The sequence below is a fragment of the Dermacentor silvarum genome, chromosome 3 (assembly GCF_013339745.2).
Source record: "Dermacentor silvarum isolate Dsil-2018 chromosome 3, BIME_Dsil_1.4, whole genome shotgun sequence".
In the NCBI taxonomy this organism is placed as follows: domain Eukaryota; kingdom Metazoa; phylum Arthropoda; class Arachnida; order Ixodida; family Ixodidae; genus Dermacentor; species Dermacentor silvarum.
Genome location: NC_051156.1, coordinates 106281280 through 106346500, shown reverse-complemented (window position 1 = coordinate 106346500; position 65221 = coordinate 106281280). Strand labels below are relative to the sequence as shown.

Sequence of the window (65221 nt, the reverse complement as noted above, 5' to 3'; positions counted from 1 at the left end):
TTCGAAGCACTGCAGGCTCAAAGTGGTGCACCGCAAAATCGTCCTGTTGGTGCAAATACATTTTCCCCAGAAATTGACACCTACGTGCATGAGAGGTACCTGTTAAAAGACAATGCTATACCAGTAAGTGACACCGTATGGCAAACATGCTACTGCTAAGGCCCACAGAAACGTGTGCTACCAATTATACATATCAGGAGCAGATCACAATGTAGATAATTATCCTTAATGTGTAAGCATATTTGAGCAAGCTTTGACTAAATTCAGAGCTTGTGTTGCTCTTTGCTCGTCTGCCGTTCTGCCTTACGCCCTGTTGCTACCAAGTTGTACGCTAAAGACTGCAGGTATTAAATACAAAAGCTACAAATCACAAATTTAACTGATTGCACCGAGGTGTGCACTACACAGATTTTATTTTGCTAATGTGTTCTTGTATAAATAAGGTATGACAAATATCATTTCTTATATGTTCCGGTTTTAGCATACTAAGATAATACGAGCACGTTGAAAAGTTGGGCTCTTAGTATGCTTCGAAAAACAAAAAAAAAAAAAAAAACGTGAACCTCATTTTCGCAAAAGTATGCTGCTTCCGCCTTCGTACGGGCTCCCGTGTAGGTATAGCGCTGGCAATGATATGGCGCGAGTTGTGCAAAATTTTACAAGTTTATATGGTCGAAGTAGCACCACGTAATAATTTTATTTGCACTTGTTTCCGTACGACAGAATGACACGCAACAAAACCGCTAGAGATGTGAACGTTGGTTGCGTTCGCCCTGTGTCCTTAACTTATTCATGCATACTTAACTTACCCTCATATTCAAAAACGCATATTAACTTGAAGGCCGTGCTTGACTTGGTATAAATGACGCCGTCGTGAACGCACTGAAGAAAACGCAATGAGCGCCTGGGGCACGTTCACGCCAGGCGTCATTTAGATCAAGTCAAGCATGGACTTGCAGTTGAGATGCATTTCTGAATACTGGGGTTTTATCCCCGTATTCAGAAATGCATCATGCATCGCAGATGCAAGTCAGTACTGCAAACTCACATCGCCAACATAACGTACCTCAATTCTTTCATAGTAATTATTTTTCCGCTGGCGTAACGCGGAACGTAATTATTCGCGCAACGTAAAGCCGGCACAACGTCAACCTTTTCACGCACGTACTTCATGCAGCATGCTTGAAGTCTTCGGATGGAAGTCTTGTCATCCGATGCGTTGCAGCCACACGCCCATCCTCTTTTTGTCATGCTTGCCAACATGAAAAACAGAAATTTACCCTTGTTCGAACGCGTCGGGCGGCCAGGGGCACAGCACCGTAGCCGGGACAACCCCCGGAAGGAGAGTGCTAGTTTCGGTTTCAAGGAACATGCCTGCTTCTGGCGGTTGCCGGACATCCCAACTTATTTTTGTAGCGTTAGCTACACTGGCCTAGCCAAGCCCGTTTCGCGCGGCACATCAAGAGCCGTGCTGCGCATGCGCAAGAATCACTGATGTCACACGGCTTGCGCACCGGAGCCACCGGAGCCCGCACCTCTCGCGCACTCCGCCGCCGCCGCGCGCGGATCACCGGCGCCGGTCTGCGCATTCCAGAGGAGTGACGTCGTAGCCGTGGTAGACGCACTGGCGCCGGCACGCGCTCGCTGTGCAGTCGCCCTCTGACACTGCGCTGGGCCGCTGCGCTTCTGACTGGCGTTTGCCAGTGTGGTATAGCCCTGGAGAAGGAGAGCGCAAATGCTGCTCAACAGCGCAGAAGAACGGAGAAGCTTGACTCATCGGATCCCGAAGTAGTTTCCTGGCAATTAGCGGTTGAGCGTAGGAGGAATGAATACATGTGCCACATAATACGTATACCGCGTGTGTGTCATTGGAGCAGCAGTAAGCATGACAATCAAGCTAATCCTTGACAATCTAGCCAATCAGGAAAGCTAAGAATAATCAGCTGAACCTTTGCTAACGCTACGTATATCCTGGCATAGCCGAGCTAAGCCACTGCAACTTTTGTTAATTGATAAAGGGTACAAAATTATTATTCTTAATTATACATTGTACTATTGAGCACTAACTCTGTTGTTTTTTATCTCTCTTTTTGTGAATTTTAAGTTGGGTGAAGCGCGGGGAGTGGTTGTCTTCGTGCGTCCGTTGAGCTTGCCTCTGCTCACTATTGCCACTCACTCAACGGTATCACAAGTCGGATCGCGCTCGGTCACCTGCTTGGATTGTCGTGTCAAGTATGAAGATGGGTAAGTTAAAGTTAAGCTTGATCAAGCGTACCAGGAACGGAAGACGCAGGAAAGCAGGCCAATAGAGCATTAGACGAAGATGGCTAAATCGCGGCATCGCATGTCTTGTGCGGCTATGTGGTGTTCTAACACCGAGATTCCCAGTTCAGTACAGTTTTCTTGGTTTCCTAATGGCAACAGGTAAGAAAGCACAAGTATATCACCCTATTTTCTGAGCAAGTACTCATTATGCATGAGTAAACCAGTTCTGTTGCAAGCCTGAGTGGACTGACATAAGAGCAGTGCGGCTCGACTCATTCGTCACGACGGCAGCCCATCTGCAGCCGATAAAATACTAGTAATGAGGGGCTTGACTGCGTGCTTGTTGGGGTATACATTTTGTTCACTCTTTGTCGACATACACAGCGATGTTAAAGAAAAAAGAAAGACGGAGCCGTGGTAAAAGATCCAACGTTTTTTGCAAGAGCACTGTTTTCTCTACATCGGACCGCATGTATTCGTTTACAGAATGATGGTATGTACTTATCTTGTGGGCTGTTGACCAATTGCGCTATTTGTACGGCCAGCCCTTTTCTATTGTCACTGACCACCAAGCTGTCTACCGCGGGCTTTACTGCCTGAAAAACTCCACCGCTCGGCTAGGTCGCTGGGCTTTACAGCTTGAAGATATTCGTCTGCTTACAAATCTGACCGCTTCCACCAGGATTTCAAATGTTCGTCGCGTTAGCCCGTGGATCAAAAGGACCTCGTAGACTCTGATCCTCATGACAGTATTTTCTCTATCTACCAGCGTCTAATAATTGCTGAAGAATAATGTCTGCATGCCTCATGTCGAATAATCAACAACAGCATTAAATGCTCTTCTACCGACGCATCAATCACCACGCATGTTCGCTGTTCAGGTCGGTGCACCACGTCATCGCGACTTTTGGTCCGATGGGCCAATCTGCCTCTCGCCATTACTTCTGCGTCTGCGTGAACTTCACGATAGAACAACTTCAGGACATCTCGAAGCCACCGGCACTTACAATCGTGGTCGCCGTCGCTTTTCATGCCCAGAGGCTCAACCTAGCACTGCATAGTGTGACGTTTGCATACAACTCCTCTCGTCACGGCACCGCTGGCTATTCTCGCTTTTATTCATTATTTGGCAGAGGAACGACTTCCACTCGATACCTTGCTGCCCTCTGGTAGTGTCAGGCAGGCTAAACCCACTGGATCTTATAAAAGCAGCGCCAACTGCCCGCAGTGTCTCCTGGTTTGGTCCAAGGGGAAAATATATTTTCGCGCGCCCGACGTGGCGCGCTGCATTATGCAGCCGTGAGACTTTAACAGGCCAATTCATCAGTTAACGTTGCATCATAGCCTTTCGCGGCTTTCCTATACTTTTGGGTGAGCAAGAACAAAAGAGCCTGGTTACCTTTGATGCCGTTTCGATCTTATCACTCACCGCATCGACAACGTGTTGACCGAGCGGCCAGCAACGACCCCCGAAATGACGCGCGCTCGGTGCAGGACACGGGTGAATGGAGTGAAATCTGGGCGTACGCTTGGTTTGGGAACGGCGAACGATGCGCGCCATGCGCGCGTCATCTGCTAGCTGCTTTTTGACCGGACCAGGAGGGGCGCTGAAGTGATCGTCCGTAGGGAGCCTACATGCAACGCCGTTTTAGGGTGGTGACAGCCTTTGTAAGGGCACCAATTGCCGCCACCAGCTAAATTGGCGGGTTAAATCAGGGGCACAAAATGGCGAAAGACCAGCGACAGACCACATTTCCCACAACCCTTGGTAACGGTAAATTAATTAACTTCTTTTAACAAACTTTGGCCTCAACAGCCAGAGAAAAATGGCGCGTCTGAGCACCGTACGCGGCACGTGTACGTTTTAGTTAAACAGGCTAGTAAGGAGAGTCTTTATTACAGCACACTTCGAAAACGAGCCTTTATATATTATGTACAACTGGAAGGCAACGACAATGCTTAATACAGTTCACGTTCTTGGCGTGAGATAATGCTACCAGGAGCACGCCATCGTGCCTTATAACTTGTTGCTTTTCATGTGTCGCACGACATGCAATAGAAAAGTAAGTTTGATGTGTTAAAGTAAAAGGAAAATGCAACTAGTATATTAAAGATGTATGCAGGTTTCTTGTGAGCATTGGCGCAAAACTAAATTAAAGAAATTTAGTAGATCGCGTGCGAACATGAGTACATCAGAGCGTGACAAAAAAGGCAGAAAGACTGGGGACCAAAATGGCTACCCACCAAATTTGGCGGTAAATAGCGGTCAAAATCTTGGTGCTGTTACCACCCTAAAACGACGTTGCATGTAGGCTCCCTAATTGTCCGAAAGCGCATCACGGCGGCGAGATCGAAGCTTTTCGCTAAATTTAGAAGATCCGGGGGCTTTATGTCAGGGACGCGCGTTAGGCCCCCTCATGGGCCGATCGTGCCATGTAAATAAAATACTTTCGTGCAGTTTCTTGTGCCACGCCAAAAATTCAGTCGCGTTGAATTACTGATCGCTGGTAATGAACATTCTGGAGGGCTCTAGCGAGGTCTGTCAAGAACGTATTTCATTTTGGAGAATAGATAGCTAACCTGGGGTCGTGCACGACAGGTTTTCAAAGAACGATATCGTAAATAAATATTTATATTGCGGAAAATCAGGCCTTTAGTACTCTAATGCGTAATATTGCACGAAGTGATGGTTCTTGAACTGGGTATAAATTGGCTAATTTTCCTATTTTTTAATTTATCGGTGAACTTTCTTTATTTCATTGAATATATGGGACAAGCCTTCGACAGGCAAGCGGCTTTCGGCGCTGCTTTCCTCGGAGCTACCGGACCAGTCTGCCCCTTCTTGTCCCCCAAAGTTTTCATTGTCTTCAGATGCTTTAAAGTACTTCAGAATTGGGTAACGCTTTCTTCTTTCATGTCCATCTGAAAGCGGCAACAAAAGCACGTTATGCATCAGGGATTGTTGTAGTACCACCGCTATTACTTTTGTCACGCAAACGCTCTCCCGTACCTAATGCATTAATAACACAATTCTACTGATTTCGTCAGCAAACAGTGCAACAGTGGAACTTGTCTGTACACTTCGAGGTCCCAATGTCCGTTCGGCGTTTCCCCTTACGTATTGCACAAGTACATGCACGTAGATCGCGGGGAATGCTTCCATATGGCTCCGCTAGGGCTTAAAGCTTCAGCAGATATTCCGAAATAGCTAGAAGCGCTTAAAAGTTTTCCACTGCTGTTTCCAGTAAGTAGGCTAAGTGTTGAAGTCGTTCAGCCAACGAACACTAGATGAGTTTTTATTCCTGCCGTACACTATAAAGTACTGTTGAGCGCTGCTTTTTGCTTTCTCTGCCTCCATCCGTGATGGTTTTGTCGCAGAGGTATTTTAAGCCTTAATGTAGCTTTTTTGCTTTCAGCCTGCTTTTGTTTCTGTTTTATCCTTGCATAAACAGCAACTGTGACGGAATCCCAATGCGCAGGATTCGCATCAATGTTTGCTATTTCTTGGTTTTTTTACCTTCACATAAATATTAAATATTCACATGTGGCCGCTACATGGCGCGAACAAGCTCTGCGAACGGTGTATGGAATGTGGCATAACGCGGTTTTGGTGATTTGCTAACATTCAGAACGTCCAGCTCGTTGTAGTGTCAATTTATTTAGCGAATATTAAACTCAATCTGGTATTGCAGAGTGTGAGACAGCAGAATTGTGTTGAAAAATGAATAGGCCTTAAAATAAAGCATGAAATTCTCTGAATTATCATCTATAAGAAACTAAAGAGGATTGCGGTAGAATCTCCCAGTGCTAACTCGCAAGGAGGCCATTGCCCCATAATAACGGAAAGCCTAGACTGACCCTGTATTTTCCTAAACTGAGGTAACTCAATTAGAAAACCGAGCCTTAGGTTTCCGTAAGGTCCTCTCGCAAACGAGAAAACAATTTGCTATGTATTAGATATAGAGACTGCTAAAATGAAAAAGGAACTTGACAGGGCAGCGAAATAGATATTATGGCTTCTATGGTTACTTGTATTTTCTCATTGCGTTTCCCGTTAAGGCAGCTCTCAGCGGCCTGAAGCGAACTTATAGCCGAACGCTTCTTGCTGTGCTGAATGCGTTCGATATCTGCAGTTTCTTTTTCTTGTGACGCGCTGAACTACAAAAAATTTGTGAGCACAGTCTTGCTGGATGGCTATATCTTCATAAAAGCGACTGTCAGCTTTCACGCATAACTGAATAGTTCACGAGGAAAAAATGGGCTTGTTTACGCAAAATATCACTGTAGTCTGTGTTTAGAAGCTAGCCTTTCTCTGTAACTATTCATCTATGACAGGTTGACTTTATGTACAAGCTTAACGCAGTTTTGAAAACTGCGTCTGCTATATCTTTGAACGAGCTCACCGAGTAGAAAAGAGTTATGCTAAAATGTAACAAATATTTTCACTCAGAATGCCTTTAGTTTAGAAATTTTACGGTAGTGCTTATGAAACTGCCATAGAACTTACCTTGATGGTCATTTTTCTGTGATGAGTGCACGAATTTTTCGAACGCTGGAAAAAGACATCATTGCGTAACTTAGTACCAGTCCACGATCTCTCGAACGCCCATACAACTAGCTACAATGATACTAAGAAACGCGTTCACTTTCAGAAGACTCAAATTTATCAGCACTTTTGTACCAGTAGTTCCAATGTCACTGTAATGTTCTGTTTGACGACCTGTATGACGGCGTCGTTACATTCAGCAATTCATTCCTCCAATGATCTTTTAATAACACATCACAGGAGAGCAATTTGTTTGCCTGTAAATATCACTATAAGCTCAGAGAATATAAACATAGGTGATTATTCGAAAGGTGAACTTCCAACTTAGAACATAGACCGACTGCTGCTGTTTGTTGACATGCATTTGTGCTCACGTAAATGAGTGCAGTAAAGATGGCATCTAGAAAGTTAACGATTTGTGGAATACCTCTCGGTTAATATGAAGGTAAAGGGGTTACGTGCTTGGTGATTGAAAATGCCCCGCTGTGGTTTGCCTCGGGTTTAATCTTCAATTACACCTTAATACAGCTAAATGAAGTTTCGCTCACTCACTCACTCACTCACTCACTCACCTAATCACTCACTCACTCACTCACTCACTCACTCACTCACTCACTCACTCACTCACTCACTCACTCACTCACTCACTCATTCATTCATTCATTCATTCATTCATTCATTCATTCATTCATTCATTCATTCATTCATTCATTCATTCACTCATTCATTCATTCATTCATTCGTTCATTCATTCAAAGAAAGCTTGTGAACCAGCGCTTGGTCATTGCGCAAGGAACTCGTGTAGCAAGGGCCTGTTGTATGTGACGTGGGTGCTGCGCCAAAAGTTCCCATTTAGATAACAGTAATCACATAACAAGGAAGACCGAGTCGGAAAGAGAAGCGTGAACAGAGTTGTGCAAGCTGACTAACAGTAGACCACTCTCGCCTCATCAGACGAAGTTCTGCAGACGAAGGCAAAAGTTCAGGGAGCACATGAAAGCTTGACAGCAGTTTTAATTCTAACGACATGTAGATCTATTATAGCCACTCTCGGAAACATATTGTTCTGTGAGTGTTTCTCGTAACTTATTATGTCTACGCAAAAGTGGGGAAAACGCAGGTTGGTGAGCAAGTCACTACGGCATCGGTTCTAAGAATGCAAGAGGAGAGATGTTAGTAGAATTCGCGGAAAGGAATAGGCTCCGAATAATGAATACCTTCTTCAGGAAGCGCAGCAACAGGAAGTGGACCTGGAAAAGCCCTAATGGAGAAGCAAGGAATGAAATCGATTTCATACTCTCTTCCGATCCAAGCATAGTGCAGGATAGTGCATAGTGCATAGTGCAGGTGTTAGGTAAGGTAAAGTGCAGTGACCATAGGTTAGTGAGGTCTAGGATTTTTCTCAATTTGAAGAGAGAAAGAGTGAAATTAGTCAAGAGGAAACAGGCCAACCTAGAGGCAGTAAGTGTAAAAGCAGACCAATTCAGGCTTGTGCTCCCAAACAAATACGCAGCTTTAGAAAATGAAGATAAAGACAACATAGATGTAATAAATGAAACCGTAACTAGGTTGATCTAAGAAGCAGCAATTGAAGTAGGGGGTAAGGCACCAAGGCAACCATTAGGTAACCTCTCCCAAGAAACAAAGGACCTAATAAAGAAACGACAAAACATGAAAGTGTCCAACTGAAGAGATTAGTTAAAACGTGAGAAAGATTGAGGAAGCCGTAAAATATGGACGCAGTATTAAATCAGTAAGAAGAAATCTTGGCATAGGACAAGGCAAGATGTATGCACTGAAAGATAAGCATAGTAATATCATTAGCAATTTCGATGACAGTAAAAACAGCGGAAGAACTCTATACTAACCTGTACAGTGCCCAAAACAGCCAAGCTACTTTCATTCGAAATAGTGATGAACTGGATGCAGAGGCTCCTTCTATAACTAGCGATGAAGTTAGAAGGGCCTTGAAAGACATGACCAGGGGAAAAGCTGCTGGAGAAGATGGAATCACAGTAGATTTTATCAAAGGTGGAGGAAATATCATACTTGAAAAGCTTGCGGCCCTTTATACGCAATGCCTCACAACTTGAAGTGCACAAGAGAGCTGGAAGAACGCCAACATAATACTAATCCATAAGAAGGGATACATTAAAGAATTGAAGAATTATAGACCAAGAAAATATTCACCAAGATAATTTCTAATAGAATCAGGGCAACACTTGACTTCAGCCAACGAAGAGTACAGGCTGGCTTCAGGAAGGGATATTCTACGATTGATCATATTCATGTCATCAATCAGGTAATCGAGAAATCTGCGGAGTACAATGAACCTCTCTATATGGCTTTTATAGATTATGAAAAGGCATTTGATTCAGTAGAGATACCAGCAGTCATAGAGGCATTGCGTTTTCAAGGAGTACAGGGGGCATACGTGGATATCCTAGCAAATATCTACAAGGATTCCACAGCTGCCTTGGCTCTCCACAAGAGAAGTAGAAAGTTACCTCTCAAGAAAGGGGTCAGGCAAGGAGACACAATCTCTCCAATGCTATTCAGTGCATGCTTAAAAGAAGTATTCAAGCTCTCACACTGGGAAGGCTTAGGAGTGAGGATCAACGGCGAATATCTCAGCAACCTTCGGTTTGCAGATGACATTGTCCTATTCAGCAACAGTGTAGGCAAATTACAGCAAATGATTGAGGACCTTAATCGAGAAAGTGTAAGAATTGGGTTGAAGATGAACATGCAGAAGACAAAGAAAATGATCAATAGCCTGGCAAGGGAACAAGAATTCAGGATTGCCAGTCAGCCTCTAGAATCTGTGAAGGAGTACGTTCATCTAGGTCAATTACTCACAGGGGACCCTGATCATGAGAAAGAAATGCACAGAAGAATAAAATTGGGTTGGAGTGCATACGGCAGGCATTGCGATATACTGACTGGCAGCTTATCACTGTCGTTGAAACGAAAGTGTACAATCATTGCATTCTACCGGTGTTAACATATGGGGCAGAAACTTGGAGGTTAATAAAGAAGCTCGAGATCAAGTTAAGAACCTCACAAAGAGCGATGGAACGAAAAATGTTAGGCCTAACGTTAAGAGACACGAATAGAGAGGTGTGGATCAGAGAGCAAACGGGGACAGCCGATATTCGAGTTGACATTAAAAGGAAAAAATGGAGCTGGGCAGGCCATGTAATGCGTGGGATGGATAACCGGTGGACCATTTGAGTTATAGAATGGATACCAAGAGAAGGGAAGCACAGTCGAGGATGGCAGAAAACTAGGTTGGGGGATGATGTTAGGAAATTTGCTGGCGCAAGTTGGAATACGCTAGCGCAAGACAGGGGTAATTGGAGATCGCAGGGAGAGGCCTTCGTCCTGCAGTGGACATAAAATATAGGCTGATGATGATGATGATTACGTCTACTGTCTATTAGGACGGCGTAACATACAGGGACGTCTTAAAATTGCGAAATGGTGTATATTTTGGTTGGTTGCATTCCAGAGTGTGACTGCCAACCAAAGGCGTTCATTTGTAAAGATAACGATTATTAGAAATAAGCGTCCTCCTCAGATAGTTGTCCATGTGACGTTTCCGTTTGATAAATTCAAATAAAGGAATCAAAAATACTAGCACGCTACAATAAATTCGATCACAGCGCCATAAACGCGACCTAGGAGTTTTTTGTAACGATTTTGCCTCAAAGTACCATCCAAGCTAAAAAAAATCATTCGGTCTCTGTTGATGTCTAAAATGCAGGGCTTGACAAAACTGTACATTCCTACAATTACTGCGAGCAACAGATCTCGTTGCACGAAAAACTTGTCTTGGTTCAACTTTAGAATAAAACACCTGAATTATATAAGCTATAATTTTTCGCCATGGTTCTCCTCGGGTGCTGCTGAGCGACCGCGGAAAGACCTTTCTCGCAACTTTTAAACGTAGTCCTGCGCGACTCTGGAACCACACACAACACAGCTTCGAGTTACCAACCGACAGACTAACGGCTTGGCAGGGCGATTTCATGGCACGCTTGCGGACATGATCGCCGCATACATTCAGCCTGATCACAAGAATTGGGTAAGCTTGTACGATCTCTCACTTTCGCTTACAACACGGCCGTTCAGCGTCACCAGCTACTTGCCGTTTTACCTAGGTCGCCTACTTCCATTCTAGACGTTTCTTTCTTCGATTCTCCTGTCAACCCAACTACACCGTCTAGCGAAGAATTCGTTTCACGACTCGCCCAGTGTCACCAGCGTGCTCGTGTAAACACAGCGGCCAGACAAGACCGGAAGATCATTTACGACGCATTCCATCGCGTAGTGTGCTTCCGACCTGGTGACAAAATGATCCTATTGACGCTCATTCACACTCGTGGTTTGTGCGACAAGTTCCAGCCGCGATTCATCGGGCCATACATAGTTATGGAGCAGACATCACCCTTCAATTATCGCGTGACTCCGTTTGTCGCCGCAACAGACTGCCGTTGTCGCAGCACCGAGGTCGTTCATGTCTCCCGCATGAAATTCGTCACGCGGCGTTCTTCGTCACCTTGACCTGCGGCCAGGATGGCCGCTTCCACGTGAGGGAGAAATTAGTGTGGGCGTTTGTTGCGCACGTCTTCTTCATCTGTATATCATCACCATAATCCTACGTTGCTCGATCCTCATCTTCATTTCCATTGGATTATCATCATTTGGCGTGTACTGGTTCAATGCCGAGTAGTCGGGCCGAATAAACGTCGTGCCAACAGAGACGTCATAATATATATAAAGGTCTGTTTCGTTCAGTCAAGTCTTAAAATTCTCAGGTGGTAGAAATCAAGGTGGTAGAAAGACTGCATTTTATGATGGGTCATCGCAATTACAGAGTAACTAAGTATTAAAATATTGTAAAGTTATTCACGCTACGTTTCTTCATAAAATAATTGAATTACCCGCTCAAATTACATGCATGAATTATTTATTGGCCACACGCATTTCAAGAAAAAAAATTATTTCGAGGTTGCTACTGACATGCCCCACGTCGAACATCACGTAAAACACGGCAGTGCCTACATCAAAGCTGTATACTTTGTAACGATAGATGTCACTCAGAAGTAAAGTGAAAATAATGTAGGCTAGCAAAATGTTCAATTTACACTAAGCTTTATATTTGTGCACTATTCATTGCTACCACAGCATAGAAATGGCGAAAATAGGTCACATCCACAGATGCGGGCGAAGGGGTTAGCAGTGTTTGATGCAAACTCATGGACCGCACGATCTACATTCATCATGCGAACTTTTTATAATCTGGGAGCTTTTTACCCAAACCAGCCCGGATTCCGTAAAGGTCACTCATATAACATGCAACTAACATTATATTTACATGATTTTCACCCTAATCTTGAAGATAACGGTTGAATTGATGGATGGAATGAAAGTCCTGAGGTACGCGACTCAGCGCGCAGCGGGCCGCTCCCACGTTGCGTGGGACAGTCAGGTCATGCCCGACCGCCACATCGTGGGCCCTCTAGAGCCTATAGTTGCGCCCCGGCGTCGGGGCTCTTGATAGCGGAGAGCCACTTGTCCTCATTGATTTGTTCCGTGCCTCGCAACGAGGGGCAACGCCAGAGCATATGGTCTAGGCTAGCGAAGTCATTGCAGTGTCTGCAAGAACTACTGACATAAGTGACGGGATAAAGCTTGTGTAATAAAGCCGGGCTGGGATACGAACCTGTTTGCAATAATCTGAGGGTCAATGCCTGCGCTCTATTTAACTTCTTGTGAGGAAGGGGAAAGTCTCTCCTGCCGAGATAAAAGTGCTGCGTAATTTCGTTATATGTTGTCGGTTGATCTCTGTTCTCCACCACTGCGAACCAGCCGGGCAGTTCTCCATGGTCGCGGAAAGCGAAACCTCGCGCCTTGGAGAGTGCCAGCTCGTTGAGGTTTGTGGGGCCTCCCATGATGGATCCCATGTCATCGGGGAACCACGTGAGAGTGTGGGTGGCGATGCTTGTGCCGTCGAGGTTGCGACAGGCTTCCGTACACATGGCGCCAACGCTGAAGGCGCGGATGGCTGCCCTGGAGTCGCTGAAGATGTTGGCATGTTTCTCGTCCAGGAGGGCCAAGGCAATGGCCACTTGCTCGGCCGCACGTGACGACGTGCTTCGTACCGAAGCTGCGTTAACGGTCGAACCCCTGTGGTTGATGGACACTACTGTGAAATTTTTGCTGTTGCCATATGCGGCCGCGCCAACGAAGCAGCTGCCGCCAGGGAAGGCCAGGGAGCGCCACGACCCTGGCCTTCCTTCTTTCCACGTTGCGCTGGGGATGCATATTGCGCTGGGCGGGGGTTATGATGATGTGGTACGCGAAATGGCGTAACAAGAAAGCGTGGACTAGCCTTATCAGATTCTCTTCACTCAGGCCGCTCCTTCTGTTAATTACCCGCTTGATTGAACTGATGACGATATCCGTCTTCTTTGCTAGTCTGTGAATGGTGATGCTATTTGTGCCCGCCCCTTCGAGTGTCATTCCCAAGATTCTAATGGTCGCGACTTTGGGAATCGGATCGCCGCACTTGATGTAGAGATTCATGTCGATTTCGGTGGGGGTTTCCAGTCCTGTGGCTTGCGGCCCTTTCTAGTTGTGCTGTAGAGAATGCGCTCTGTAGCGTCGACAGCTTCCTGGAGTGCGGCTTCGACTTGTCCGTCACTGCCTCCGGCACACCAGACAGTGATGTCGTCCGCGTAGATCGTGTGACCGATGCCCTGGATGTTGCCTAGGTATCTCGAGAGGTCGACCATTGCGATGTTGAAGAGGAGCGATGAGATGACTGACCCCTGGGAGGTGCCTCTTCCGCTCAGCTCCGTTTTCTCTGATTCCTAATCTCCAGCCTTGAGGATGGTGCATCGTTTGCTCAAGAACGACCTGACGAAGGCATGGAAGGACGAGCCCAGGTCGAGTTTGGAGATGGCGTCGAGAACGAACTCGTAACGGATGTTATCAAAGGCCTTCTCCAGGTCCAAACTAAGGACCTGGAGAAGGACCTGCACTCGTGTCCCGACTGCAGCGTTCCAGGATTTTGATCTTGATGAGCTTCATGGCATCCTGGGTGGAGAGGCCTGGCCTGAAACCTATCATGTTGTGAGGAAAAAGGTTGTTGGTCTCGATATACTCGGCAATTCTGTAATGGATTGCGTGTTCGACCACCTTCCCTACACATGACGTCAGTGATATGTGGCGGAGGTTGTCCAAGCTCGGCGGTTTACCGGGTTTTGGGATGAGTATGACCTTCGCCTCCTTCCATTGTTCCGGTACAATTCCCTCCTCCCAAATGCGATTTATCTCCACTGTGAGAAACTCGACCGATTCGTCCTCTAGGTTTCTGAGAGCCTTGTTGTTAATGTGATCCGGGCCGGGTGCCGACCTACCATTGAGGTCGTGTAGGGCGCGGCAGATTTCACTGACTTGGAGAGGCTCGTCCAGCACGGAGTTCGGATTCCTTTTGTATACTGGGTATCTCGCCTCATCGGTCACAGTTTTGAGCTGCAGGTACTTCTTAGCTAGCATCACCAGCACTTCATCTTCCGAAGACGACTTCTTGGCTTCGTGGAGCGCTTTAGCGAGGACACTTCTCTGGTTTGACTTGGTGCCGGAGTCGTCGAGCAAGTGTTTGTGAAGATTCCACCTCCCTCCCGTGCATATCTGCCCGTCGATTGAATTGCAAATTTCGTCCCATTGCTACCTAGAAAGGGCTTGGCAGTGCTCGTCGATCTGTTTGGTGATCTCGGCTATCTTCATCCTGAGCTTGCGATTCAAGCGTTGGCTTTTCCACCTCTCGAGGATTGATTGCTTGGCCTCGAGTAGGTGTGCTAGCCTGCTATCCATTTTGTCTGTCTGCAGATCTGTCTGTATGGTTTTGGTGGTGAAGCAGACATCTTGCAGAATTAGGTTCGGACCACTGGACGAGGCTCTCGGGCTTTTCTCCACGGGCGGCGCGGGTCTTGCAAACCTCACGGAATTTGTCCCAGTCAGGGACCGAGAAGGCCTTTTTTCTTTTCTGCTCCACTTGTAGGCTGGTGGTGGCCGTGATGTAATGATTGCTACCGAGCAGATTAGATCACACGGCTGAGCCAGCGTTTTTAACAAAGGCGAGGTCCGGGACAGATCGAGTCCCTGGTCGAGGAGGTGCAGCGTCTGGTGGGAAAGGCTGGGTCCGTCAATTGAGAAAGTCCCGCATCTCCCACCTCCTGCCACAGGATTCTGCCCTTGACCGTGTCGTGCGGGTAGTTCCAAGTGTGAACTTGAAATCGCCGGCCACAACCAGTGGAGAGTTTCCGACGAGTTTCGTTGCCCTAGTGATGATGTTTTTGAAACGTTGTCTGTGATCGCTCGGGCTGCTGTATACGTTAAGTATAAAAATGCTGGAGTTGTTTGATTGACTTGGGATGGACTTCGACTAGGGAGGTATCCGTCTTGCTAGGGCGGACCCCTAGATCGTGTGCGACGAAAGTGAACTTGCTGCTGACTAATGTGCGGATTCCTCTGCCGTCCCCACGTAGAGCAAGAGCATTGTATCCCTGGAGTGAAACCTGATCAGTCATCGTTTCTTGCAATGATATAACATGTGACTTTTCTTTGTGAGTGCGAACAAACTGCTGCAGGGTGCATCTTTTATGGTGGAGTCCCCTGCAGTACCACTGCCAAATCCTAAATTGAGTGTGTGGCCCCATCCTTGCTGTATAGAGCGCCTTCCGGCGTTGCTAGTATGGTCTCGAAGGTCCAATTGAAGCACAATTTTTTTTATTTCAGAAAAGCGTTTGACAAAACACCCCATTGTCGTCTTCTGCTCAAACTCTCATGTCTTAACCATCTCCCGCATCTTTTCAAGTGGATTTACAGCTTTCTAACTAATTGAAAGCCGTGCCTATATGCTAACAACCACTCACCATCCACGTACCTCTAATGTTCCTGGTAGACGTCAACGACATTCCACCCTGTCACTTTAAAACCCGTCTATTAGCAGACGATTGCGTTCTCTACCGCCTAATAAACACCCTGACCTCACTGAATTTTTGTCTCTCCAACACGACCTCTCGCACACTGTGCACTGGTGTGTTACATGCCTGACGCTGCTGAACGCCAGTAAGACACTACAAATCTCGTTTCATCGTCGCGAAAACTTTACTCCTCCTACTTACGTAAATATTGAACACACTATGGTTGCCACAAGTTCGGTCAGACACTTAGATTACCTATCTACCTTAAACCCTATCTTGGCCCAACCACCGTAAACAACTTAATAAACTACAATAACCATGCCCTTCAATACATACGGCGCGTAACCTTTCCAGGACACCTCCATCCGTAAAGCTACTTGTTTGTTATTACAAACTGTATTGCTGCCGAAACTTGAATATACATGCGTCACCTTTGATTATGCATGCCTAGGAATTGGGAATCAGGGCAGGAATAAGTCTAAAATTGTGCAGCTACACTTGTTCTTTCTGATTATTCCTACTACTCTTGCCTCTTCGCTTTGGAATGTCGGCTACAACTGCATACTCTCCCTTCACCCCGTCAAATTTCACGCCTCTGTCTTTATGCAACCCACGCGATAGCCAGCTCATTCAACCGGTACACCGAGGCCATCACACAAGTCATAGCAGCGCTGTGATCCCGCCAGGTGCCCACATAACATTTCTGCAATCTTTCTTAGTACGCACCGCCAGGGACTGGAATGAGTTTGCGGACAAAATAGGGCTGATTCACGATATATCACCCTTCAAAACTGCTCGTATATAGATATTTATCTATACCATAAACATCACTGCCATCGATTCCGAACTTTTTATGCGGAATCTCCGACCTGTCTGATACACATATAACACCTGGTAGCCCCTGGAGTTATGTTTAAGCTCGCAGCAGCACTGGTCTCGTGTGTTTGCTTTCACTGTCATTACTTAGTCCTTCGAGTGAAACTGTGATTAATAATAGAAGATTACGCGCGTTTATGGACTTGTGTTTGTCAGTGCAGTGAAGCTGCCAGTGCTTCTGAGAATACATATTTCCACTTTCGTGTTATGCCCAGTTCCTCTGAAAAAGTGAAGAAAGAATGTTCTTCCCGTTCTCTGCTCCCTGTATGGTGATAAATAACAGCTTCTGCGCAAGAAAATCATTGCGCGTATTACACGGCAAGCATCACGAAATGCTGCAGTACGGGAATGCTGCAGTGCCAGTAAGGAGATGACGTAGCGGTCCAGCAACGTTGCAATTGCCTCGAAATAATTGCTAGCACTGAAAATTACTGATTTCCTTCGTTCCGACTAACTTGAATATTAGGTGCTTTTGGTTCGGTCAATCAGTGTCCATGAATGTTTTGCTGTGTTTTTGGCAAGATGGAATCAGTATTTGCGCGCACAGCAAACCCCGCGGCAAGCTCGGCCACGCAGTACGTAAACTGAATGTCATCTCAAGGCAACGCCAACGACTAAATTTGGCAGCCTGCAGAACAAACAGATCTTACATGACCATCTGCGCAAGAAGCGGCAACATAAAAGGAGCTTTTCTAAGAAAATCGAGTCGGCCTGACGCAAGCTTTCCATTGTCTCGAATTGCTCAAGCATTGTCTGGACAGTGGTTTTGGATAAGCGACCTTACAGCATCCTTCAATGGTAAGTTAACGGGACAGCATTGTTGGACGTACTTTCATCGAGTTAAAGTTGCGCAGGAACACGTTGTTGTGGTGCACCACGTTCATACACCACGATACACCACGTTTTTGTGGTGTATCACAGTTCATTTGAGAAGTATGTTCTCTATGAGGCAGTTGCTCTTATTTCCTGCGGGGGAGGGGGCAAATTGTTCGGACTGGACGGTCTCCTGCTAATAGGCGATTTAGTCTTAGGGTCTTCTTCCTCTATGCAGCAATGATAGTGGGGGAAGTCGGTAAGGACGAATCCGTCTGATAATAAGCGCGGAAAGAAAGCTAATGCTGGTCGCATGCGGTGCTAGGTTTGCTTGTATCGACAGCACATAATCAACATTGACATAAAAGCAGCCTAGTGGTTATTCTGGCGCATGTATTTCGGGACGTCGTGCTGTCATAATGTTGGAAACCGTGCACTTCTTGCACCGGATGGGCTCCATGTTGCAAAAAAAAAAAGAACAGAAAAATTATTTGTGACCAGTACTCGTTAGGTCTGGCTCCACATCACGTGGTCTACGCCGTTCCGCGAGAAAAATAGCACGCATGTTACTTTTGTTCTACACGTTTATTTTGTCGTTTAAGTACGATGATCACTTAAATGACATGAGCCCAAATAAACGCGCTAAGAGTGACATAACATTTTCGCCCGTCGAGGATTGGCACCACAACTATTGACACAGTGGTCGATAAAGTTGGCACCCTAGTACAGGGTAATTGGAAGTATATGTAGACAACCTAGAGTAATCAAAAAAGGTAGTGCAAGAAACAAAGACAACAAATTGGATGAAAAGGGCGGAAACAAGAAAAGCCCATTAAGTTTTCCAAAGACAACCAACAAAAAACCTGTAAATATATGAAGGAGTGTGGTGGTCTGGGCTGGTTGGTACATCATTAGGACAGGAACAAACGTAAGAACTAAACGTTGCACTACAATACGAAGGGCATTGCTTTTACTTTTTACGTTAGAGCTGGCCTGCCTAAGTACAAAACCCCAAAAATGGAGGACGCATAAGCATCGCCTTTAAGAGTGGAACACTATAGCATTCAAAGATCCCTGACTGCTTGTCACGGTTTCCGGTAACCGCAGCCTTCTTTTTGTTTCTTCACCTTCCAGGCGAGCGCCATCTGGATGGTGTTGGTGCAAGGAACCGAGCGGGAGGTGCCGCTCTATGATTGGTAGAAACGTGGGAAAAGGCGTTTTTGTTTGGGTTTCGCGTAACGGAATTATGTTTCCATATATTAAAATTACAATCCGACGCTGTCATGTGTGTAGGTTGTGTTTAGGTGGTACTTTACATTTTTCCTGACGCATTTTACTTTGAGGCATTCATTTAGTTCAGTAACACTTCTGCGCCACGCGGAGAGACTGCATGCTTGTGGTTCGGAATGATGTTTCGCTAAACGACGGTCCGCGCCTGACGCCGATACCTGATTTTTTGCGACACCGGGCCCTCAACGCTCTCGCGTTAATACAGGAACAAATGTTCGCTACAGGGTCAGGTATGTGTATGCTGCAAACAAAATCTGGACACGTGTCAGAACATTGTAATGGCATGCCAGATTATTTACTGAGCCGGAAAAGAAGGTAACGTCGCCCTTCCAGAGACGCTGGGGTTAAAAGCTGATAACCATGTTGAGCGGGTTGCGGTTGTTGCATGGATAGGTAACTTGACACGATAAAGTAGAGAGGCTAAATTCTACACTGCAATTCATATAGTAAACCTGTATAGCTGACGCATAGGCTATGTGACTATTTGTCGCTAACTCGTTCTGAAGTGGGCGCTATTAGAGAGTACCGTCATTGTCATCATTCGAAATCCTAGCCTTCTATTCATGCGTATTACATTGAAGCTGTCTGCGTTCGTCGACGTCAGCTCCCGTCGACAGCTCCCTGTCTGGTTTCACTAAAGTTAGAAGATTAAATTGTGGTATACAACGTCCCGAAACCACAGTGAGTTATGAGGAACGCCGTAACCGAGGGCTCCGGAATAAATTTGGCCATGTGGGGCTCTCTACATGTACCTGAAGCATGGCAGACGAAAGCTTTCGCATTTTGTCCCCATCGAAATGCAGCTGTGGGAATTAAACCCGTGCCCTTTTCCTCAGTAGCACAACGAGCCACTGGGCCACCGGGGCAGGAAAGTTTGACTACAAACGCGGCATGTCACGCACTTCGCAAAGTAACCTGATAGTATTTCCATGCCTTCGACAATACAAGATAAACTTAGCCCAAGTTCGGAAATGTTCCGTACCTCAGTAAGGAAGCCTTCATTGTGGTTAGATTGCCGTTACATTAATTCTGGAAACTTCCTTACTGAGGATCCCCTAGTGAAGGATTTCTTGGTGCTCCCTTACCCTAAGGCAGCTCCGCAGGTATGCTCAAACTTCCTTACGCCTTCGCCAGTCACTTCGTCTGATTAATAAACAACCTGCCCGACCGCTTCACCGTACTGTATACCCCAGCGTCTGCGCGTTTGAGCAGTCGTCTGTTGCGGGCAGGCGGCGAGACTTGAGCTTGGCGTGAAGAAAGTAAACGTTTTCACCAAACTACAAAGCTTTGGCCTAGAATCTGGTTTAACTAAGGCTAGATAGTGTTGCACTCTGTACGAAATACAAAATACAAGCAAACTTTGAAGTTTACGGTCTACGAGATAAGGCAGTGAGCGAGCTGGCAAATCTCACAGGCCGTGTAACTACACCTAGTACAGTGAATGGTAGCACAGCTTCTTTCCTTGCGCCTACAGAACCGAAAAATTGAGCACGCATCTCTATAACAGCGCTATACTGTCCGTAGTGCCTTGCTGTCTAAGCATTAGGACACAAATGTAAAGCAAGTGCAACTATCACTGGAACTAAAGCGCCAGACAGTGAAGGGCGACGACTTGATAGATGAGAAGCTTTCTTTATTTGGCTGAGATTTCGCGTAATACTTATGGTCAATACCTTTAAACCCAAACGCTTGTTATCCGTACCTTAAAGCGGCCCTGTACCACCCCTCGGGCTTGGTGAAATAACATAGTCCGCGGCTAGCATACGCTACTGTGAACATCTCAGCCAAGATTTTCTGACGCGTACGCCGCGCGTGGAGCTCGCAAGCTGAGCGCGAAGTCACCTTTCTCTCAAACGCTCTCTTTTCAACAGAATCCATGATCCTCACTCTCATCTGAACACTTTATTTCGCAATAAAGCGTATTCCCATTCGCGGCTGCTACTATAGTAGCTGCGGTCGGTACGTAGCGGCCGCGGCCGGGTGCCGCCACGAGTCCACTGGCTAAGCGCACTGCGGCTCGTAGAGGAAAACCGCGTTCGGTTACGGTTAGCGCATCGTAGGCAACTAAATCGGAAGTTGTGGCGTTTACGTTAACATCCAAATTGAAATTTGCACTGCGCGCTACGGTAACATTTAGAAGGCGGAGCGTTGTGGCACGCCCCACTCCACCGTAACCTTCGCTGTGCAAGATGGAACGGGAGCACAGTGGAGGCTGTGTTTTATTGCCAATAACTCCGCTTCTGCTGAACGCATTGAAGTACTTTTTGTGGCAAAGTATTTACTGAAATAGCCTATTTTCACTTCAAAAGCACTTCTCCGCTTCGATAAAAAGTTATTCAGGGCCCCTTTAACTACCAAAAAGGTTCCTGTTGTGTGCAGCAGTTTCTTGTTCTTGCTCTTGGTTTTGTCTTTGGTTCCATTGTCATCTATTACGTCACCACTCACGTGTAGACAACATCATAGTTTGAAATAAAAGTGGGGTGCTGCTAAATGTTGGCTCGGCGCGCAGTGGCCACATATGATAGATGAGATAACAAAGTGGCGACGAGGGTGGGGCCTAGCGGCTGTTTGCTGCAATGAAGGAGCTCCGGCGTTCCTGCAAACGCCGGGGCAGCCAATTATTCCATGGAGCGAGTGCAAAAGCCTTCTCGACATCTATTTCGAAGCTTCGGCCTCACGTGAATTTAGGTCACAATGGCTTAAGGACACCGTCAGTTTAGAAATGGAGCTGCCCTGCCTGCGCCTGTAAAGCTGAAACCACCTACAGAGGCGGTAACGTCCTCGTTGGAAGACCTATTCAAGGCAGCGCCTGCTACATGCAACCGGCTCTTTGTTCCCACTACGATTATGCTCGTCGAGCGCCACCGGTTCAAAAAGCGTCTCCAGCAACCCGGCGAGCCTGCCATTGCAGCAACCACATGCCGTTGCAGCAACCCGGTGAGTCCACTGAACCAGACGCTGGTGCAGAAATGCGAATCGGGAAGAACCTGTGCCATCGCTGGCCGCGACCAACTCATTACTGGGAACGCGTCGGACGCGGTTCGTGACCTCCTGCTTTTCGAAGGCGCAACGCTGACTCTTGACATCAAAAACATCAGCGGGATCCTATACCACTCTCAAGAACGTATGTTGAGTGATAACTTCAATCGGTTGCTCGCCACATCACACTTCTACGATGGAATTTGCCTGGTTTCACTAACTCACGCTTGCACTCTCTCGACCCTAACTTGCGACTTCGCCTACCTCCTGGACTCTTCCGTCGCGAAGCAACTTTACCGTGTCGCAAGTGTTTGGGCAGCGTGCATTTTGTGCGGGTGGGATGAGACTCCAGATCGAGCACCTTCTGTGTCACTGCGCACCCTTTTACACTCAACGACGTACTCTCCAAGCTAAAAGCAACCTGTTAGACAACAGGGCGCTCTCGGAATAAAATATTCTTGGGCCATGGCCTATGCATTCTTGCATGCAAAAGGCCACAAAAGCCCTTCTGCAGTTCGTGAAGGATACGGGATTATACGAACACTTGTGACAGCGGAGGATCCTTTGCGAGTGACTGCGAATGACTGACTATTATTTCTCTTTTCCCTCCTTATCTATTTTTCTCCTTCACACTTTTCAAGTGTAGGCTAGCCAACCGGGCACGTCCTTTGTTAATCTCCCTTCTTCTCTCTCTCTTGACAGTTACGAAGCAACCTTTAAAGGTCTTGGAGAGTTCAGCGAGCGGAGGGAGTGAAGTATGTACAAAATTCAGACAAATGCTCGGCCAAGTCACGTGACGCTCGTCGTAATGACTACGTACATGTTCCCGACGCACAAGTACCGTCAAAGGCAGCGGGTGTCTGCGGGATACAGACGAGCGTCGTTGCTACCGCTACGGGCCTACTCAGCACTTGGGCAACTAGCGAACTGCAAGGACAAAATAAGCAATACTCAAGGTGCCCAAAACAAGGGCACTTTCAGGTGATGTGCCACAGTACTGAATTCTCAGAACGTTCACACCATGCAACACAAGAACGCCTTCGCAGACTGCGTGGCAGTGCCCACAGAAATAGTTATGTTTTGTGTGCGTGTGTGATTTTCTTTTCTTTCCTTCCTTTTTTATTCTTTATTTATTTTTTCTCTCTCGCCTTTCGCATTCTTTTACCCCTCCCCCGGTACAGGGTAGCCAACCGGAGATAACCTCTGGTTAACCTCCCTGTCTTTCCTTTCTCTTTCTCTCTCTCTCTCTCGAAGAGAGCGCAAGGGAAGTGTAAGAGGAAGCCGAACAACGCGTGACGCTGCTACTGGTCGCGACCGGCGCTTTACGCCGCAGCATTTACATCGAACTACAAGTTGAAGGCATTGCCGCGAAGTTTCTAGTAGATACGGGCTCATCAGTATCCATAATAACGGAGCACACCAACATGAAAAATTCAAAGTACGAGGCTGTTGTCACCACCTGCTGTTGCTTTGCTTGATTACAGTAAGAGCAACATCGTGGCTGTTTGCTGCAAACGTTGTTTCCAAGCAGCGCTCTATCTCCGTTTTCTTGTACGTTGTACAGCAGGGAACCGAAGTACTCGGATTGAACGCCATCAGCAGCCTGAACTTACACATACAGGGAGCTTCGTTGCAATGCATGCAAACGAAAAGTTAATCTTCCGGTTTTCTGCCTGCAGAATTTCGAAAGGAATGCAGCCACTTGTTCTCGGACGAGACGTGACTTGTAAAAGGCGCTGCTCATCACATCAACCGCAAGCTGGATGCGATTCCAATAGCCGCTAAGCTGAGTCGTCGTCCTCTGGCCCTTCGGGAGCAGGCGTCCGTGGCAACGCGGTGGCTCGTGCAGACAGGTATAATCGAGAAAGTGGATGCTTCTGAGTGGATATCCCCTGTGGTGGGTGTTCTAAAGAAGGACGGCAGCATTCGGCTTTGTGTCGTCCTGCGCGGGGCTAACAGAGCTATAATCGTTGACCTATACTACACACTGACGACGTTCTGCACCAACCAGCAGGGTCAACACACTTTTCGAAAATTGATTTGGCATCAGCTTCTAGAACATCAACTGAAGTGAAGGTGTGAAAGCTGTGATCTGACGATATTTATTACGCACAATGGCCGTTTTCGATTCTGTCGACTGTGTTTCGGCCTCACCTCAGCACCAGTCGCTTTCCAGAAGATGATGTCTTCAATTATGAGGATTTGCCGAGGTGTACTTTGCTACACAGACGACATCATTGTCTACGGTAAATTTGCGGCTGAGCACTCTGCGAACCTTCACTATGTTCTGCATCACATCTCGTCGGCAGGCCTGCAGCTTAACGAAAAGTTCTTGTCTGATGTACAAGAACTGATATTCTCGGGACATGTCGTCAGCCACAGAGGTCTGGCACCCTTGAAATCGAAGGTTGTGGCTGTAGTTCATGCTCCAGCGCCCACGAACATCACTGAGCTGCCTCGTTCCTCGGACACCTCAGCTATTATAAGTTCATACCCCACTTTGCTGACGTCGTAGGCGTTCTTCCTGGAACGACAAAGCTTCCGCGAGGTGAAGCAACTACTCGCAACGTGCAAGGACGTGCATATATTCGACCCTTGCTACCTGTGGTAGTAGTTACAGATGCTTCTGACTACGACCTGGGAGCTGTACTACAACAGAGGTACGGAAACGAACTCCGCACCTTTGCCTTGGCGTCTCCAACTCTGTTCCGCGCGGAGGGCAAATACTCTGTTGGGGAAAGGAGGCATTCGTATGTATGTGGGTGTGTGAACTTTGGGACGTTTTTCTTTGAGGAAGGAAGTTCGCGCTGCCAACCGCCATCAACCTCTGGTTACTCTCCTCTCATCCCGAGGCACCAGTCACCGGTCTACACGAATTGCAAGATGGTCGGCGCGTCTTCTATACTACAAATTTTATGCGCTGTACTACCGTCGTAGTGATAACAAGGCGGCGAATCCACTGTCTCGATTGCCTCCGTCAGTGGTACAAGAACACAAGGAAGAAGTCGTGTCTGCCGTTCCCACTTGCATCACGAAGGCGCGAGTTCAAGAAGCTGTTCAGTCCGACTCACCGTTACAGCAGATGATGATTTCAATCACAACTAAGTGGCCGGCGAAATGTAACCTTTGGCCTGAGCTGCGCCCCTCTTTCTATGTGCAAGATGAGCTGGCAGTCATGGACAGCCTGCTATATCGGGATTAGCGCATGGCCATTCCGATTGCACTGACGGCAACGCTCGTGGAGACGGCTCATGAAGGGAACCAGGAAATTGTTCGCACAAAACAGAGGCCTCGAACCGGTATTGGTGGCCAGGACACAGCAAACAGGTGGAGCATGGCAATCTACTCTTGCAGTGTCTGTCAAGCTACAGTCAAGTCAGCGAAACCTGCGGTAGCGTCACTGGAACCAATTCCGATATCGGAGAATGCTTGGCAGAAAGTATCACTGGACATTGTCGGTCTCTGCACAATGGTTAAATAGAGCTGCAAATTTGCATTACCTTTAGTTGACTCTTATTCGAATGGTCTGAGGTATGCTTTCTTTCAAGTTTCAAGTGTGACATCTAATGCAGTAATCAGATTCTTCGCAGCAGTCTGCAGTAGAGAGAGGAAACCAGACGAGATTTTAACAAATCATGGACCACAACTGAAGGAGGCAAAACGCGTAGCGCATTGGAACCAGGGCACGAGAAGGAGAACACAGACAACACACACGTTTGGCGCTAATTTTAACAAGTATTTATTGCGGGATCACAGCGCACTTATATACCACTCTCTCGCCTGCAATTGAACACGTGCTTCGAGCAACCTGATAGCACCGCTATATACAGTATAGTACATATAGTATATACTATATAGTATATAGTATACGTGTATAGTATATATAATATGTGTATATATACATGTGTATATGTATGCTATGATCCCGCAATAAAAACTTGTTGAAAGTTAGCGCCAAGCGTGTGTGTTGTCTGTGTTCTTGTGTCCTGTTTTTGATGCGCTACGCCTTTTGCCTCCTTCATGTTATACCAACAAGTCCAACGTGAAACGTTAGTCAGGCACAAATGAAGTCCACTCTTATCGATAATATATTTGAAAACGTGGAAATAAACACCTCTGCTCATCGATATATCATCCCCGAAGGAACTGACAGGTCGAACGTGTCAACAGGGTCGTGAAAAACTACGTTCAGCTTGCAGTCTTCGAACAGTGACGTATTGAGACAACAGCATTGGAATACTCTGCTGTTTACCGTAACACAACATGCAACAACGGCGGTGCCGCCAGCTGTACTCTTGGATGGAAGCGCTCCACCCACCATATGCTACACGCACCACGCACCATAAGCCCAGCCTTTTTTTGACAAGCCCGCACCAGAAATTGCCCAATTACAAAAAAGGTGACATATAAGCAGATGGTCAGCAAGGGGTATACCGAGCGAAAAAGAGGGGAGAAGATTCCAACGTTCCGTATAGGGTGATTTCGTGAGGGTAAAAAAAATTACTCCATCTCCCGCTAAAGGGAACCATGTGTGGATGCGAAACAGCGGGGAGATGGTTAGCTTGAGCGGGAGATGGTCTCGCGGCAGCGGCCCGAGCGCTCATTGCGGCGCTGCACAGGAGAGAGTATGAGGCGCGCGCACTCCGTCATTTTCATACCGCGGAACTACCGTGGCGCCCCCAGCGGAGTATGCAGCTGTCGCACCACCTGTAGTGCGCTCCGCTCCGGATTCCTAGAGGAGAGAAAGGGGGGCGTAGGAGGGGAGAGAGAGGGGGAGGGGACGCGCATGCGCTGTGGGGGTGGGGCGCGGGCGCCGCTCCGCACAGGATTCCTAGAGGAGAGAAAGGGGGGAGCGTAGGAGAGGAGAGAGAGGGTGTGGGACGCGGGAGCGACGGACAGAGCCGCCGGCAAGAAATGCTTCGCATTATAAAAATAACCTGACGTTTCCAGGAAGGGCGATTTGTCGTACAGCGAATCCCTGAGGATAGTGAGTAATAAAGGAAGTAGTGCTTACATGCTGGAAGGCAACAACACATGGAATGAGGCAAAATTGTGTAGAGTGCGTTACGCAGGTCTCCAGAGTGCATCAACGCTGACATCAACAGTTCCTATGGCTGGCGATTCGCACGCCAGCATGGCCATTGTTGCCGAGCCTCACGACAATCCAGCTGAGCACCCTGGCCTTCTCGATACCGCAGAAAAGCTTGATGACCAAGCAGCGAACAAGTGAACAGGGGAGAAGCGTCAAGTAGAGACCACTTCTGTACCCCAGAGCGTTACAGCGCAGCCCGGGCCTAGAAAAACTCGAGTTTGCTGACCTCTTGGCATGGCTGAATTATTTTGTCACCACTTAGGCTGCCTTTATGAAGTGCTCTGATAAATGCGAAGCATTTCTTGGAGAACATTTGCTACTCTGACCGTATCTATCTATCTATCTATCTATCTATCTATCTATCTATCTATCTATCTATCTATCTATCTATCTATCTATCTATCTATCTATCTATCTATCTATCTATTTAGCCGCCTACGACTTGGTGCTCTCATGGTCGTTTCGTTACCATGGTATGTACCGAAATTGGCACACTATGTCAAGAGCATATGGCGAACATAAATTATATGTCATGACATGAATATCATGACATAGGTGTCATGTAGGTCATGAAACAGCCGCCTACGTCATGGAGCTCTCATGAACGTTTCGTTAACTTGGTAGGTCAGAAAATTGGCATAGTATGAGCAGGAGTGTCTGACGAACAGAAGTCATGACACGCGTGTCATGTAGGTCATGCATGACATTGACTCCGCGAAAAATAATAACACTCAAAAACCACTGAAATGGGTTCGGACGCGGGAACTAAAGTGAAGGAAACACTACAGGATGCTGGTAGAAGTCAGTAGTCATGAGGATGACTCAGGATAAATGACAATGACTCAGCGAGAAAAACATTAACACTCAAAAGCCACTGAAATGGGTTCTGACGTGGATAATAGGTGAAGGAAACACTAAAGGATGTTGGTAGAAGTCATAGTCGTGACAATGACTGAGCAAGAATGACAATGACTCAGCAAAAAAACATTAACACTCAAAAACCACTAAAATGGGTTCGGACGTCGGTACTATGAAGGACACACTTAAGGACGCTGGTAGAAGTAATAGTCATGAGCATAACTCAGCGAAAATGACAGTCTCTCAGTGAAAAAATATTAACACTCAAAAGCAAGTGAAATGCGTTCTGACGTTGGTAATAAGTGAAGGAAACGCTAAAGGATTATGGTAGAAGTCATAGTCATGACCTTGACTCAGGAAAATGACAATGGCTCAGGGAAAAAAGAATAACATTCAAAAACCCCTGAAATGGGTTCGCACATGGCTACTGAGGGAAGGAAACACTAAGGCATCGTGGTAGAAGTCATAGTCACGAGCATGACTCAGACAAAATGACAATGACTAAGCGAAAAGAAGATTAACACTTAAAACGCTGGAATGGGTTCAGACATCTGCACTAAGTGAAGGAAACACTAATGGATGATGGTAGAAATTATAATCATGGGCATGACTCAGCAAACGTGACAATGACTCAGCGAAAAAAGATTAATACTCAAAAACCACTGAAATATGTTTGGACGTGGGCACTAAGTGAAGTTAACACTAAACGATTATGGTAGAAGTCAAAGTCATGATCATGACTCAGCAAAAATGAGAATGACTCACCGAAAAAAGATTAACACTCGAAAACCAATGGAATGGGTTCGGATGTGGTGCTAAGTGAAGGAAAGGCTAAAGGTTGATGGTCGAAGTCATAGTCATAAGCATGAGTAACGCTTCCGCCTTAAGGTCTCTTAGGTGTAGCTAAAGCGACTCCTGAGCACTCATGACATGAATGTCATCAGATGCATGTCATGTAGGTTATGAAAGAGCCGCCTACGTCTTGGTGCTCTCATGGTCGTTTCGTTAACATGGTAGGCTCCCCGCACACTGCTTCGCATAACATCGATTCCCACAGGGCGTGGGATCTGCCGGATTTTTTTATTAAGGGTAAGAGTATGTTGTGTCTATCAGTTGTTTTTTGTTCTTGATTTTGGTTAAACTGTTATCTGTTACATCACCATTCACTTGTTGATAACGTTATAGTTTTAAATAAAAGTGGGATGCTGCCAAGAATGGGCAGACGCTATCATAGAAGTTGTTTTACTAAGTTGACGCGCCCGAGTTGGCTCGGCGCGTAGTGGCCATACCAGTTCCGCCGGTGGGAATGGATAAGGGGGCTTTCAGAATCCGATTTCTTGTTCCATCTGTAGTACGCAGTAATGAGTAACGAATAGCTCCTCAGTGACGTTAGGAGCATGACCCTGATAAACGGAAGGTTCCTGAATTTCGCCCCACGTAGTTCCTCCCGGCAAGGCTATTCGCTAACCATATCAAAAAAAAAAAAATTAAGCCAGTTGCGCATTTGTGAAATCTGATACAGTGGAGCTCGGCAAGCGTTGATGTATTGCATAGTGGGTATGACGCTCGCCTTCGGACCGTGAGTACATGGGTTCAAATCCTGCGTCTCTCTCTTTCTTTCTCTCACTTTCTTTTTTTCTCTCTCGCCCTCATTTCTCTCTCTATCGCCCATAGCAAGTAGTATTACAATGGTCGGCACAACGGAACCGTATGGTTCCCATAAATGCATGTTCTGCAAGCGTGAGGTTACAACAACGACAAGCAACCTCTTGTTACGTTGCTTGTCGTTGCCACCTTTTTAAGATCAAAGCTACTTGTAGTTTTTGTGTGGACAGGGTGTGCTTAAGGAGATTTTAGGTCTTTTTTAGGCCATGAATAAGTGGTGTGTTGGCTGGTGCTTGCACGTTTTTCGCATATAGTATTTTTCTCCCATATACATGATGCAATAAATACAATGTAAGAAAAAGAAAGTGAGTGCATAGCCCGGAGGTTATAACGCTCGCCTTCAGACCGTGGCTAAGCAAGTTTATTTTGTTTTATTTCTCTCGCTCTGTCTCTCTTTGTTTCTCTCTCTGCACCTCCTCTCCTCAATTTACACTCTCTCCACTTCGCTCGAAACCGCGAACACTATCGCTCCGTAGGGATCAACCTCGACCTTAAACAGCTTTGCTGTTAAAAGCTGCAAAAATGTAAGCGAAAGAGTAACAGAAATGCTGGTGGCGTTAAGAAGAAGAGAAAGTTGCTTTCACTGTCGGTAGGTGATGAACAAAGTGCTTGGACCACGGCCACCCCCTTGAAGCAATGGTGTGCCGTGAGCGCTCTTCTTGATTGCTTAGTAGAAACTAATCCTGAGTTTCTACTAAATGGATAGTTTCTACTAAGAAACTAGCCTTGAGTGACATTACGTATTTAGACTTCTCTGCATTGTGTTTTCTTCCCCGCTGCCATATCACGGTGAATATGGCATTGCGCTGCTGAGATCAAGGTCGCGGCTTCAATCGCGGTCGTGGCGGCCGCATTCCAACGGGGGTGCAATGTAAATTCGAACGTGTACCGTGCATAGGGTGCTCGAGAAATAGCCCCAGGTGGTCAAAATTAATTTGGAGGCCACTCCCTGCGGCGTGCCTTATAATCAGACCGCAGTATTGGCCCGCGAAACCCCATTATTTAGTTTTCTTTCCAAAAGCATTCTTTCCTACTTCAGCCGTTTTGAGTCTATCTATCTATCTATCTATCTATCTATCTATCTATCTATCTATCTATCTATCTATCTATCTATCTATCTATCTATCTATCTATCTATCTATCTATCTGTCTATCTATCTATCTATCTATCTATCTATCTATCTATCTATCTATCTATCTATCTATCTATCTATCTATCTATCTAGAGGATTACGCCAACCAAGTACCCCAAGTTTTCTACCTGCTTGGGCTTCTAGGTGTGTGCTCCTCTTTGTGATGCCGTAGGAGTCGTTCTATTGTCGTCATTTCAGCATCGTGATCTTACTCTCCTCATGCCGTCGTCGTCGCCCTACTACCCTGACCCAGTGACCCAAGTTGTCTTGTAGCTTGGGCCAACAGGTATGGTGTTGTGGTTGCATCGCCGTCATTCCAGCTTTGCCATCCGACTCTCGTCATGACGTCGTCATCACCATATCTTCGTCATACAGTCATCGTACATTCTTTGTCACACCGCCGTAGCGATGCCGTCATCGACATTGAATCGTCGTCATTCCAGCTTCGTGATCTGATTCTCGTCAGGTTGTCATCGTTACACCTGCGACTCGAACCCAGTGATCCAAGGTGTCTAATAGCTTGGGGTCACTACGTATGTGTTTGGGGTCGTGATGCCTTCGTTGTCATTGCATCATTGTCATTCCGGATTTTTCATCCGACACTCGTCATGCCGAGCCATCACGCCTTCGTCGTCACACAGTCATGGTCATGTCGCCGTCACGCTGTCGTTTTATCACTGTCATCACTTCTGTAACGTCCTCCCATTGCCGCCATGCCACCGTCATTGTAACGTCTTCGTCATTCCATCAACGTCAATGTTTCTTCGTTATTGTATGGTAATCAGACTGTCGCCATTCAATCGTGATTGTGGCGACTCTGTCATGTCTTCATCGTCATTCGCTATCACGCCTATGTTGTCAGACCATCGTCGTGATGCCGTCGTGATCGTGCCATCATCGTTACTCCAGCTTCGTCATCCGACTCTCTTCATACCGTCGTCATCAAGCCATCGTCGTCATACAGGTTTCGCGAGACAGACATCGTGACGCCATTGTCATCATACACTGGTCGTCGCACCATTGTCCTCGTGTGGTTGTTTTGTCATCGTCGTAATATTATCGTCGACATGTATTCATAGTGATAGCGTTGTTGTCATGCCATGCACCCATGCCATGCACCCGTTGTCATACCATCGACGCCATGATGGTGGTATGATCGTTGTCATTCTCGCTTCTTCACCCGGCTGTCATCATACCGTCGTCGTCACAACATCGCCCTTATCTCATTGACCTCATGTCGTCGTTATGTTGTCTTCGTTGTACCAAGGTCATAATTGAGGAATTGGCATCTGATTGTTGTCATGCGGTCATCGTTGTACGCGTTTGTCGTTCCATCGATATACCTTCTTCCTCATTCCATCGTCACTGCATCAACGTCCTATAGTCGTCGTCATGCCTCAATGCTCATGGCGCGACCTTGACAAGCGAGTGCCATAGCAAAGTGGGACGATATTAGAGTATGTGGAATATATCCGAATCAACGAAGGACTCACGATTACAACTTCACGTGTCAAAAAAAACGGGACTTTAGGAACATGGTCTGTTACTACATTGCTCGATTGCTATTCGCATTATCGTCGACAGTCATCGACAGATGAGGTCTGCCGTAATATTTAATTGTGCGAATTTTTCAGAGTACTTGATGTGAAGTACACAGAGTAAGTCGTCAAGTACCCTGAGTAACTTTCAGGGTGTGATGAGGTTCTTTCAATGAATTACTCGCTACTGAGGCACAGCCTCAGCGCATGAAATGACGAAGTCCGTTCGTTACCACAACAAGCCATTCATTAAAGAAAATAAAGCGAAAAGAGAAAATGAAACTCAGCAAAATAATCACAAAAAAGAAAATGTGGTTGATCCCTCTTATATAGGAATCGGTATAGAACACGAAAGTGAAACGTGTCTTCACAGAAGTAGTGTAATGTTTATTGCACATTGATATATAATGTCTATTGGTGTTTTGTGGCTAAAGCGCCCTTAGGCGTTGATGCACCCACGCTGACGCCTGGTGGCACGTCTCCTCCATCACGACTACCAACGTCGATGACCATGAGCAACCGTCGTGCATATGGAAGCTGCACTACGCTGCACACGCTAGCACAACGCGAAAGACGAAGCACGTAACTGACACACTAATACAACGCGCAAGACAAAGCACGTAACTGAATCGTCACCGAGTCAAATCAGCGCGTACAGCGCGTCGTAATTGCAGCCTCCGCGATCAACTTCAGAAACATTTTCAGAGCTAATTGCGGAGGCCACGCTCCGATGTGCTGAGTACGGTGAACGCCACTACCAACGCCACCTAGGTGGCGTTGGTAGTGCTTCTTGATGCCAGCGTCCCTTCGAATGCTGGCATCGAGGCGTCGTAGTGCTGAGACCACCGAAGCGTTCACTGTCGGTGCGCGTTAGTGTCATAATGCAGTACTTCTCTTTTCTGCTCGTAGGTGGCGGCACCGCCCCGAGCAAGAGCGCGGGTACACGGAGGAGTGTTAGATATATAAGGCGCGTCTGTGTAGCTCTCTCCAAATGCGTTTGTGGCGCAATGGGTTAAACGCTCGGCGATCTATCGTCGCGGACCGAGAGGTCGTGGGTTCGATTTCCAAATTTGGCATGTTTGTGGAACTTTTTCTTCTGGTTTCTTTCTTTGTATTATGTTCTATGACGTATTTCCGTGACGGAAATACGTCAGTGAAGTCTTGGTGGACCCCGGCATAAAACACTTTCGTGTTAAAACAAAAGAGGATTAAGTCTAGAAAGAAATCATAAAAAAATGTCACAGTTTCGCCCTAAGGGCGAAGCAATGAATGCGATAGCAACACAGCAATGTCATACGAAGTAAGGTGAGCGGCTTTGGTAGCAACAACACGCAGAACTGTTGTCGACGCCATCGGCGTTTTGCCCGCGTTAGCTCAAAATGCGTGCGGCGTTGGTGACTGTTGCTGGAGCCTCTGATATAAATAGGCACTTGGTGCCGCAGCTAAACGTCGCCTCCCTTCCCTCCCCCTCCCCCATGGCCTCTCGCGCGTCCGAAGAAGGCGCGTTTGCTCTACATATATGGTGATTGTAAAGGAGAGAGAGAGAGAGAGAGAGAACTTTAATGAAAAGAATGGCTCAATGGCCTAAGCAGGGGTAAGGGTCAATGGCGGGGTTCACAAGAAAAAAAAACACACACACACACACAAAAAAAACAAGAAAACACTACACATTCATAACCTGCCGGTCAAGCCGGCCTCGCGCACAAACTCCCATAAGGAGTTGATAGTTCGTCGGGCATCGGCCTGAGGGGGCGGCGTGGTCCATGCCTCCAGTGAGGTAATGCCGCGTCCCTTGTGCTTGTCTCTTACTGCTGCGAGACCGGGACAGTCCCACAATAGATGCCTGATTGTCGGTCGAGCACCGATGTCGCACGTACTGCACGTCACTGGTGAAGACATCACTTTCGCCTCCGTCTCTTCCTCCTCCTCATTGTCCATACGTTGCCTCTGATGGCCTCGCGTCTTCTTTGAAGCGGCGTACGCGCGCCACTTAGCCAGAACATCTTCGGTGAGTGCTGCGCCCGTCCTGGCCTTATGCACCAGGACTTGCGCGCCCCGAGGAAGCCCCTTGGGCAAAGGGTGGGCATTGTGCGGTACCTTCGCCTTCAGCTCCCGTTTGGCTTGGACTTTAAGTCGCTCGCGCTCCTCCTCCGGATCCAGACGCACAGGAGTGAGAGGGACTGGGCCCAGGGGAGATGAGCGGGAAAATAACAGCTCGCTCGCTGCACTGTGGGCCGCACCGTTGCCGATGCTGCCCGAGTGCCCCGGGACCCAGTCCACTCGCACACCCATGCCGTAATCCCGATGAAGGGATGCGCATGCGACCTTAATATCATGCGCCCACGTGCCTACTCTGGGCGTCGCCGTGAGTGCCTTTAGGGCATCTAAAGAGTCGGTGAATATCGTGAACTCTTTGCCCCTGTGGTATTCCATAATATTTCCCGCCTTTTCCTTCAGCTTCTCTAGTGCAAATAGGATGGCCTGCAGTTCAAGTGCCTTAATGGTCGGTTCTTGCTGGTGTTGGTGAATCCGGACGTTTTGCTGCTCACCACTAACGACTGCCAGCGCCGCTCTCGATGTAGTAGGATCCCAGGCCGCATCTGTGAAAATGGCATATTCTTTCAAGTCAGCCCGTTCTGCAAGTTTGGATCGATAAGCGCCGTGGTACTCTTTCGTCTGCCGGCGTGTGACAGGCTTCGTGACTCGAACCTGCACGTCATCCCACGGAGCAACAGCCGGAAGCACTTCCACCTTGTTTGGCAAGCGTTCTCCGTCTAACTCTAAGAGCTGCTGTCCAGAGCGTGTGTAACGTCGACGGCGGTCATGTCCCTCCTTGCGTTCTATAATAATGTCCCTGAGTGGAGGAAGTCCCGCGTACCGGTGCAGGTCTTCCACTCGCGCGTGGCGGGGAAGACCCGTGATCACTCGAAGACACTCCCGGTGCATTCTTTCGAGCTTGTTGTATTGTGCTTTGGTGAGGTCAAAGCATACCGCACCGTAACAAGCCCTCGACGTAAGCACTGCCGACGTCAAAGTCCGAGCGGTATCGGCGCCAGCTCCACCGCGCTTCTGCGATATGCGTTTCACCAAGTGCAGAAGTTTCTTCCACGTAGGTTCTAGTTCTTTGAGCCAGGTAGCCGCTCCGCCGTCCTCGTGAATTGGAATGCCGAGTATCTTGACGTGGTGTTGTGGAGCTCTCTCAAGCTTCTGGCCAGCTAGGTACAGCTCGACTTTCTCCTTTTCTTGTACCTTGCCACCGGGGAGGATGTACTTTGTTTTTTCCGGAGACAGCTGCATGCCTGTTCCTTTCAAGTAATCCGTCAATGTGTCGAGTGCATGCTGCATTGTCTTGGTTGCTATTTCTGTTGTCTTTAGAGGGCCGCCAGGTTCCGTCCACAGTGTCACGTCGTCCGCATAAATGGTGAAATGGACGCCGTGAACCTGTCGTAGACGCACAGCCAGTCCTCGCATGACTAGATTAAACAGTGTAGGCGATAAAATTGCGCCCTGAGGAACACCTACATTGTTCGTGAATGTCCTTGTACATGTGTTGTCACTACGGATCTCGAATGTCCGATGCTCCAGGAACGATTTCACAATGTTTACAATTCGTATTCCAGGGCGCGCTTCTTCGAGCGCCGAGATTACGGCTTCGTGTGTGACACTGTCGAATGCCTTCCGTAGGTCCGCGGCGACCAGGATGCCGGGAACCTTCTGCCTACCCCGCCGCTTCCTAGTGCAACGACGGAGCAAAAAGAGGCTGTCTTGAGTGCAAAGGCCTGGTCTGAATCCAGTCTGACTTGGGTCAAAGTATGGTTCGTTGTGACTTTCCTCGAGATGGTAGGTGAGCCGCGTGAGGACTAAGCGTTCGAGAAGCTTGCAAAGTGTTGATGTCAACGATATAGGCCGCAAATTGCTGACATCGTTTGCAGGTTTGCCTGGTTTTGGGATAGGGCTCACCACGGAGTGCTTCCACTCGGCGGGAATTTCACCTGATAACCAAACTTTGTTTATCTCTTCCTTTAACTGTTCTTTTCCTAGTTCACTGAGGTTCCGCAACAACTGCCAGGTAATACCATCCTTGCCCGGTGCACTCTTGGCGTTGACAGAATCAAGAGCCATGATCAGTTCTTGCATAGTGAAAGCTGATTCGATATCTGCGTCCGACGTAGGAACCATGCGTTGGTAAATTTTAGCATCAGGTGGTAGGTCTGGCTGAGGGAAGAAAGTGTGCGCCGCCTTCAGTTCGAACTCGGAGGGTGAACAGCCAGTAGCCAGCATTACATTCCTGACGGTATTGCACTTCTTTCTCTTTCCAGACATGCCCTTGAAAGTGGACCACAGCTTCCGAGTCCCAGTCCGTTCGTCAAACGAGGCGCAGTGGTCGCACCATCGTTCTCGGTCAAGTTCCTTAGCATAACGACGCGCCTGCGCTGTCTTGTTACGAACCCTGAGCAAGTCGACGTGTTGCTTCCCATTCTGGATGTATACCTGATGTAACATGGCTCGCGTGTCCCACAGATGGAGGAGATGCTTGTCAGGTGTTGGAAGGTGCTCGTTCACTTCAATATTTCTAGTGGCTTCCCGAGCTGCACTTGAAAGCTTCTCTATGAACGGTGTGTTCTTGTCGCAGGCCTCAAAACAGGAACGGAACAAGTCCCAGTCTACGGCTGACGTCATTCTTTTCTTCTGTCCGGTGGCCTTCGCCTCGACTTCAATCCAGATTGGGTAGTGATCGCTGCCCATTGGGTCGGCGCCACACCTCCAGTCATTCACAAGTCCCGGTGTCGTCCAAGTCAAGTCAGGCGTGCTGTCACGCTGCCCCGAGTGGAGTGCGTGGCGAGTGGGGTAGTCCAGGTCGTTCGCCAAGATAATTCCGGCTGCTTCAACTTCTTCAAGGAGTAAACATCCCCTTTCTGAATTTCTGTCATATCCCCAGCTTTGATGATGAGCATTGAAGTCTCCTCCAACCAATAGTCGATCCTTTGGGTAAATGTTTCGCAGTTCACGCAACCATGCGAAATTAGCTTTCTTCGCACCAACTTTCTTGTAGCAATTGGTTTCTGGGCGAAGGTAGGCGGACACAAGTAATGTTTGACGACCTCTCAAGTTACATCGCACCGCCACCACCTCTTGGATCTTGCTACAATACTTAGCTGTGTCGAGCTTTGCGTGCGGCACATCCCTGCGCACAAAGACAGCCGCCTGTGCTTCAACGTGCTCTTCTCTCTGTTGGTCGCACTTTTTCTTTCCAGTATGCGCGTGTAATATGCTGGGTTGAAAATACCCTTCGTAGCCCCGGATGCCAGGAGTGGTGCCCATCGTTTCTTGCAACAGAAGCACCGCCGGCCTGCCCACATGTTCAAAAAGGGCATTGAGTTCGGCGGCGCACTGGTTAAGTGAGCGGCAATTCCACTGCAAGACATCCGGGGACTGTTTAGGCACTGCATTGCGGCCGCTGCTGTTTGGTGAGCTCGCCATGCTGAGACAAAATGGCCATCATTTGATCCTGCTGTGTCTGCAGGGTTTGCATAAACTGTTGCATCATATCCTGCTGTGCCTGTTGCATTTGATGCCATTGCTTTAAAACTTGTTGTGTCTGTAAAACTTGCGTCTGCGCCTGAGCTTGTTGTTGCATTACCTGGGCTCTCGTATCGTTCAGAAATTGCGTGATCCACTCGGGAGCGTGGTATGCCTGCGGTACGACTTCCACTGAGCCTCCTGTTTCTTCTTTTGACGGCTCTTGGGATGGGTTCTTGAGCTTTCCCCCGTTCATTGGGTGCGGCCGTGTATTTTTAGGAGGTGGGGCAGAGCCTCTTCGTGGTGACAGAGATTGTCGTCTCTTCGCTTGGTCAATCAGCGTTCTCTCCTCTTTCCACTCTGCTAGGCGATGCTGGAGTACTAGCTTTTGCTCGTTTCGCTCCTTCAGTTGTTGGTGAAATCGTGTCCGAGCCGTGTCTATGGACCGCTGGATTTCCGACAGCTGCTTCTGGAGACGAGACAATGTATTCTCAAAGTCACGGGTGCTGACTTCGGTTTCCATGTCAATCTGCTCCAGCTCCTTTGCGATCTCTTCTCCATACCGCGGACTGAAACGAGACGTTTTCTTCGAAGTCTTCTGAGCACCAGAGGTTATCGAAGCGTAGGACACCGGAGAAGGCTGTGATGTTAACAAATGAGCACCGGAATCCGGGGGTTTGCTTGATGGTCTTGATTTCGAGCATGCCTTCTGTTGCTTACGGCTTCCACTCCTGCCTTTAGATAAGTCCTTTGATTGACTAGACGACTTGACATTCTTGCCTGTTTGCATGGCACTACGGGACTGGTGTCCCTGTGCAGCCTTGGCGTGTTTGGCAAAAAGCTTGCGCTGTGGGCACGAAGCGTCTGTAGCCAGGTGACCGTCCTTCTCGCAGTTACGGCAGTATTTCTTGTCCGTCTGGGGGCATGACTCAGGGGGTTCCTCATGCTGGGAACCACATCGAGGGCACACTGCATTCTCCGCAGGGCACACATCTTGCTTATGGCCCAACCCATGGCACCGGAAGCACACCACGGATCGCGGCTCGTAGGGGATGACATTCTTGAGAAAATCCCAGTATTTCACGTATCGAGGGGGGCGGGATGATGCGAATGTAATCAACACCGACCCGCTCTTTCCCATAGGGCGAGCCAGGAGTATCTGCACATTCTCACTGTCAAGTGCTTGAGCCAGCGTCTCCGATGTCTCATCAAGTGTGCAGCCGTATATAACACCACGTGACATGCCCTCGCTCGGGACCTGGTGCACAGACACTGGGAGAGGTGGCGCCGACGGAATTTCCAGGGTATTCAGCTTTAGCAAATTTGATGCTTGTCTTTCGTCGCACGTCTGGACTGTGAGGGTGTTCGATGCGTCGTTGAACCGCAGCAGTTGATGTTGAGCCAACCTCTTGTCGTGCGATAGTGCGCTAATGGCGTGTTTCACTTCACGGGCGTTAAGCGAAACGATACTGCGTCGTTCTCTAGGCCGTATGGCTAAAACGAAGCAGCCAAGTTCGGTTCGCTCGACAACCCTCGTAGGTCTAGTTGAATTCCCTTGTTCACGTTGGGCCGCTTTTCGTCTGGAGCGGGTTGTGGCGCGTTCCCATAATCCGTCCCCTTCAAAGCCTTCTTCAGGCTCATGGCTGGACCATTCGGCTTGGAGACTGGCTGCCTTGCGTATGTCAGCATCATCTTCGAGCTGCTCACTCTCCATTCTTCGTCTTTTAGTATCATGGATTTCTTCACGTGCATTTTGGCGCCTAGCTTCTTGCATGGCAGCTGCAGAAGTTGGGAGCGCGCGCTGCGTTCGAGCTTGCCTTTTAGATTCGTCAGTCACAGACACAGCTGCGGACGCTACATCCATCAGCTCCTCTCCGCCTGGTGTCGTGGAGGGAACGCATGACGTTGCAGGTTGCACAATGATGGCCCTAGATGGTGCTGCCATAGCACTGGACTCGGGTGCCGGTAACGAAGCCAAGCCTAATGTCAGGCTTAGCGTTCGTTCCGACGCCGCAAACAAAGTGCCGAAAAATGTTCTGACGAGCTCAAAACTGAGTGAAACTGCGCTCACTTGTTCGGAAGGTGAAGTCCTCCAACTGGTAAGAGCATTGACGAAGAGTGTGGACTTGAACCATGGGAATAAAGACCTGTTCACGGGAGCACCAAAAAACGCGGCCTTCCCCGTCGGCGTCCAAACCGGAAGTCCTGTAAAGGAGAAAAGAGACGCCTACTTCTGCAGCCCTTAAGCGAGCACGGCGCAGAACGCGCGTTTGTTCTCCGCCGTGCGTTCACTCCCCGTGAAAGACGCGCCCCTCGCGCCCTTTCACTCGCACATACAGCGTTCGGCGCGCGGCGACGATTTCTTCTCCAAATGACGTCATACGGAACCTCACGGCGACGGCGACGGCGACAGCGACGAAATCTGCTTTTGAGTGTCCATATAATTGCTATCGCAATAAAAGTCAGAAGGGGTCTACAGTTTCATGGTTCGCACTGGAGCTGTGGGATGGACTATAAGCGGCGACAGAGGTGGAACACGAAATGCAGTAGCGGTGGTGAAACTAGAAGCCGCCGAAGAAAATCATGGTCGCCCCCAGGCGAACACCAGGGATCCAGTAATGCAGGAGGAAGTTCCGCAAATTTCACTGTGACGTTGGGAACCTGGATGGGTCACCTTAGTACGGTAGAGGTCTTGTCACCGGACACCAAGTGCAAGGGCTTCACCTCTGCGACCGGTACAAGGGCTTCATTTCTTCTAATGTCGGTGGGCACCTTATCATCAGGCAGCCATGATCGACACTGCTGTGAAGGCAGGCGTAGTGGAGACGGGTAACGGCTAGACGCCCTTGCGGCGTTCGCCAGCCGGAGCTCGGGCACGGGGCTGGAGACGCTGGGCCGCCTGGGTCGGACGTCCTTCCGACGTTCGCCAACCGCAGGCTGCAGGGAGAAGTTGGTTGTCGTGTCGATCCCAGGTGGGAGCCTTGAGCGACCTTGGGCCAGGAGCTCGACTGGCCGCTACCCCCGCACCCTGGTCGTCATCTTCCCCCTCCTCTTCCACGTTTGCCACGATGGCTGTCGCTTGCTTGCTTCCTTGCTTGTTGCTTACTTCTGTCCCTTACATACTACGATCACGGCACTCGCGCACTTCACATATCACACAGGGTACTTGATCTGAAAAAGTCAAAGGACTTGTGCGAACTGCTTTTCTCGTCAGTGATGGGCGACTGTCCCATGTAGTGGAAAGTGCTTTCGGTATTGGTGCCTGTAATACACTCTTTGTGTGCTTGTAACGTGTTCGTTTGTGTATAGTGCTCATTGATGTATTTTATTGCGATAGCAATTATATGGGCACTCCAAAGCAGATTTCTGCCGTCGGCGTCGCCGTCGTCGTCGCCGTTGCCGTGAGGTTCCGTATGACGTCAATGGAGATGAAATCGTCGCCGCGCGCCGCCGAACGCTGTATGTGCGATTGAGAGGGCGCGAGGGACGCGCTCTTTCACGGGGAGTGAACCCACGGCGGAGAACAAACGCGCGTTCTGCGCCGTTCTTCCTTAAGGGCTGCAGAAGTAGGCGTCTCTTTCCTCCTTTACAATCACCATATATGTAGAGCAAACGCGCCTTCTTCCGACGCGCGAAAGGCCGGGGGGGGGGGGAAGGGGAGGAAAGGGAGGTGACGTTTAGCTGCGGCACCCAGTGCCTATTTATATCAGAGGCTCCAGCAACAGTCAGCAACGCCGCACGCATTTTGTGTGAATGCTGGCAGAAACGCCGACAGCGTCGACATTAGTTCTGTGTGTTGCCGGTGCTGCTGCATGTCCAAGTTTATACAGCTGATCAAGCTATTATCATTACTCTGTATAGCTCTCTACAAATTTGCTATCGCAATTGATGCTTCACCTTTCAGGTGAAACTGCGACCACTTTTTTCGTACATCCTTTGCTTATTATTGCTTGAGTAGCGGCTATAATGTTCTCGTATAGCCGGCTCTAACCAAGCCCACCTTTCTAACTAAACTATAAAAAAAGAAACCCTGAGTGCAGGGACTGAGTGAGTGAGTGAACACCACACACACACACACACACACACACACACACCACACACACACACACACACACACACACACACACCACACACACACACACACACACACACACACACACACACACACACACACACACACACACACCCACACACACACACACACACACACACACACACACACACACACACACACACACACACACACACACACACACACACACACACACACACACACACACACACACACACACACACACACACACACACACACACACACACACACACACACACACACACACACACACACACACACACACACACACACACACACACACACACACACACACACACACACACACACACACACACACACACACACACACACACACACACACACACACACACACACACACACACACACACACACACACACACACACACACACACACACACACACACACACACACACACACACACACACACACACACACACACACACACACACACACACACACACACACACACACACACACACACACACACACACACACACACACACACACACACACACACACACACACACACACACACACACACACACACACACACACACACACACACACACACACACACACACACACACACACACACACACACACACACACACACACAACTTGCATACTGGTATTTTATATTTTTGGAGAGAGAGGTAGAGAAAGGATGCATAGAAATGCGGGGAGGTTAACCAAAGTAGTTCCGGTGCTACCCTGCAAGGGGGGAAGGAGTACGGGGATAAAAAGAGAAAGAGCGCGGAAGAAAGAGAGAGAGAGCGAAAGAGAGACGAGCACGAAGAAACCGCGTACACTATAGAGTGGTAGGTAGCGGCGTTGTTATAGTATATCGTGAACGCCCGTAGAGCGCAGCAACCTTGGAGTTTTCTACACTAGTATAACCCAGATATTTTATAGCCTCGTAGCGCGAGTGTCTGCCGTGCCGCTACTCTCGACACTAGGTGTTGCCTTCTGGTAAGGGCTGCGCTGACTGCAGGAGACGGAAGAAAATGGCTGCAATAGCGGTGTCTTCGCATGTTCTTTTGTTTTTACACGTGTTCTTGCCTGCATCTGCTGAGCTGTTTGCTTTGAAGACGTGTTCTTACTGCATCTGCTGATAGGGATGCACAGTCCACCGATTCTTTAAAAGTACCCCGCGAGCTTCGACCTAACAAAATGTCGTTTTCTGTATTGAAGTACTAAAGTGACTGGAACAATAATGCATTTTTACGCAAAGTTCGGGAATTAATATCTCGAAACTGGTGTCATCCCGATAATTAATTCCAAGTTGATCCGCCTTGCGAACTCAACAGCTAGAATATGTAACTTGCGATGTGGGTAACTACCGCATCCAATTACGTTAATTGATTCACCAAATAAGTTACAAACCTAATTGGTGAACTTCTGGTAATTAGTAGATTAAGCATTTCAATATATTAAGCCCGCCTCGTCAGGTAGACCAGCTCATTAACTAGAATCTGCCAACCTTTCTTTAAGTAATTTATTAACGGAAAAGTACATTTAATGATTTCATATTTCCATTTGCTGCTGCATATTGACCTTTCCAACACATGACATTGAAAGAAAGACCCAACACAGTTCTTGATTATTGGCCTGCTTTTGTACTGCGTAATTTCAAGTTCTCTAACACATATAGGAAATACCATATGAAAATTAATTAGGTTGAAACTCTGAATTTTCGAAGCCGGTATATCAAGGTAGCCTGTGTGTCTGGCTCAGGTAATGATTACCACATTTGTAACGTTTCGTTTGGAGTTACATCAATAGTCTTGCGTGATGTTAATCATCTAATATGACTATCTGCCGTGACTGCGAGTTTGATTGCTCTGAGATAGTGGCATGATGTTTCGTAGGGATTTCTTCCAAATATTTGTGTATCCTTCCGTTCCAAAGTGTCTACAGAGTTGTGAACTTGTCAAGCTGTCTAGGCCCCATTTCTTCACAGATACCTCCTTCGGTAGTTTTGTATAGACAGAAAATAAAGATTGAATAATTCATTCATTGATTATTTATACAGGTCACTTTGTAGGTGTTTTGGTAAGAAAATGGCGGAGCACTAGTGGTATATGCCACAAGAATTACGGCTGATGTTTAATATTTTAGTCCTAGTGTCTCTATCGCAATAAAGGTGAAACAAGTAGGAACAGAAAAAGAAAATAAATATTTTAAGTCATCTTGTAGCAGCTCTAAACCAAATAAAACAAAACTTGAGCTGCCGCTGCTATTAATGAAAGTTAAACCGACAACACGACTCTGCTTATCAGATGAGTGGTAATTACAGTATAAAAGCGGAAATAACCTACCTATGAGAAGCATCAGTAACACGCTTAGCCTGCTTACTGTCATCCTGTTCTTGAGCGACTGTTTCTTGAACGTCTTGGCAGATATGCCATTGTGAACACTTGATACTAGCGGGCACAAGGCCGCCAAGCTTTCTTCCGCACTTCTGCGTAGCTGACAAAAGAAGAAAGCGTAGCAAACAAAGAGATAAGACGTGAGCTGAAACTGATGTACTCCTCAAATATTTCAGCGAATACAAAGACAAGCAGTACAAGAATGTTTTTTTCATTTGTGCATCCAAACCTATAGACCCAGACTGTGAGACTTAGAGGACGTTGCTTTGCAGCGTAGTAGGATGTCTCGGGACTTCAATGTCTATTGTTCTTCACTGAAATGGTTCACGATTCGCCCTTGCACACAAAGGTTTCACTTTCTCGACTGTGTGTTATTACAACATGGTGTGGGGCAATAGAGTGAGATACATGACCCTTTTTCCCCAGTTCTGTCGAATACTGATGCTTCAAAAAAGGGTGCAATTAAAAAAATGATAAATTGGTAAAGTTGCAATTGATTTCCACTGACATCATAGAAAACTAATATATCATATACATCCACTCGTGAAAGAAGCTAGATGCAATGAGGAGGAGCCCTTGCCATTACGTTTTTACAGCATGACAGCATTTCGTGCTTTTGACCATGACAGAAATTATCTCGCGATTTTTGAGGATATTATGACTATGCTGATATCTGTTAAATCTGAGCTCATGGTAATAAATGTGATAAAATTAAGACAATGTTTGAGAACAAAATTATTAGCCTTCTGTGATGAATAAAGTTAGTCTCGATGAAGACTTAAGGAAGGCATCTACTGCGAAAATCGTTAGTAAGATGACAGTCAAAGCGAATTGTCATCAAGCTCTCTACTATGAATGGGAGCGTAGTAAATGCTGCGCTAATAGCCTTAATGGCGATTGTTCTGGTTGGTGCTGGTTCGAGCATCATACAGAACAAAAGGATGGCTTAGAGCCAAGAATCGTGCCTCTGAACTTAAGGTACGTGGCACAAGGTAACACCTCAGAAGGAGTGGTTGCAAAGAAGTTTATGAGCTTGTGTGTAGACTCTGGCAAATGTCTACAGCCATACAGAAATGAGGCCAGTGAGTCCGGGTAAAGCTTGCTTACAGGTGGGGCGCAGGATGCTATAGGGTTGCGTTCCGAACGCGAGGATGAGAAATCACATCATTGTTTCTACGAGGGCTATGGCCTAACAGATTTTGCACAAAAACAAAATGGGAATATCAAAGGACTGGATACGAAAAGATATAATGTAGGGCAGAACGAGGAACACGTTCAATGTAGAAGAGAGATCTGTGATAAGCGGCGTAGTGAGAAAGTAGGAGCAGTAGAAAGCACTCAGAGTAGGAACGCAGAACGTGCTCTGCGCAAGAAGCGGTTCGCGGGAAAAGGTTGTTCCATGTCTGAAAATTTGGCACGCCAGTTTGTGCTACCAAGCACTGTAAGAAGAACCTTGCTCTCAGGTGAATTTCTTGCATTGCATCTACGAAAGCATGTCCGGTTTGAAAATGTTATATGTAGAGAGAGTGCCGGTAGAAACTGGCACCGCAGCCGCTGTAGAAAAAAAAGGGTTCTTGTATTTCTACGCACTGTAGAAATACAAGAAACCTTTTTTTTCTACAGCGCGTTCGACTGTTTCAACTATGCTGTTCAGCGTTAGAGGATGTAGCGATGAGTGATCCTCTGTTATTGGAAAAAAATGTGGTTGATCCCTCTTATATAGGAATCGGTATAGAACACGAAAGTGAAACGTGTCTTCACAGAAGTAGTGTAATGTTTATTGCACATTGATATATCTTGTCTATTGGTGTTTTGTGGCTAAAGCGCCCTTAGGCGTTGATGCACCCACGCTGACGCCTGGTGGCACGTCTCCTCCATAACGACTACCAACGTCGATGACCATGAGCAACCGTCGTGCATATGGAAGCTGCACTACGCTGCACACGCTAGCACAACGCGAAAGACGAAGCACGTAACTGACGCACTAATACAACGCGCAAGACAAAGCACGTAACTGAATCGTCACGGAGTCAAATCAGCGCGTACAGCGCGTCGTAATTGCAGCCTCCGCGATCAACTTCAGAAACATTTTCAGAGCTAATTGCGGAGGCCACGCTCCGCTGTGCTGAGTACGGTGAACGCCGCCACCTAGGTGGCGTTGGTAGTGCTTCTTGATGCCAGCGTCCCTTCGAATGCTGGCATCGAGGCGTCGTAGTGCTGAGACCACCGAAGCGTTCACTGTCGGTGCGCGTTAGTGTCATAATGCAGTACTTCTCTTTTCTGCTCGTAGGCGGCGGCACCGCCCCGAGCAAGAGCGCGGGTACACGGAGGAGTGTTAGATATATAAGGCGCGTCTGTGTAGCTCTCTGCGAATGCGTTTGTGGCGCAATGGGTTAAACGCTCGGCGATCTATCGTCGCGGACCGAGAGGTCGTGGGTTCGATTTCCAAATTTTGCATGTTTGAGGAACTTTTTCTTCTGGTTTTTTTCTTTGTATTATGTTCTATGACGTATTTCCGTGACGGAAATACGTCAGTGAAGTCTTGGTGGACCCCGGCATAAAACACTTTCGTGTTAAAAAGTTGTCGCAGTTTCACCTGAAAGGCGAAGCATCAATTGCGATAGCAAATTTGTAGGGAGCTATACGGAGTAATGATATTAGCTTTATCAGCTGTATAAACTTGGACATGCAGCAGCGCCGGCAACACGCAGAACTGTTGTCGACGCCGTCGGCGTTTTGCCCGCGTTCGCTCAAAATGTGTGCGGCGTTGGTGACTGTTGCCGTAGCCTCTGATATAAATAGGCACTTCGTGCCGCAGCTAAGCGTCGCCTCCCTTCCCCTCCCCCCACCTCCCCCACGGCCTCTCGCGCGTCGGAAGAAGGTGCGTTTGCTCGACATATATGATGATTGTAAAGGAGGAAAGAGACGCCTACTTCTGCAGCCCTTAAGCGAGCACGGAGCAGAACGCACGTTTGTTCTCCGCCGTGCGTTCACTCCCCGTGAAAGCGCGCGCCCCTCGCGCCCTTTCAATCGCACATACAGCGTTCGGCGCGCGGCGACAATTTCATCTCCATTGACGTCATACGGAACCTCACGGCGACGGCGACGCCGACGGCAGAAATCTGCTTTTGAGTGTCCATATAATTGCTATCGCAATAAAAAAGTTGTTTTTACCGAAACAACTTTCTTGTGTGGGGGGTGATTGTGATGAATGAAAGAAGACGACGCCGACGACGACGATGTGTGCACGCGCTCTTTCGCGAGTGGACCACGCATGTCAGTGATCTCGCCTAATCAGCGATGGCCCAGTGGTATTCTGAAGATGCGTCGTGCCACGATTGGGTCACGTATGGCGAGCACGTGATGAAATGCTTCGTGGCGAGACACGCGCCTAGTCAGCGGGAGACGCAAGACAGCAGGCCGACGCGTCGGATGCCGACAATCAAGGCTCCAGGGAACGCGGCCGTACTTGGTGCTGCCGCCCGACCGTTGCCCTTGGCCAAGGCGTTCGCCAGCACGAGTAATGCAGCTCGGAGCGTGGCGTCGCCTGCTGTAATACCACTTGCCGCGAGCATTGCGGATCGCGGGCAAGGCGTCTCCTTGGCCAGCTGTTCGGCGGAGCATCGTTCGTGGCCTGGCTAATGGCCGCATTTGCGCCGAGCACTGCGGCTCGAGCGCAAGCTGTCCGCTGGGCAGGCTGGCCGTACCTGCAGCGTGCATTGTGGCTCGGATGCAGGCTGGCTGCTGAGCGGTAGTCTCCAGTTCGTCAAGAGCCATCTCTTCACCGTCCAACATGGACGCGTGTCCGACGTCGTCACGTCATCGCGCCTCACTCCGCCAACCTATCGTCTCTTGTCCACGTACTGTGAGCTGCTACATGTTTTGAACTGTTTCTCGAACTCATAGTAACCTAATTCCTTTTAGCATATTATGTGTGTCATGTGCGTAACGTTCTGTCCGAGTGTACTTTGCCTTTTGTCATAAATGTAGTTTGCATTTTGCACCCCGAGTCAGACTGGCTTTTCCTGCGTCCTTTTTCCTCATCGCGCGGCACGGCAAACGAGTGTGACGAACGTCCCCTTCGTAAATTTTCTTTTACACCTTCCTTCACCTCTAAAACATAGCAAGTCACATATTCATAGATAATAGAAGTTATCGTAGTACATTATCGGCTGACGCTATACAGCCTTGTACTGCCAATGTTTAAATAACCTTGGACTACAGCCTTACTCTTATTGAACGGATGTATTCGACATACATGGGTGTGGTTGTAAAGCTTTTCATAAATCCATCGAGTATAACAAGGATGTTATTCACAATTCTAAGCAGGCCAGAGACAATCACGGAACAGTCAGCGCCACCAGCTCGATCTCCTGCCTCGTTCAGCGGAGACAACGGTGATGACAGTTCTTCTCTTGGGGTGCAAATATATGTACTTCACCACAATAGCCCCGGTGGTGAAAGGTAACCATCTTAGTAACTCAAGGGGCAGACACGGCTAGGGATCGTAATCAGTTTGAGGCGACTGACGTCTACCGTATACGTGACCACGACGTCACTGATCACATGAAGACGTCACTGCCTCGATGGTGTAGCTCTCGGTAGATTACCGTTTAGCGCCATACCGTAAAGCCCCTGGTTAATTTCTACTGCCACCAAACACAGAGGAACGCGTTGGCTTTATGGCTGCCATGCAGTTCTTTTGTCTGCCTTGGGGGTAGTCACAGCTCTTTGCTGTGCGAGTTAACGTCACTTCTCAGCGTGCTAGGCTACATCAGAGAGTGTGGTCGATTTGGAAGCAACTTAATGTCGGGAAAGGATTGTGCCGAGAATACATTTTGGTTCACCGTCGTGTAAACAACTGAGTCTGTGGTTGCTTGAGGAGCGGAGTAGTAGGCAGCCGTCGAGTTTATTTACGACATACAACTGTACATGGTTGGGACTGGGAAGAAAGAGCTGCATTACAGCAGCTTGACTAGGCACACGTCCCCAATTATAGAAGACAACATGACAGCGATTCCAATGTATACACATGTGGAATCACAATACGCATGTCATACACATTAAAATATTTTTAGCGTAAGAAACGATGCAGTTATACATATTTAACACACCGTGCTCGAGATAGAATGAATTCGGATTAAACGACACAGCCCCGATCCCTGAGAGTTCCCTAGATAGATCGAGATGGAAACGAAAATGTTCAGGATGAAATAACAGAGGTTGTGAGTGGTTGCTGGGGGCGAGCATAGCGATTTCGTCATGCCGGGCAAGAGAATGAACGGCAACATTGATCCGTCGGTTACCGTCAGTAGGGCAAGACAACGGACCGTAGAGGTTCGTACCGATTTGATCATATGGGTCAAGCAAGAAACGATAAAGGCCGCAAGGGAAAGGCCGAACAATAAAGAGACGCTCTGCATTGCTGGCAGATGGCACGTGCGAGAACGTACTGGTGTACGAATACGTACATCACACGTATCATGCCTATGCGTAGCGTCTCATACGGTTTCATTACGCCAGCAAGGGTGCTTTTCGTGGTCTGTATGAAAGCAGACGCACACTTCGGAGCGCCGGTGACCATGGATGACTAGCAACCCCGTCTTCCCATCAGATCGGTGACTGAGGTGATACAATAGGCAGCTTTAGCAGACGGTGTTGTTTTCCCCGCTCCGCTGCCATACACCCGCTCCGCCGCAGCGGTTGAACGGAAGGGGAATCTGTTTTAGCTGAGCGTTCACCCTTTCGGCGGGCATTCGTTGCATACGTGCCACCTGGTGATAGAAGATGATACTGCAGCAAAAGCATATGCATGTTCAAGGTTATCAGTGCCAAACAGTGATTTTTTTATTGTTGCAATATTTTTAACAATTCATGGCGGTTTGTATATTCGTCTTTTTTTAACTGCAAACACGGACGGGTGCATTTTCACGCAGCTGTGACTTGCCACGCTGCGCCGAGTCGAAGGCGCTTGACGTGGCACTTGGGTGCTAACAAATCGTTGTATTCACAGCTGCACTTTTGGCGCCGAGTTTTTACCCTCACCTCATTTCGTTAGGCAATGAGTCAAAGATGCAAAGCGCCCCCCGTGCAGATAAGCCGACCCGCGGCAGTGGCGGCAGTCATTTTCTATTTTCGTTCGCCTCGCTCACTGCGCTTGTGCGCTCCACCCCGCGAGCTCTCTAACTGAACAGAGATCCCCGTCCGCTCAGGCGCTATCGTCTTAGAGTTTGGCGCATGCGCAATGGCGCCACCACTCGCTGGCTGAGCGGAGCGGGGCGCAGAAAGCGGTCTGCTAAAACTGTCTAATAAGCCAGCGCGATTGCCTTTTGTTTTTGCGAGTGCAGCAGGCGGCGACCACAGGCTGCAGTAGGGTTATGGAACGCCGCGCGGAAGCATTTCGTGAGACTTCTCCGTGATTACACGGTGTTCCGCAGGTGACACATGGTAGGTGTGTTGGCGCAGAGGTACCTGAAAGCTTATGTAAACGTGGTGGGTGACGCTTGTGCTTGGCCCAGAGAAACTTGCTGCTGCTCGCCGAAAGAGCGATAGCATACCCAGTCGGGTAAAAAGCTGCTCTTGGTGAGCCGGGCCAAGGCCGTCGGCAAGAGAGCGGCAGAAAACAATGGAGCTTTAAGAATTTGCTGCCGGGCGAGCAAGGGCGTCGGCGGCGAGGCTGCGGGAGAGTCGGTGACAACATCGAAATTCTACGTATATAGGTTGGACAGGCTCGCTATGGCCAAGACGACTTCCACAGAGCACCGAGGACCACCGCAACGGGTTACATACAAAAAGCTTGGCTGCATCGTGTAGAATAACGACCAGCGAAAAAGGCAACGAGATGCCTTGGTGGCAATGGAAGGCATGGGAAGGCGCAAACGAAATCGTGGCGTCGTAAACGGAGGCAGATCAAAGGGCCACAGTGGCAACAATCGCGGGAGGGACGTTTGTGTCCGCAAGTGGTAGAAAGCTTACAGTCCCGTCGGGCTAAGTGATTAGCGATTACGTCCATCGCCCAGTGTAATTATGAGCTTCAGCTGTGCACGGTTGCAGTCATAACGGCACGGTGGCGCGATAAGAAACCTCATGGAAGGATCCCATCGCGGGAGCTTTATTAAAACACAATGAACCCGAAAAAATACCGCGCACCATTAATGACTATTTGGGCAGTTCAGGCAGCTAAAGTTTTAATCGGCTGGGTGCTACACTACAGAGACAATCCCACGTGCGGCGCCATTATTTTTTGAGCCTGCACTACCTAATGATGAACAACTGATCACTGACACAGCCACACCAAAGTTCCTATGTATTTATTTGTTTTTTTTAAAGAGCAGACAATCCAGAGACTTAAGTCTACACCAGTATTTAGAAGCACGAGATGCCAAGGTTATAGGGTCTGAAGCGCAGAGCTGCATATGAGTTTGGCAGTTAAAGACTCATTTCAAGCATCGCGCACTGCTGATCCATGCATCTCGGTCCACGTACCACAGATAAAAGGGAGCAATTTTACAGTGAAGTACGAATGCTCATAAGCGACGGCTGACGAAGAACGGTTTCTCATGCGAAAGTGATTCTTTAGGGCGACTGCGTTGGCGCAGGGAACGGTTGCTGCGCATTGGTGGGAGCTGGCAGCTAGTCTGCCGTAAGTATTTTCATTTTTTTATTTACAGATACTGCAGGCCCTTCTCGGGCCCATACAAGAGTGGATACTTCAATGCAAACAAGAGAAGTAAATTTAAATGAATTACTTAACGTAGTTGCAAAAATATAATACATACAAAACTGGAAAAACATGGCAATACACTTGACATAGATGACGTAAATGAATGCTCGAACAATGGAATATCATCAAGTCAGAGTGTACTCTACTATTGGACTCGAATTTCAACAAAAGTTGATATTACTAATGCATTCAACAAATGATTCCAACGAGACGGAGTTCACTGCCACCTCCGATAACGTATTCCAATAATAAATTGCGCGAGAAAAGAATGAGAACTTGTGAACATTAATGTTGCTGACTGTTTGTCTAATAGTTTTACTGTGATGCGTTCTCTCTGATCGTTTGAAAGGATCGTGAAGATATCGTTCCCGCGGTAGCTTAAAGTTCTCTTGCTAAAGTTGGCAAATAAATGTTAATCTAGATATTATCCTGCGCTGTTCATGTTTTTGTAGGTTGGCCCTATTACGTAAGTTGCTGACACTAGAGCGACGCGAGTAAACAGAATTAATAAAACGTAAAACTAAATTCTGCACTCTTTCGATTTTATTAATCAAGTATTGTTGGAAAGGGGTCCAAATAACACACGAATACTCCAATTTTGGTCGTACTAGCGCTTTGTACAGATTTAGTTTTACTGCAGGAGGATCGGCGTACGGCGGCAGTAGAAGCGTGCGACGTGCCCTCACATGACAAATAGAAAGCAAATTGGCCATCTGTCTAATGTGCGCTAAACATTTGCATATTGCGGATAGGGTTGTCCTGTGTCCGGTTTTGTTCGGGCAAAAACAGGTTTTTGAAGTATTGTGCCAGCTGCCGATTCGACCCTACACCACGAATGCAGTTCATGGTACTAGATACAGAGACAAAACACGCACGACACCGAACAACATAAAACATTGGTGTGTTGTTCGTATACAGTGTGTTTTAGATAAATCGGGGCAAACATGAAAAAATCCATGTGTGAGTTACGAGAATGCAACCAACTTAGTATTGTCCGCTCTCTTCTTGAGCAATCTAAACTACTTTTTTACTATGAAATTAGGTACTTAATTAGCAACACTTAAATACCCAGCTTTTAAATCATTCATATAAACGCAAGGTCTTCAATGTAGAAGTCGTTGGGCTTGTTCAGAAACATCAAATAATTACTTTTCGTGATGATAGCTGCGTGATGTACATTCTTTTGGCTGCAAAGAAAACGCGCGAGATCTAGAAAATAGAACCACGTGAATATGTGCTTAAGCACGGCGACAGAAGTGCACTCAAACATGCTGCAAACGAAGCATTGGCGCTGAAAAGAGACCGAAGGCATGAATACGCTGCAAGAAAAAAATGAAAGACGATGGCCACACCTGTCATCTCCAATGCATTGCCATCCACCACCCACACCTCCTCGACCTTTACGACGCTTCAAGAATTACCAAGCCTTATTTATTGCATATACCACCCGTTCAACCGACAAGATATTTCTGCAGAAGCGGAAGCCAAGAGCATTGTCTTCGATCCATCGTGGATACTCAAGGCCCTTTCGTGTGTCTGGTCTGCGTGCAGCATCAATCAGTCGTTCGTGGCATGTTTGAAGGCACAAATTTCACTGTGCGGCAGCGCATCTTCTATTGTTACTGTTTCAAATCTCCAACGCTTTGTTTGTATCCCAGAAAATTAAAACCAATTATTTGGATGTTACTCAATAGGCTCTACAACTACTACATTCAAGATGTGTGTGCTTATATCAGTGCTGAAAAAGTTGGTTAATTATTCGTTGGTAAAAATTTACCTAAGCTCATAGTAAAAAAATACCTTTAGTTGTTCAGTCACAGTGAACAATATTTTTTTTGCATGCATTCTCGTAACACAGATATGCATTTCTTAAGGTTTGCCCCTACTCAGGTGAAACACCCTGTGTAGGTCATTATTATCCCCCGAGAAAAAGTATTTTTGACAAGAACACGGATATTTTACAAGTGTAATAAATTTCAAATCAAGGGGTTCAGATAAATTTCAGTTCTGCAAAATTTGTACTTAGTAGTACAAAATTTGTATTCCCATTTAGGCATTAATCTTTATTTTTTGTCAGTTTTATTTGGGATTTTTTCAAACTGTTCATTTTAACGGCAAGGGCTCCGGTACCGCTATTTGTGGAAGGGCTGAATGGACTACTTCTATGACCTGCCACTTGACGGCGTAACGAATTGCTGGAGCCAGGTGCTCCGAAGTGTTGCGTGTACAAAAAAAAGAGAACACGGACGAATTCCTTTTTTCTGCACTAGCATCGTATTGCGGTCAGCGCTGATGCGAATGACTGGTCTCTCGGGTAAGAACAAACACAAAATGCGTTGTTTGCGAAGCTCATCGAAGCTTTGTCGCAAGTAGTAGCCACCAGACACGCACATTGAGTCCTGGCGATAAGCAAGTTATGGGCACCGTTATCGATAAATTTTATTACGTGCTTATATTTCTCAGTCGAGGGCATCATATGTCAACCTGCTTGAACAAATAAACAATTTCGTCTATATATCCTTGCCTTTCCTCTCTTCTGTTTCTCTCTCCTTTCCTACGTCTATATACGTTGGGAAGTTGGGAATTAGTGCACGTCTTTGAAGGTGTTGCTCAGCACGCAGTTTTCACACTGCAAGGCGGGCGAAGAGCTCAGCGAAGGTTGTCTTGAAAGCTGACTAGATCCCATTGTCGTGCTCACGTTAGCAGTACCAGAGGTTGGCTAAATCTGTCAGGTACAATGTGGTGCTGTTCAGCCTTTTGCTCTTGTCGCTGTTGTGCCTGCTGGTGGTTTCGTACAAACACTTCCATCATTGATGTTGTGATCGATGCTTCCGCTAAACAAAGCCGGGTTGCTCTGGTGCGTCGTGCCAGAGCAGGTGACTGCCTGTGGCACAGGTTCATCGTTTATGTTGGGTATTGCAACGGGTGCCACATAGCTTAGGAGCTACAAAACTGCAGATCTCGATGTTGCACCACTCATACACGAAATATTATGGCGTTTTGGATGGGATTATTGTTCATGGGCTCTTTCACCTTTTTCTTGTTTTCGGTGGTTGATGGTGGATGACGTAACACTGCTGTAGGTTGGGCGTGTTGGTATTTGAACTTGGACAGTATTTTAGCGCTGAGGGACAAGGACAGAAGGCAGACGTAGACAGCATGATGCGCGTGGTGCTGCCTACTTCTCTCCTCTGTTCTTGTTCACGAGCGCTAAAATGTTATCCAGGTGGGCGGTGGCCGCACTTTCACCAGCGTTGCAAAGACGCCAAAGCAACACTGGTGTAGCTGAGTTTTACTACTGTTACTACTATTTGAGACGCACGTACTGTCGCGCGAAAGATTTGGACTGTCTGAATGTTTCATGGCGTGATAGAGTGCCCGGGAAAGACAGCCCTCCTCTTCTCGCACCACCCTGCCCCACTGTGGCAGCCGCGGATGAGGAGGATGACAGTCGCTTTCTACCACGCCGGCAGCTCGTGTCTAGGAACAACAACAAAAATTATGTGTTGGTTTATATGAATAGCCACCTATACTAGCACTACATATTTGCTGCTTAACAGCTCTGTTCACTGCATAATCACGCAGTGTAACACCAAACGTTACCTTAGTGGTGGATTCAGATGAGTGTGTTCAATAAAGATGCAGATTGACGCTCTGAAACCATTATTTCTGAAAATTACTGATCGGCACTCTTATACATTTTCACGTGATATTCAGTAAGTGAAATGCACGCATTGCGTCGTATCTACCATGCACAGATAACACAAATCAAGTCCATCCTTTGCGACCTTTATGAAACTCGCCTTTAGTGTGTTAGCTACGCTTTGTTCCATGTCTTGTTCAACGTAAAAGCAATGCCATTTTCTTTACCGATCCCCGCAGGGTAACAACGATCCCCTTGTTGGTTATACAGTAAAGATGCGGCATTCTCCAACTTCATTGTGTACCTCCCGGTAAATAAGGGCATTTCTTTGACATAGAACATGGTGTATTAAAGACAGTGTGGGTGATTTCTAAGTAGCTGCCAAGAGATGGCTTGAATCTTATCTAGGCTTGACAGAAACAATGGGACATGCGCATTTTACTTACTGGTGACAATGCAGTAAGGGATAAATGTGCTAAAGAAACAACACTCGTATCCGTATTGTAACCAGTATGCGCCTTCAGGCTCAGATTTTCTAAATAATGAAACACGTTTCTAGAAGCGTTATGCTATACGTTTAGGCTTACAATCATCGTTGATTGTTTTACCACAATTTCTTTAAAGTTATCTGATGAGTACGAGCTTGCGGCGTGTTCGATTTCCATCGATATATAGGCCAGTGCAGTGCAAAGTGGATTTGGTAGGGAAATATTGGTGCACATTGAAGAATCTGCAGTTGTCAAGTTTATGCACATTCAATATGAATTACAGTGAGAGAAATGTGGAAATAGGCAAAGTAGGACCCCCTAAATGATCTAGACTGATGAATAGTAACCACCTCGCACAGGTGTCACAGAGGTCTAGGATAAAGTTTGTTTGCAGCCATGACCTTACTCAGTCAGTTGAAAATGAGGGGTTGTGCGGATTTGGGATCCTAATTCACAATAATAATGTTCACACTGAAGGTGTCATTTTTCAGAAGTTAGACGTGTACAAAGACGTTTATCTTTATTTATTTCCAGAAGGAAATTAAAAGTAATTATTGCGTAATTGTTATCGAAATTAAAATTTCACTAATAATTAGGCACTGCCGGAACAAGACCACTATCGTCGGCTCACGCTCGGCCGCGGCTACCCGTGTAGGTAGGAGTTAAACTTTGGCCACTCTGCTTATTAGTGTCGTAGCCGTCGGGTCTCGCTAATTTGGACTACTTTTGAACATTCAACTAGCCTCCAACAACGGACACTTATGGTCAGACCACACACACGCTTGCCAGCGCGCGCTGACTCTTGGGCGCTCCTGGTTAGACGCCTTAGCAGACTTCGCTTCCTAATGAACGAGCTTTTGATGGAGCTTGAAAATACGCAAGTTGGATGTGGTCACTATCCGTTGGTCTAGCTGGTGCAGAACAAATTCGGTTCGCACCACGTAGCACACCACGACAGGAGCATATGAGCGCGATCACGCACACTGGCCCCTGTCGTGCACAAAGCAAAAATTCCAGTTGCGTGTAGTTGCGGTCTGGTACGTAGCGTAGATACCGCGGCAGCTGCCTACTATCGCGACGAGTACACTGGCTGAGCGCACTGCGGCTCGCTGTAGACACCCGCATTCGGCAACGTTTGACGCGTCGTAGGCGCGAAAATGGGAAATAGTGGCGTCTGCTCGAACATCCAAAATCAAACTTGAACTGCGCGCCACGGGGACGCTCGGAAGGCGGACCGTTGTGGGCATGCCCCACTCCGCCGTAGCCTCCACAGTGGAAGGCATTTAAAAAGGAGCGGAGCACCATGAACATGGAGAAAACAAGCAAAATAGGAAAGGACCTGATGTCACGTTTTCGAAGCCGGAAGTGCAGCCATGTTGGTGTGCCATGACCCTTTGCGCCTCCAATCAGCTCGCCAGAGCAGGTGGGCGCGAGCTTTGAACTTGCTTCGTTGAGGTTCCTCTACGCTGTTTCGGCACTCCCTACAGAGGTGGTTGAGGAGTTCCAAGACGTTGCGAACGCACCCCACGACACCACCCCCTACGGCCACTTCAAATCCACGGTTCTGCATTGCAAGTCCGTGTCTGCGTGCACGCGCCTCCAGCAGCTTCTCAACAAAGAGGAGCACGGCGACCATCGGAATTTCTGACTGTGACTCTGGGCTGCACGGAAACAGCCCGCAGATGCGTGAACTGTTTCTTCAACGCGTGCCGCAGAATCTATTGTTCGCCTTGATTACAACACTAGAAGACATGTCCCTCGACAATCCTGCATAGGTGGCCGACCGCATCGCTGATTATTCAGCAAGAGGTACTGTGACAACAGCAACCGTTCCGCTGTCGCGCCTCGAAAATCGGCAGTCTCGCCTTAAGCAAATGATTGACGAGCTTGCTGAGACTATTACTGCACTACCATCATCGCCCCACTGTCGCCCGAGCGACCGCGGTTGCCGTTCCAGATTCCCTTCTTGGTCCAGCTCCCGTTGCGGCCCTCGTCGAGACGCATACTGCTGGTACCACCACAAATTCGGTGTCAGCGCGCGTCACTGCCGTTCTCCTTGCAGCTAGCATGGAAATATGCCGCACAATCACTGCTGGCGGCCAGTGACTCAAGCCGTATGAGAAGCCGCCGTTGCTACGTCACTGACAGGATTGCCGGACAACAATTTCTTGTGGCCACATGTGCAGAGGTCAACTTGGATCCTGCCGCGCGACTAGACCGGTAGCGTCTCCAAAAAACCACGCCCCTTCAAGCAGCCAACAGCTCCGCTATCAACACATATGGCCAGCACTCTCTTACCATCGACTTGTCTCTCCGACGCACCTTCGTGTTCGTTGGGAGTAGATTTTCTGACCTACTTCACCATTAGTGTTGACCTCTGCGCTCGTCGTTTTGTGGACACCACCACTAGGCTGTCTGTACAAGGCATCCCCGCGTCTATGATATCAACTGCTGAAACGATTACCCAGATACCATCATCTGCGTTCGCCTCAATTCTGTCACACTTCCCAGCCATCACAAAACCTTCTAATCTTGAGCTGCCACTATGGCACAACGTCACGAATCATGTTGTCACCACCGACCCGCCAGTTTTCTGCCGACCCCATCGCCTCGCTGGTGACCACCTTAACATCGCAATGAGGGAAATCGCCCACATGCTGCAACTGTGCATCATACATACTTCGTCGAGGAGTTGGTCTTCAGCTAGATACCACATGGTACCAAAGCGTGACCCAGGGGATTGGCGCCCGTGCGGCGACTACCGTGCGCTCAACGCGCGCACCGTCTCTGATCGTTATCCACTCCCTCACATTCATGAATTCGCAGCCAACCTAGCTAGAGCGATAACATTCAGCAAGATTGATTTAGTGATGGCATACCATCAAATCCCTGTCGAGCCAGGGGACATCCCAAAGACTGCAATTGCGACACAGTTCGGGCTGTTCGAGTACGTCCGCATGCCTTTAGGTCTGAGAAACGCTGCTCAGACGTTCCAGAGGTTTATTGACTAGGTCACACGGGGACTCCCCTTCGTCTTCGCAGAACTCAATGACCTCTTGGTGGCTAGTATTGCCCCCGAACAGTACAACAACCATTTGCGTATAGCAAACAATCTTGGCTCCAGGAACACGGCCGTCTCATAAAGCCCGCAAAGTGTGTTTGGTGTTCACGAAACTGAGTTCCTCGGACACCGCGTGACTCCCGAAGGAATCAACCCTTTGGAAAACAAAGCTCAAGCCTTGCGCGATTCCCTCGCTCATCCTTACTGCGAAAGCTCCGTGAATTCCTTGGGCTGCTCAACTGCAACTGCTGTTTTCTTCCGAACATCGCCCAAATTATTATACCACTGACCGAGCTGCTCAAGATCACTAAAGCTCCATCCGCTCCCATGTCCTGTACATCGGAAGCTGAAGTGTCCTTCTAAGTTGCCATAAATGCATTGGCAGATGCCACCGTGCTCCGATGAATCACCGATGAATCTATCACCGATGAATCTAGTGCGGCTGTAGGCGCCGTTTTACAACAGTTGTAGCGGAACTTCTGGTACCCACTCGGTTTTTTTGTCGCAGAAGCCGAAGCCTGCAGTAGCGCGCTATAGCACGCTTGGTCTCGAGCTGCTGGTGGTATACTTGGGCGTTCATAATTTCAGGCACCTGCTGTAAGGAACGAGCTTTCACGTCCTCACAGATCACAAGCCTTTGACGTTCGCTTTTCGCGGTAATCACAACACATACCTCATTAGAGATACGGCACCTGCATTTCATCTCCGAGTTTACCGTGGACATACGACACATTGAAGGCCCAGTCAACGCAGCCGCACAGGCCGTATCCCGTATCGACGCAATATATACGGCCACGGTTGACTTCGAAGAAATTGCCATGGCGCATCGTTGAGACGTCAAGCTTCGGGACCTCTGGTCATCTGCTACATCATTAGAGACGTTCTCCTTTCATTTTCTTCAGGCACTGTCACTTGCGACGCGTCAACGGGTGGAACACGCCCATTCGTTCCATTCAGACTTCGCCATCAAGTATTAGAGCGAAAGCTGCATAAAGCTAGGCGAAACGAAAAACCTTTGCCACATGTTTCGATAAACGTCTCCATTCGCTGCGCAGTCAGGTACGTCGTTCTCTAAGTCGCGCCCAAGCGCGCGCGCCATTGGCACCGCCGTTAGTGACGTCGTTAGCGAACGCGTTCCCGCCATGCCACGCTGACGCTGCTCTGCCTGCAACGCCGCCTCCTCGGCTCGCCGTTGTCGCATGCGTTCATTATCTCGAGTTAGCTCGGCGTCGTGGTTAGCAGCATCCGCCTGCCATTGGCGCTTGCGTTCCACTAGAATCACAAACATGTAACTAATAATTGAGAAACGCTTCAATACAGCGTCGGGATTAACCCACTGCTAAACACCGGGGCCGCACGTTTCAGCTTCGCTGGTTAACCATCTGTACGGAGTGCTTAGGTGGTGATTTTTTGACAAGCTACACGGCGCAAGTCTTCTCGGACCCGCCATGGTTGCTTAGTGGCTATGGTGCTAGGCTGCCAAGCACCAGGTCGCGGAATCAAACCCCGCCCACGGCGGCCGCATTTCGGTGGGGCTGAAATGCGAGAACACCTGTGTACTTTGATTAAGGTGCGCGTTAAAGAATCCCAGGTGGTCCAAATTATTCCCTAGTCCCCCACTACGGGCTGCCTCATAATCAGATCGTGGTTTTGGCAGGTAAAACCCCCTAATTGAAGTGATCCTGGAGTTCGTGCCACCAAGCGTCTAATTACTTCCCCCTTTGCGTGGCCGCGTGTGAACTCTCACGTGCGCCGCTGGGCTCACAAATGCCTTCACTGTCAACGCTTCAAGACGACACGACACACGAAGGCACCAATTCACTCCTTTCGTCCACGTGACGCCCGGTTGGATCACATTCCCATCGACATCGTTGGCCCGCTGCCACCATCCAACGGTACTCGCTACATTACTCACTTGTGTAGAGCGTTATACCCGCTCGCCTAAAGCATTTCCTCTCACTGACATAACGGCCCTTACAGTGGCTTCCGCGTTTGTCAGTGGCCGGATATCACGCTTCGGATGCCATAGCGTTGTAACGACCGATCGCGGACGACAGTTCGAATGTGATCTCTTCCGCGAAATAGCGTGCCTGCGTGGCGTCCTCCATACCCATACTACCGCGTATCACCCATCGGTGAATAGAATGGTTGAACGCCTTCACCGTCAACTCAAAGCAGCCTTAATGGTCCGCCAGGCTCGCTCTTCTTGGGCTGAAGACCTCCCTCTCGTCCTCCTAGGTGTGCGCTCCTTTTTCAAGGAAGACATCGGCTGCACAGCTGCAGAACTTGTCTATGGCGGTTTCCCGGTGAATGTTTCGTACCAGCTGCTGTTGCCACGCCTTACCCAGCTATGTTCAGCAGCTGTGTTTCCTGCTTGCACGTTTGCGTCCATTGCTTAGTAGAGTTGCATGCTCAAGCAATGTTTTTGTCAGCAAAGACATGCCTACAGTTAGCCACGTTTGCTTACGGCGTGAAGACATCCGATCATCTCTGACGCCGCCCTATGACAGCCCTTTCAAGTTACTCAAGCGGACAGAAAGAAATGTTATCATCGATCTCAACGGACCTGAAGAAGTTGTGGTGATAGACTGTCAAAGCAGCCTACCTTGTGCCTCGTCCTCATTATCCGCTTTCAACAACTTTACAAGCGCTGAAAGGGTGACCTACCCTATCGCCTGGTATCAAAGGCTGTTGCTTGGGCACCGCTGCTCTACTCCTAAAGAAGGGGGGGGGGGGGGCTCTAGCGGTCGTCGCCATCTTCCTCAGCCGCCTTTTATATATTGCGTTGTACGTCGCGTGTGTCTCGTGCCTCGTGCTGCGATCTGCGAGGTTAGCAGACAAATGGGAGAAGAATAAAACAAGAGTTCTTCTTAGGCTGCTGCCTTTGGTCCGAACGGTTCTCAGGTCTTTCACTCGCTCACTCACATATTGTTGTAGTGGACCTAACCTTGGTCGCTATACGGGTACTTGATTGCCAATAACTCCGCTTCTGCTGCACACAATAAAGTACTTTTTTGCAGCAAAGTGTTTCTGAAATACCATAATTTACCCTTCAAATGGATTTATCTACTTCTATAAAAAGTGGCTCAGTGCGCCTTTAAATATTGACCCAAATGTCTTGCTGTCATGGAGAAACCTACATTGTGGCTCGTAACTGGCTATAAAATTCCAGATAGGTGTTTAATGCGAGTCTTATTTGGTTGTTAAAATATATTCTCACGCATTTGTACAGTAAGGTTTATTTGCTTCTAAGCCCACGTGGTGGGTTCCTTGTTTTTTTGCGTGTGTATTGTTTACCGCTTAAAATATTCATGGTATTTCACGTCCCCAAGCATGGCGTTGCTACTAAAGACGCTGTATCAGACGGCGCCGGATTAAGCTTAATCGGACAATTGAGGTTAGACTTCGAAATAAATAGCAGGAATCTTAGTGAGACGACTGCCTGGTGTTTGCTACCCTATACACTAAGAGTAAAGTTAGATAGAACAGAAAGATGGAAAGCGTACCAGAGGATGCGTGGAAGGACTACAAGAGGTTATTGAGGCCAGTACTTTTGAAAACTCCACTAGAGTGCAAATTGCCACTCGAGGCGACATGATCCCGGATTTAGTTCTGCGAAAATGTTCTGAAGCGCACCAGTTATAAATAATCTGGTCACAAATAGAGGCGCTAGATACCATATCTAGAACAGGTAGACAAAAGCTTGCAAATGTTATTCTCACATCGAAAAGAGTCGCTCGTTGGACTATGGGCCATTCTAATACAGAAAAATAGGCGTTCGTAAACAACGCTCCAGGCCGCAGGCGCTACAGCAGTGTTTCTCAGCGGGAGATTAGAGTTGGAACTTGGAGCCATAGCCAAGTATCCAGGAAAGCTTCCGACATTTGGCGATGCTTCGAGATTTGTCCTTGTGCGAGGAAGCTGACAAATATGTCCGGAAGCCTCTGCCTTTTATGTTTTTTGGGCACGTTTACAGATGTATTATACGAAAAGTGTCACAAGTTATTGGCTTAGTCTCAAAAACTCATTTTCGCTGTTAGTGAGCAACTTTGGCTGATCATATCACCGATGTCATTTTGACGTAGTAGCAAGAAAGTGCAAGCTATATTTCGCACGCCGGCTAGCCTATTCGCCGTACTGACTGTGGCGCATGGCCGACCGTCGTCCATGGTTTCCACTGCGGGGAACCTGGCCACATTGCCCGTGACTGTCCTCATCGAGAGGCTGGGGTCGGAAGCTTTTCGCCTGCCGCTTCCCTGTGCTTTGACGACCGTTGTGCCCCCAACTGGGATCACCTGTCGACCTACCAAGCCGCTTCACCACGTCGTCGCTTGCAGTCCCCGTCACCTGTGCGTTACACATCCCCGAACTGCCAGAGTTTCGCTGGCGGCTTCAGGGGTGGTCGTTCCCCTAGTCCGTGCGGGGGAAGCTAACTGCAGCGACCTCCGGGAGGAAAGTTGCCCAGTTTCGAGACGCCGAAAATACCCCCCACGCTCCCCAAGCAGACGAAATGAAGACGACGAGTACTAATGCCGACGAAGTTTCCCGTGCCAATCTCACCATTCTCATAAATGGACATCACGTAACAGCACTTCTTGACACTGGCTTCTTGAACTCTCTTTTCGATTATGCGGCAAGAGCTGGACGACCGCGTTCGGAGAGTGAAGACGCTGTGAACCGGGCCACGTACAAAAAGCGCCGGGGGCCAGCTAATGACACCAACGGGAACATGCAGCACCCGAATCAATATCGGTTATTCTAGCTTCGTAGCCACTTTCGTGATTCTCCCCAACTGCTGCAAAATACGTCATCTTGGAGATAGATTTTCTGCAAGATCACGGCACCCTCATAAACATTCGGGAACATATGGTGACGTTTTCTGCAAGCCCATATGTCGACACCATTAATGCCGGGCAACCTGAGCGTCGGCGCATCGCCGACGATGTGACCGTTCAGCCGTGCTCCGGCCGGCTTGTATATCTGTCTCATGCAAGAAGCCCTACCATGGGGATGTGATAGCCGAGCGAATCGTTGCACTATTCCTCACGCAAAGCGTTTCGATTGCTGGAGGCGTACTCGCCATGACTCATGGGCATGCGGAAGTCCTTCTCACGAACTTCAGCAACGAAGGCCGTCACATCCAGAAAGGCACCACAATTGTGTACTGCGACGGCATCACCCATGTAAAAGATTGTTTTGCTGTCCAGCATCAAGAAACGACCATCCCGGCCTCGACGACTTTGTCTGTCGACGTCAGCTCCACCCTGTCGTTTTCCGAGAGACAGCGCCCCTTGGAGCTGATACACCAGTTCGAAGATTGCTTTTCGACTGCGTCAAAGCAATCTGCGATCTGCGCCATTGCCATGCCATTGCCACGTCATTACCATGCCCCGACCATAGCCTCCTATAGCCTCCTATATTTTTTCATGCCCGCCGAGTGGCGAGCAGAGCAAGGCGCTCCGCCCGTACCTTCTAGTTCATGCGCTCGCCACCACGCCGCGCTGCCGCCCCATACCTAGAGCAGACGACGCGACTACTTTGTTGCGCGCGTGCTTGTGGAGAGAAACTTGCGCTCGTATTAGAGATGGAGCTGTGAAATAAATGCGCAGGTTGCACTGGTGTTTGTTCATGATGTACAGGGGTGATGGGAAGAAACGCAAACAGTGCGGCGCGATGTTTTCATCCTGCTGTGACCCAGGTGGAAATAAAAAGATGGTAGAATAGTTTTATTCTAGTGGCTTCTAGTTATCATGCAGGCTGCAACCACTCAAAAAGAAATGCGAAATATCAGAGAATGTAGGTGCCGCACTGTTCGCGTTTCTTTCCATCCCCACAGTACATTGAAAGCAAGCAACACGAGACATGTGAAAACTGGACCTTTCACTTCGGCCCCAAGCTGTGAGATCAAGCTCACAGTTTCAGGGTCTTTCGTGACAGTGGCTTTATTGCGAACACTTTGGCGACGTATTGTTTGTCTGTCGCTTTCAGAGCGAAATTGGTGAATATTGGGCGAAAGAACTTCGTAAGCAACAATTTGAGCAAATTCTATTGGTGCCCTGGCTTCGAACACATCAAAGCTTTGTGCTCGCGGAGGATTTCGGTAGCATTGTTCACAGCCTCCTTTAGAGGGTGATGCATACGCCTTCTTCTTGCTAGAAGAACTTCGACGAACATCTGTAGTGCGTAGAGAACATCTAGAAGTTGTGCGAACGGGTAAAGAAGTCCACCGCGGTCTTGGTGTTTAATGAGCGAGTCCGATGGTGTCGAGG

At 48.0% G+C, this 65221-nt stretch overlaps 1 long non-coding RNA gene across 1 annotated transcript; it reads right to left on the bottom strand.

The window, feature by feature from the left end:
- Window positions 1-4980: 4980 nt before the first annotated feature.
- On the bottom strand, window positions 4981-44409 carry LOC125943926 (uncharacterized). Its single transcript, XR_007465994.1, has 3 exons — window positions 43987-44409; window positions 6773-6817; window positions 4981-5187 (listed from the first exon to the last, which is right to left on the bottom strand). It is a non-coding gene; the product is annotated as an uncharacterized LOC125943926 (long non-coding RNA).
- Window positions 44410-65221: the final 20812 nt, after the last annotated feature.